Source organism: Nyctereutes procyonoides, unplaced genomic scaffold (genome assembly GCF_905146905.1).
Source record: "Nyctereutes procyonoides isolate TBG_1078 unplaced genomic scaffold, NYPRO_anot_genome, whole genome shotgun sequence".
In the NCBI taxonomy this organism is placed as follows: Eukaryota; Metazoa; Chordata; class Mammalia; order Carnivora; family Canidae; genus Nyctereutes; species Nyctereutes procyonoides.
In genome coordinates, this window is record NW_026575131.1 from 15,803,897 (window position 1) to 15,875,985 (window position 72,089).

Sequence of the window (72,089 nt, forward strand, 5' to 3'; positions counted from 1 at the left end):
TGAGGAATCAAAGCCCTGAAAGGATTGTAATTCTCTTTTTGCCTACTACTTTTGATCTGCTGTTTGTTAAAAACAAAAAACAAAAAACATAGAATTCAAATCACTATATTGTACATCTGAAACTGACATAACACTGTATGTTAACTAATTGGAATTAAAATGTAAACTTAAAAAATACATAAATAAAATTATTGAAGGTTTTCCAGGGGTCAGATGCTGTTCTAAGAAATTGACATTCATTGTCTCATTTAATCCTATCAACAACCCAATGTGTAAGGCACAAAGAGAAGTTGTATTACTATATCTGAGACAAGGGTAGAATGTATTAGACCCAGGAGATATATTCAGGTGGTCTAATTGCAGAGGTCACATTTTTCTGAACTACTATGCTGTGCTGCCTTCAACCATAAGTTGGTAACTTTTTTTGAAGAGCAAACTGTGGTTCAACTTTATTGGATAAGAATGAGATCCTTTTGTCGGGCTCCCTGCATGGAACCTGCTTCTCCCTCTGCCTGTGTCTCTGCCTCTTTCTCTCTTTCTCTCTCTCTGTGTCTCTCACGAATAAATGAATAAAATCTTAAAAAAAAAAAGAAAAAAGGAATGAGCTCCTTCACTGAAAAGTCGGAGAACAAGTAGCTCACTATGATATCCAGAATTTCAGATTATGTGCTACTTTCACTTGGTACTAACAAGACTTAACATAAGTAAGATCCCAGGTAAGTGGGCTTTGTTCCTAATTAAGGCCTCTTTTATTAGACTAATAAAAAGTGCTTTAAGCTTGATTTTGTAAGACATTGAACAGTGATTTTAATCATCAGTTAGAATCAAACTTTGTCTTCAACCATCTTCCCTGTTACTATTTTCTGTCACATTATACCGCACACCCCATCGGCAGATATATGCTATATACAATATATTCCCAAATTGTGATCTATTTTACTAGAATGAAATTAAAAAAACAACACCGACATGCCAATTTACTCATTTTGTTTACTAAATGTAATCAGGGCAGCTACTTTGCAACTCACAGGGGAAGTGAAGCATTTCTAATTCAACAAGTTAATCCTGTGATTTGAGGGATTTGAGGAGAAAAGAAGTAACGGTTTAATACACTGCATTGGTAAGACAAGCATCCATGAAAATAAAAGGCTATTAAATTGCTCAAATACAATATTTAAATGCAACAAATTTATGGATTAGGGTAGAGTGATTTCAAAGAGAGAGGTATCCTGCTTACAAAACATATAGAGCTAGATAGAGAACCAAGGCATAAACCCATAGCATATAATTCCAATCCCTACGTTTTTGGAGATGCTGAGGTTTTCTGACCCCTTATGACTAGTTTAGAAACTTCCCTAGTCTTAGAGGGGAAGCTCATTGACAAGTAAGTTGTGATAATGACATCATCAAGGGCATTTATAGAGCACTCATTATGTGTTGGCCTAATCTCATCTGGGGATGTCAAAGGGATGATGATAAAACGGACGAATGTCTTCAGTCCTGTCTAGGCATCCATTATTTCATCCAAATATGTGTTTTGAATCTAAATTGAAACAGATAGTATGGTATAATGGAAAGTAGATTGCAATTAGAGCCTGGAGATTTGAGTTCTAATCTTCTCATCTTAAATATGCCAGCTCTCATCTGTAGTGATAATTAATGTCAAAAGTATTTTTATTTTATTTTATTTTTTTAAAGATTTTATTTATTTATTTGAGAGAGAGGAGAGAGAGAGAGAGAATGTGAGAAAGAGCACAAGCAGGGAAGGGGTAGAAAGAGAGGAAGAAGCAGACTCCCTGCTGAGCAGTGAGCCCAACATAGGGCTAAGCTGAGGACCCTGAGATCATGACCCAAGCTGAAATCAAGAGTCAGATGCTTAACCAACTAAGCCACCTAGGTGCCCCCAATTTTTTTATTCTTAATGTAAGATTTAGACTGGATGATCTCCAAAAGCCCTCACAGATTTACCATCCCAGGATTGGAGTGTACGATATCAAACATGTGCTGTCACAGACTGTGTTGTTTTCTCTATAAAAACTTGAGAAATCCATATTAGAAAAATCTCCTCCCACTTTATCACATTGTTTTTCTCAATACTTATGATGTAGAAGAACAATCATGTCTTTATTGGCCATATTTAGATTATCCGTTAACAGTGTTTAAACTCAGACTTGCCTTTTCCCTAGCCTCACTGGAATTGATTGATAAATGCCAGGGCATAACATCTCATGTTTAAATATAACCTTAGGCAAAGAATTCATCCTGCTAAATAATATAACAATGACTTTTGAAAAGAGTTTTTGAGTGATCTATGGAATTATTTATGAGCATTTATAACCATAGGTTGACTTGATATGATTCTTATGTAGACATTTTGTCATGCTTAGGAAAGATACATTGTTTTTAAAATAGATTAATACAGAACAGAAGGATTCTAATGTATTGTCTTTGTTTTCCATATAACAGAACTTTTCTTGTATGTATCTAGAGTCATAATTATCATAAATAGTACAAAAATAACATTCCTTATTAACATCCACCTTGAATTATGAAATAAAGACCTTGCCTGTATCCCAAGAGATCCAATGCTAATCATATTGAGCGATTAATTTTGCTAAAGTTCAACCACCACATAATGCTCTGCTGGCTGAGGGACTGTCAAAGCCACCACGAAAAGATTCCCTTCAACCACCTTGTGTAATATCATTATAATTAAACACTGGCAAAAACAGAACATGTAGGCCAAAGTTTATACAGGGTGATCTAAGGATATGACATTTACCACAGCTTTTCTCCTAAATTGTTGTTCATTTCAGTCAAAAAATGTAACCACATCGACATTCCACTTACACAGTTTTACCAACGAAATCCTGCACTGTATTAATGAAATGTCAACTGCATCCACACTAGTGTGAGGTGAAAAACTTCAAATTTAACAACATTAGAGTCTTGTTATCCGCATGAGTTTCATTGGATTCTGTATATCTTTTCTTTTTCATTTTAGAGTAATGGGAGATGCCTGGGACAAAAACATGTGGGATGTAAAAGAAACAGAAACAAATGTGACAGATTTCAGGAGTTGCCAGCAAGTTGCTTCCCTTCCCATTTTCTTTCCTTCCTGTTAACCTTTTACTTGACAACATCAAGTAAAAACTTTTGCAAACAGCATATCAGTAAACAGTTTTAAAAAGGCAATTTCTTTCATAGTTCTTTCAGTTGATTATAGTTTCTACCTCTGGTTCAATTTTTCTTATTATATGCTACTACAAGTCAAAAAGTTTCTAGAATCTTTCCCCATAATTGAATCCCAGTATCTAAAATCCCAACATTCACAGCTTCTTACTTATTCTCTTCTCAGTGGACTTTTTGAGAAAACCATCTATAAGGTGGTATTTTTTTTTTAAAGAAAACAACCTTCTGTTCATTTTTTTTGAAAAAGATTTTATTTATTTATTCATGAGAGACACACAGAGAGAGGCCGAGACACTGGCAGAGGGAGAAGCAGGCTCCCTATGGGGAGCCTGATGCAGGACTAGATTCCAGGACACAGGATCCTGTCCTGAGCTGAAGGCAGAAGCTCAACACTGAGCCACCCAGGCATCCAAACTTCTGTTCATTAAGTTACTATTTCCAGGAACAAAATATTTTCTTTTACTACTTGAATACTTTTTTTATTAGTCTTTTATTTCTTTTTTATTTAAAGTTTTTATTTAAATTTCAGTTAGTTAACATACAGTATAATATTAGTATCAGGTGTACAATATAGTGATTCCATACTTCCGTACAAGTACATTCCTTAATCCCCATCACCTGTTTCACCCATCTCCCTTCTGGTAACCATCAGTTTGTCCTCTACCATTAAAAGTCTGTTTCTTGGTTTGCCACTCATTTGTTTTGTTTCTTAAATTCCACATATGAGTGAAATGGTATTTGTCTTTCTCTGACTGATTTACTTTGCTTAGCATTATATTCTCTAGCTCCATCCATGTTCTTGCAAGTGGCAAGATTTCATTATTTATATGGCTTAGTAGTATTAACATATATTAATATTATATATATTAGTATGCATAACATATATATTAGCACATCTTCTTCACCTATTCAGCAATCAGTGAACACTTGGCTGTTTCCATAATTTGGCTATTGTAGATAATACAATACTGCTGGAACACAAGAAAATACTATTTTTAACTTCTTGAGGGAACTCCATACTGTTTTCCACAGTGGCTGCATCAGTTTGCAATTCCACCAACAGTCCAAAAGAGCTCCCCTTTTTCTACATCCTCACTAACACCTGCTGTTTCTTGTATTGTTGATTTTAGCCATTCTGACAGATGTGAAGTGATATCTCGTGGTTTTGATTTTCATTTCCCTGATCATAAGTGATGTTAAGCATTTTTATGTGTCTATTGGCCATGTCTCTGTCTTCTTTGAAAAAATGTCTATGCATGACTTTTGCCTATTTTTAAGTTGGATTATTTGTTTTTTGGATGTTGAGTTTTAGGGGTTCCTTATACATTTTGATACTAATCTTTTATCAGATATATCACTTGCAAGTATCTCCTCCCATTCCATGGTTGCCTTTTATTTGTGTTGATTATTACCCTCACTGTGCAAAAGCCTTTTACTTTGATGTAGTCCCAATGTTTTGCTTTTGTTTCCCCTGCCTCTGGACACAAATCTAGAAAAAAGTTGCTATAGCCAATGTCAAAGATGTTACTGCCTGTGTTCTTTGCTAAGGATTTTTATGCTTTTGGATCTTACATATAGGTCTTTAATCCATTTTGAATTTATTTTTGTGTATGGTGTAATAAAGTGATCTAGTTTCCCCAACACCATTTGTTAAAGAGACTGCCTTTTCCCTAGTGGATATTCTTCCCTGCTTTGTCAAAGATGAATTGACCATATAGTTGTGGGTTCTTTTCTGAGTTTTCTATTCTGTTCCATTGTTCTATGTGCCTGTTTTTGTGCCAGTACCATACTGTTTTGATTATTATGGTTTTGTAATATAACCTGAAGCCTGGAATTGTGATGCCTCCAGCTTTGCTCTTTTTTTTCAAGATTGTTTTGGTTATTTGGGGTTCCATACAAATTTTAGGTTCCATACAGATTTTAGGATTGTTTGTTCTAGCTCTGTGAAAAATGCTGTTGGCATTTTGATAAGGAATGCATTAAATGTGTAGATTGCCTTGGGTTGTATAGACATTTTAACAATATTTGTTCTTCAAATCCATGAACATAGAATGTCTTTCCACTTCTTTGTGTCATCTTTAATTCTTAATTTTTTCAAAGAACCAGCTCCTAGTTTCATTGATCTGTTCCTTCTTTCTTTTTTTTTTTTAGTTTCTATATCATTTATTTCTGCTCCAATCTTTATTATTTCCTTATTTCTGCTGGTTTGCTTGTTCTTTTCTAGCTCATGTAGGTGAAAGGCTAGGTTGTGTATTTGAGGTTTCTCTTCCTTCTTGAGGTAGGATGGTATTGCTGTATATTTCCTTCTTGGGACCACTTTTTGCTGGTCCTAAGGGTTTTGGACCATGGTGTTTTCTTTTTCATTTGTTTCCATGTATTTTTTTTTTCATTTGTTTCCATGTAGTTTTTAAATTTATCTTAGGTTTCTTGGCTGACATGTTCTTGTAGCATGTTCTTTAACCTCCATATATTTGTGGTCTTTCCAAGTTTTTTCTTGTGGTTGACTTCTAGTTTCATAGTTTTGTGGTCAGAAAAGGTGCATAGTATGACTTCAATATTTTTGTATTTGTTGAGGCCTGCTTTTGACTTAATGTGTGATCTATTCTGGAGAATGTTCCATGTGCATTTGAAAAGAATGTGTATTCTGCTGTTTTAGGATGCAATGTCCTGAATGTTTCTGTTATGTCCATCTGGTCCCATGTAGCATTCAAAGTCACTGTTTCCTTGTTTATGTTCTGCTTAAATGATCTGTCCACTGATGTGAGTGGTGTTAAAGTCCCTATTATTATTGTATTACTATCAATTAGTTACTTTATTTATTATTGTTTTACATATTTGGGAATCCCATGTTGGTACATAAATATTTATAATTGTTAGATCTTATTAAATTGTCTCCTTTGTTATCATTTAGTGCCCTTCTTTGTCTCTTATGAGACTTGTTTTAAAGCCTAGCTTATTCACCTATAAGTATTGCTCTCTGGCTTTCTTTTGACATCCATTTGCATGATAAATGTTTCTCCAACTCCTCACTTTTAACCGGTAGGTGTTTTTAGGTTTAAAATGAATCTCTTATAGGAAGCATATAGAAGTATCTTATTTTTTTATCCATTCTGAAACCCTTTGTCTTTTTATTGGACCTTTTAGTCCACTTACATTCAAAGTAAATATTGATGTATATGTATTTATTGCCTTTTTTTTTTTACTTGTTTTGTGGTTGTTTCTGGAGATTTTTTTTTCTGATCCTTTCTTGTCTTTCTCTATTTCATGTTTTGCTGATGTTCTTTAATGATATATTTGGATTTATTTGTCACTATTCTTTGAAGTTTTATTTGTGGTTTTTGCTATGTGGTTACCATCACATTTGTATATTAAATTTTCTGCAAATAGTAGTCTATATTAAATTGATGATCATTCAAGTTTGAATATATTATTTTCTCCTCTCCTCCCCATGCTTTAGGTATATGTTATTATACTTCATATTCTTTTTTGTGAGTTCCTCAGTTAATTTTTACAGAAATATTCGTTTTTACCACTTTTGTGTTTCCTGCCTTTATACTGCCACTTTTGATGTCTCCTTTCCACTCAAACTGTCCGCTTTTGTCCCCTTTAATATTTCTCGAATGGCTGGTTTAGTAGTCATGAACTCCTTTAGTTTTTGTCTTGGAAACTCTTTAGCTCTCCTTCTATTCTGAATAACTTTGCTGGAGAGAATATTTTTGGCTGCAGATTTTTCCCATTCAGCACTGTGAATATATCATGCCACAGTCTTCTGGCTTTCCAAATTTCTGTTAAGAAATCTCTAGCTGGCCTTCTGGGTTTTCCCTTGTAAGTTAAGGACTTCTTTTGTTACTTTTAAGGTTTTTTATTTCCCCCTGCATTTTGCAAATTTAATTACAATATGTCTTTGTGTTGGCCTGCTTTTGTTGATTTTGATGGGAGTTCTCTGTCTCATTGACCTGGCTGTCTATTTCCTTCCCCAGGTTAGGAACATTTTCTGCTATTGTTTCTTGAAATAAATTTTCTTTCTCTTCTTTTTCAGGGACTCCTTTGATATGAATGTTATTATGTTTGATGGAGCCACAGAGTTACCTAAGTCTGTTCTCATGTTGCATAATTCTTCTTTCTGTCTTTCATTTAGCTTCATTGTTTTCCATTACTTTGTCTTCTAGGTCATTAATTTATTCCTCTGCCTCTAGCCTACTGTTCATTACATCAAGAGTGTTTCTAGTCTCGTTTATTGCACTCTTCATCTCTGATTCTTTTTAACTGTTTTATCTCTATGGTAAGGATTTCATTGATATCTTCCTTTCTCAAACCCAATGAGTATCCTTATAATTTTTGCTTTAAGTTCTCCATCAGGCATTTTACATAAGTAAAATAAAATAATAATAAATAATAAAAATAAATCTGTTTTGCTTAGATCTCTGGCTGTGGCCTTATCTTGTTCTTTCATTAGTGATAAATTCCCCCACCTTGGCATTTTATCTGAGTTTCTGCCTTCTTCTCTGTGTTAGAAAACCAGTTATGTTTCCTGCTCCTGAAAGCTATGGCCTTATGAAGAAGCTATGATGCAGTGCACAGAGCCTGGTGCTTCAGGCAGTATCTCCAGTGTGTGATACATGTGCTCTGCTCTTGTGTTTTGGCTATTCTGTCTTTTAGGCCACTCATCTGCAGAGGCTCACTGCTGTGTGCAGTGTATGGTCCCTGGCCTGAATATGACAAGTTTTAGCTAAGTGTGCTCTGATCTTGTGAAATGAGATCTGTCATCACCTCCACCAGAAGTAAGGTGCTGTAAAACAATCTGGTCTGGAGACATGCGCTGGGCTGGTGTGTGTACTAGTCTTCTGGGGAGGGGCCTGCCATGCTGGGACTGAGGCATGTGTAACTGAGAAGGACATTTACATCATCCACAGGTGGTGGGGCTTGGTGTAAGCAAGTTAGAAAGCCAGTGTAGGCACAGTGCTGCTTCCTACAGGTGGTTCTGTGTTTATGCTGAGGGGTAGGGGAGGGAAATGGCATAGGTCAGTGCTTTGTTCCCAGAGAGGTGTCTCTATGAATACTACCTCTCAGAAACACACTCTGAGAAGAGCAAATAATCTCCCCACAGTGTGCCTTAGGGGATCTTTGGATCACTGTTTCCATTCTGTCTGCCCTTGGGTTGCCTGACTTCTTTCCAGAAGCAATGCAGTACCCTGTGGGTTCCTATCCTAGCCAAGCCTACTAATCTTTTTTTTTTTTTTTAAGATTTTATTTATTCATGAGAGACACAAAGAGAGAGACAGAGACAGAGACACAGGCAGAGGGAAGAGCAGACTCCACGAAGGGACCCCAGTGTGGGACTCGATCCCGGGACCCTGGGATCAAGCCCTGAGTTGAAAGCAGGCACTCAACCACTGAGTCACCCAGTTCCACCTACTGATCTTTAAAACTCAAGGCTTTAAGCCCTTCTGGTTACAAGAGCTCATGAAATTCAACCCCTTTCTTTTTCCAAGCCAGTGGCTCCAGGGAAACATTCTCCTTAGGTATTCCTCTATGTGTTCCCCTCTCTCAGCCTTTTCTGCAACTGCAGCTTCATCCCCCGCCCCCCACAGCAGCTGCAATTTGTCTCTCTCAGAAGCGATGTCTCTGCACTTCTTACCTTCTTTGATGTGGCCTCTTCCTTTCCCTTTAGACCTGTCAGTCTTCAGGTTGATTTCCAGGGTATTTAGTATGATTTGATATTTATTTGTGTTCCTCAGATGAGCTGAGACTAGGGTCCTCCTACTCCATCACCATATTCCTGCTCTACTACTTGAATATTTTACTTCTAATTTATTATAAGAGGGTGAACTAAAGAATATAATGTAGGAATGCAGTGATTAAAAAATTTTTAGTTGAGAAAAGAAGAATAAATTCAATTTCCAAAGCAGATATTAAGCTAATGTCATTTAACACAATTAAATCTGCAGCTTTGAATGTATTCAGAATTAAGAGCTTGTGAAAATTACAGATCTTTATAGGTCTGCTAAATGTTGCCTTATTTGAAAGTGCCTCCTGGAAATGAGGAAATAAATTAAATAAAACAAGCAAATATCCTTCAAATCCTAGTTCTGTCAAAGAAGGCTAGCAGTATTTATTTTTATTTATTATTTTATTTTTGAGAGAGAGCAAGAATGTGCAGGATTGGGGGTGGGACTGAGGGAGAGAGAGAATTTTAAGCAGACTCACTACTCAGCATGAAGGCCAACATGGGGCTTCATCTCATGGCCCTGAGATCATTACCTGAGCCAAAATCAAGAGTCAGACATTTTATCAACTGAGTCACTCAGCCACCCTGGTCAGCAGCGTTTAGTGAATAGGTCATAGAAACTATAAAGTGGTTTTGACCAAGACAGCCTTAATATTTCCCTCAGCTTCACTAAAATTTAGACATTTTTCTTCCTGACACTGGACTCCTGATCTCCTTTTTCTTAAAGCATTAATTTTAGAGAACTTACAGTTGTAAGTTCTTTCTCTCCTCTTTTGAGATATCAGTCCTTTCTCAGCTTATTGCCAGTTTCTCAACCCCATAATTGCCTTTCTCCAGGACCTGAAGATCATCCCTTTGAACTGTAATCATCAAGAAAGATAGTGCTTCCTCTATTTACCAGTCTATGGGAGGATGGAAGCCTAACTTCTGTAAACATCATTTAGCAAACACAGATGGCCTAATCACAGTTACCAACCTCCTTTGTTTCCAGTGCTTACAAGTTTTCCCATCTTTCATTTTAATAAGAGTTGCATTCAATCTCCCTTTCCTATTGTAATGGACCTGAACAACTTTCCTTATCTGTTTTAACTTGCTTGTTGCAATTTTTCCTTTCAGAGTTTGGGTGGCTATGTTGCCTTTTCCTCTGCTTTGACTTTCATTACACCCCCCTCACCACCACCACCATATTCATTCCATTTTTCACTTTACAATTAGAGAAAAGGAGAAACAATTCAGATTTGGCAAGAGGAGCAAAGTAGAAAATATTGGTAATGTGCTGTAAAAATAAAACTGAGAACTCTTCAACAACCTTTATATAGTAGAAAGAAAGACTATCTTCCCCTAGAGCTATATGTCTGATTGGTCATTTCCTGACCACTTTCTTTATACCTTTACATTTCACTTAAAACTTCTTATAAATCCTCAAATCTCACTTTGCAGTTACTTTTTCGTGTGAAGGTGAAGAAACCTCCCCCCTTGTAAGTAGGGCCAGCCCTAATCCAGAGGCAGCCCATCCAGTCTTCTTCCTGAAATTTTAGCAACTAAAAGCATTCTGTTTACAATAAGAAAACAATTTCCCCCCCCCACACACACACACCCTGATTGGAATGTCCCTGAATAGGTTCATGTTGACCCTCCCCAAAATCAACCTGGATGCCATGCGACTCCCGCGGTTCTTTTGTCTTCAGGCAGTTTCTTTCCTTTTGCCTTTTAAAGGATACCTGTAATTGCTCATCGGGGCTCTTTTCCTCCTCGGAGGCGGAGAGCCCGTTTGCGCAAACGTTCAATAAACCCTCTTGCTAATTGCATCTGACTGTCTGGGGTCTGGGTCTCTGGGCACCGGGCCACGTTGGCACCCCTGAGCCAGGGTCCAACAAAGGCAGTGTAGTTTGTTTTTTAAATTAAAAATGTAACCAGTCATCAATGTGTTAATTTCAATTAGTTGTTTATACAATCAAAATTCTTGGGAACTGATTTACAACACAAAAGGATTTTGGTCATTCCAGTTGGCCACTTTGTGAAGTAATAGATACTAAGATGGTTGATGTAGATCTAATTTGCTAAAAGGAAAAATGAATGAGAAGGATATTAATTCCCACAAACTAGTCTAAAGAGCCTGTTGAAAGCAAAGTTGGTCGTCACAAGAAATATCTCTCTCTTCTACATGGAGTGGGAAAAAATTGTTACCTGGTTGTTTTACAGGTAAAATTTATCAATTTGTGAGGAACAGGTAATTCTTGTGCCATTTAAATTGGTGAATAGCAAGAAAAGAGAGAAAGTCCTTGTACTCATCTACTAAATTAGCATAACCACACCCCAAATCTAACAAGGCAGAGGAAAAAAGAAAGCCAGATGTATATTACATTTATAAGAGAAAAAAACATGAATAAAAATAGCAGCATGTTTTTAAAAATACCCCATGACTCAATTTGTTGAGTCAACTAATTTAATATTTAAAATTAAAGTTTAGAAAAATTAATTTATTATTTTACATTAATAGATTAGAATCAAAAGATTATCTTGACATATATTGAAAAACATTTGATTAACTTCAACACCTTTTTCTACTTTAAAACATCTTTTAGCCAATTAGGAATGGAAGGATACCTCCTTGACATAGGAGAGCAAGCACACAGAAACTAAGAATGAACATTCTTAACATCACCTCATTAGAGGAATTCTCTTCATTTTTGACCCATTGCTCACTAAAATGGAGTGGAAAAGGGCCAAACTGAGTAGAATAATGCTGATCTAGATTTCAGGTCAACCACATATTTCTCCTGTTCAGGAACAGCAATTTGTACCATTTTTAAGAATTATTAATTTAAAATCCATATTTCTGGCTATTTTTTGCTAGTTAAAAAGATCATATAAAACATCCTTTTTCTAGATATAGATCTGTTCCAAAAGCTTCATACCAGTGACTAAGTTGTGGTTTTGCATATGCATATTTTATCTGTTTTTCTATTAAAACTATTTTAGTTTTAAATTTATTGTAGGCAATACAATAACAAACCTAAATATAAAAATATCAACTGTAGTTACTATGGTGATAATGTAAATCAGTGCCTTTCCAGATCTTTTTTGTAATTTATGTTCAAAATGAATAAGGAAACTCTTCAAGTTCCTTTGACCTAATTAATTACATGCTTTACAAAAGCCAATTGGAGATGTATGGACAAGTGAACAAACAGTTCATGGGATAAAAGTTTAAATTCTTAGACATCGGGATCCCTGGGTGGCGCAGCGGTTTGGCGCCTGCCTTTGGCCCAGGGCGCAATCCTGGAGACCCAGGATCGAGTCCCACGTCGGGCTCCTTGTGCATGGAGCCTGCTTCTCCCTCTGCCTGTGTCTCTGCCTCTCTCTCTCTCTCTATCATAAATAAATAAAAAAAAAAATAAAAAAAATTCTTAGACATCTGTTGTTATTTAAAGGTCCCTGAGATTTAATTGTTGAGCTCTTGAGCTCAACCTTGAGCTCTCTTAACCTTCAAATACTTCCAGATATTGCATAAAATATACTGTGACAAAGTTTGACTCTGCATGTGCATTTAGGAACCAAATATGGTGATATTTGATATGTGAACTAGTTAAGACCGCAATAGGAAAAAAAAGAAGTTTTGAAAACAAACGTTTAATTTTTAGTAATAAAAATTTCAGGACTACAGAAGAGAGTGGCTCTTCATTTTAATTTGCCTTAGCCTCTTTCTCATCTAAGAATATAGATTAGTTTAGAAATTTTAATCAGGTAAATTATTTATCTCTGTTTCATTAGAATTATTTCCCCTTGAGGTCTTGTTTTTGTTTTGTTTTGTTTTGTTTTTTCCATTTGGAACATATTCCTCTGTTTCTCCATTTTGCTTGCCTTTCTTGGTTTCTCTGCATTAGATGAAGTAGCCACCTCCCCTACTCTTGAAGGAGTGGTCACCTGTAGGAGATGAATCTTGTTTTTCAATCCTGCCCTAGTTCTTGGTTATTTCTCAAGGCTTGAGGAATAGCCAAGAGGCTTTATATTATTTTTAGTGACTCCCAGTAGGTGGAGGGTGTGCCAAGACCAGTCGGTCCCACAGGGAAGGATCTCAGTCAGCACCTAAATTCAGGCAGATTAGAAGGCTAAATTCAGGCAGGCTTTCAGACAGCAGCTGTTAAAACATGTAATTATGTAGAGTTCAGTAGGACAACAGGTTTAAGCCCTGTGGGTTACAAGAGCCAGGCTATCTGGTGGTGCCCCCTTGACAGCAGTCACAAAGATTGGGACTCCAGAGGAGTGTATAAATTTCCTTTGGGAGATACTGGTGAGTTATAGTGAGATAGGGGGAGGGCACAAAGTTGGAGGCCCTTGGCCTGTATTATTTGAGAGCCCTTCTGTAGCTTCTAGATGTGTGCAAAACTTAAAGCCTGCCCTTTTGGCCAGAACTCTAGGACACACAAATAAGCCTCTTTCTCAGAAAAGTTGGGAGATTTGTTCAATCTATTGTCTGTATGGTGACATGAGGGTGGCAGCCTGTCAAGAACCATCTGTCCTATTGTTCTAGTCCCATGGAACCCAGGAACGCAAGGCCCCCTGACCCTAGAGCCAATCAATCAAGGGATGTCCCCTGGGGACAGGGACAAAAACCGGGTCATCAGATATAAAAACCAGGACACCAGACATATGCAGAATTTCCTTCTGACCCACAACCCAAGAGACACTGGAGCTCTGGAACACAGCAGAGCAGGGAGTGCAAATATGGCACCCTATGAAAAAGAAAAAAAAACAAGAAAGAAGAAAAGGAGAAAAGAAAAATGAACTCATCAGCTTTAGCAATGTGGAGCAATAGCAGGAAGATGGCACCCACCAGCCTTTATCCTGAAGAATATCCCAGGCCACTGATTTAAAAAAAAATAGCAAATGGGGTGTCTCTTTCAGATAAAGTCAGGCACTTTTCAAACAGTGGCTTCTGCCCTGGGTGCTAAGGTGGATGAGAGTCTGCACACTAGTCCTTATAAGCTGGTTCTCAATTTGCCACAGTCTTGTAGGTCTTGTGGAGCAGCCCCATGGTTTTTTAAACTCAGATGTTTTGTAAGCTTCCCTCAGGTGCAGATTTTAAAAGTTGATGATGCTCAATGTCTGGTTCAAAGCCTTCGGTCTTCAGGGAAATAAGCCCTGGTTTTGACTTCTTCATTTGTGGGTTGCTGTGCTGGAGTGATGTTTATGGTGAGATTGTGTTCCAGCCCCTTTCTTGCGCATTTTACTGTGGTCTCCTCATTTGATTGATGTAAAAGGGTCACTCTGACAGTTTTTAGTTTGTTGTGGTTTTTCAGAGAAAATTTTTCCATAGATAGCTGTAGATTCTATGTGTCTGGAGAACACATGAGGTCAAGATCTTCTTTGTCATCATCTTAAACTGGAGCCAACAATAGAGATTAAAGTAAAATTAGCAGAGATGCCTGGCAGGCTCAGTGGTTGAGCATCTGCCCTCAGCTCAGGGCATGATCTTGGGGTTCTGGAATCAAGTCCCACATTGGACTCCCCACAAGAAGTTCCTGCTTCTCCTTCTGCCTATGTCTCTGCCTCTCTCTCTGTCTCTCATGAATAAATAAATAAAATCTTTTAAAAAAATAAAATATAATTAGCAGAAGTATAGTTGTTATTCCTATCAGAATAACTGGTTTATTGGCTTGAGACTTTGGGGGCTTTCTGGGTAAAAACTGAAACTGGCTCCCAGACACAAAGGGCAGGGAGAGACTGAGGAAAAAAGGACACCACTCTGGATTGTAGGTGGCAGGTTTAATAAGCAAGAACACTGAACATAGGAAGTTTGTCTTTGTGTCTGCAAGAAGAGTAGATTTCTGCACCTACCTGCTGGAATTTTAAGTTTTACGGAGACTTTGAATGGGTTCACTCACATATACCTCAAATGTTCTCAGCAATGCATTATTATCTCAAAGCTGCATCCTGGGGCAGCTTCTATTGCAGAGCAAGCACGGGACAGGGGAGCGGGTGAGGAGCCTCTGACTGGGTCCAGCTCAGAGGTCACCCAGCATCACAGGTTTCCATAATCTCCTCCAATGTTACAAAAAATCACAAGTATCTTTTTGAGTGTTAATTTCTTCTCCCAGGTTACAGGAACTGGAAATGGAGAGTGTGTCTTATTCATATTTTTATAATTCAATACATTTAACTGCTGTCTTTTCAAATATTTTTTAGTTTAGTTTCCATATTAAAACCTCGTATGGGAGTTGCTACATAATAGGTACCCATTAACAATTATTGAATGAATAAAATTAGAATACAAGCCAATAATTATTGAGTACTAATTTGTACCCCTCAATGAATGAAGAGTTATGAGATTCAAATATCTCATTCTAGACATTAAAGAATACATTAGCTTTCTAGTAGCCCTCTAACATATGAACTAGACTATGAGAATTCTTATTTTTATCATGAGGAAGAAGAAAATGTGACATGAGTGTCTCAAGGCACAGAAACATTTCATGATAGGAAATTTGAAAAAATAAGTTATTTTAAGGTAAGAATCTTCTTTAATAAGGATATTCATTCAATCATTAAATGTAATTGTGCCAGGCTAGATACATGAATGTTTTCCCACTTTTTTATCCTTTGGTTCTATTATTACCACTCAATACCTTCTACTTAGTTTCCATTCTAGCATGTTAGCTAACATTCATTTTGCAGTGTGTACTGTCTTATTGAAATGTAATTCCTCACAAGTATGCAAAAAAAATTTAAAGCAAGATTTACACTCAGATGTACTGTACAAATTCTATTCAACATATAATTCTTATTACAGCAGTCTCCTCTTATCTGTGGTTTCACTTTCTGCAGATACAGTTACCCATGGTCAATGGTGGCCTGGAATTAGATGATCCTCCTCTGGACGTATCATCAGAAGATCAGGAGTAGTCTAATGCTACATCACAGTGCCTACATCCTTTGCCTCACTTCATCTCCTCACATAGGCATTTTATCCTCATACATCATCACAAGAAGAAGGATGAATATAGTACAGTAAGATATTTTGATAAACCACATTTAAATAACTATTATTACAGTATATTATTAATGCCATTCTATCATATTATTAGTTATTATTATTAATCTCTTAATGTACCTAATTTATAAATTAAATTTTATCATAGGTATGCATTTATAGGAAAAAAAACTAGTATGGAATATATATCAAAGGAGAGGCTACTATATTGACAATCTTTGTATTGTCTTACCAAAATGAAGTGAATCTGTTTTACTTATAAAATGATCATTCAACTCATTGAAAATAGTTTTATTGTCACGTGAATTTGTCCAATATTAATAACAAATATTGCAGTATGATTATGTGCTATATCTAATAGCAATTATTCCTGTGTCTTTAATCAATCTTTAAAAAAAATCAAAGACACACACACACACACACACACACACACACACACCCAGGTTGTTTTATTTTCCAGGATAAAGTCTATGTCAATTACATCTATTATTCCTACTTCTTCCCTGAATTCCTTTTACATATTCTTTCCTCTATTCCCCTCTCTCTACTTAGTGACCCCAGCTGCTCACAGCATGGTTATTTACTACTTTGGAATAGTTCATGTCATTTTAAATATTTTCTGAAGAACCAGATATGAGATCAAGTTTAATCTTGCTAAAGATTAAACACAATTGAGTGGCATGGTTTAAAATTTCCTAGTGAAATAGGTAAGAAATATGTTCACTTGTTGGATAGTTGAATATGTTTGTCTGTTTATGAGAAACATCCTGAACAGCAAACTGGCCTCAGGTACTATGACTAATTTTACCCACATTATATATTTATTTAATTTTAATTTTATTTCAAAGGAGCATACCAATTAATTCTTTCTAACATGTGATATTGACTGCATGTATCTCAGTGGGATAGGACTAGAGGGTCCTTTTTTTTTTTCCATTACATCTCATTTTTATATCAGACTAAAAATTTCCCATATTGTTTCTCTTTTCCCACCTTAACTACAATATTTTACCAGCTCTTCATTTTTAAGTTTCTTTTCCTTTTGAATTTCGTATTTCCACGATTATATGCCTTAGATTTTCATTTCTGGATTCCCTTCAACACATTCAATTTAATTTTGGTAGATATACGAGATAAGATTTTGTTTGTTTGTTTGTTTCTGCCTCTTTTTGTTTTACAATGGTGGAAATTACTACATTCTAAAACATGACCAACATATACCCAGAGCCAAGTGGAACACAGTGTTGGTTCATTCTGTGAAATTATGTTCTCTCTTCCTTCCCATTCTGCCTCCCTCTTTTATCTTATTTATGTTTTTGTGATCAGTGTTGGGGGTTTCTATAAGTACTGCTGGTTTATATAAATTTGGGATTGAGAATATTCTAACATACAGAACAATATACACTCAGAACCAAGAGGATTACCTTCTAGAACCCCTCAGGTAGACTAATTTCTCTCTCCATGACCACTTTCTTAACACTACCATCCCTCACCTTTCCTCCTCTTTTCTTTTTTCTTCTTCTTTGTCTTTGGTTTTTGTCTTTTTATTATTACTACTTTGTTTTAAACTTGTTTTTCACTTTAGTGGTCCTTTTTAAAATTTTTGTTCTGTTCTTTTTCTTTTTTTTTTTTAATTTTATAAATTAATTTTATTGGTGTTCAATTTACCAACATACAGAATAACACCCAGTGCTCATCCCGTCAAGTGTACCCCTCAGTCCCCTTCACCCATTCACCCCCACCCCCCGCCCTCCTCCCCCTCCACCACCCCTAGTTCATTTCCCAGAGTTAGAAGTCTTTATGTTCTGTCTCCCTTTCTGATTTTATTTTCTGGTCTCTGACTTCTTCGGAATCATCTAAGGTGTATTTACTTAGGTTGTGGCTGATATTTTTGACTAAGCTCATTCATACAGCCACTCTGCACTGGACAAAAAGACTAGAAGGAAGAATTCACAACAAAAAAAGAACTGGAAACAGTACTCTCTGCCACAGAATTACAGAATGGGGATTTCAATACGATGTCAGAAATTCAATTCAGAAGTACCACCATAAAACTACTGGTGGATCTGGAGAAAAGCATAAAGGACTCTAGAGACTTTGTTACTGCAGAATTGAGATCAAATCAGGCCAAGATTAAAAATAGATTAAATAATAGATTAAATGGGATGCAATCCAAACTGGATGCTCTAACTGCTGGGGTTAATGAGAGGGAAGAAAGAGTAAGTGACATAGAAGACAAGTTGATGGAAAGGAAGGAAGCTGAGGAAAAAAGAGAAAAACAATCAAAAGCCCATAAGGAAAAGCTTAGAGAAATAAATGATAGCTTGAGAAGGAAGAATATACATCTAATTGGGATTCCAGAAGAGACTGAGAGAGTGAGGACCACAAAGTACATATAATCAAATCATAGCTGAGAACTTCCTTAATCTGGGGAAGGAAAAAGGCATTCAGATGCAAGAGATAGAGAGGACCCTCCCAAAAAAATCAATAAAAACCACTCAACACCTTGACATTTAATAGTGAAACTTGCAAATTTCTAAGAGAAAATTCTTGAAGCAGCTTGAGACAAGAGACTCTTAACTTATATGGGGAGAAATAGCATATTAACAGCAGACCTTGTCACAGAGAGCTGGCAGACCAGAAAGGGCTGGTAGGATATATTCAGGGTCCTAAATGAGAAGAGCATACAGCCAAGAATATTCTATCCAGCAAGGCTGTCATTCAGAATAGAAGGAGAGATAAAGAGCTTCCACAATAGGCAGAAACTGAAAGAGTATGTGACCACCCAACCAGCTCTGCAAGAAATATTAAGGGGGACTCTGTAAAAGAAAGAGGATGCCCAAAGAAATAATCCACAAAAATAGATACTGAATGAATAATAGGATGACACTAAATTAATATCTTTCAATAGTTGCTCTGAACGTGAATGGGCTAAATGATCCCATCAATAGATGCTGGGTACCAGACTAGATAAAAAACATGACCCATCTATTTACTATCTACAAGACTCATTTTAGACCTAAGGACACCTCCAGCCTGAAAATGAAGGGGTGGAGAACCATTTAGCATTCAAATGGTCCTCAAAAGAAAGCTGGGGTAGCAATCCTCATATCAGATATATTAGAGTTTATAGCAAAGACTGTAGTAAGAGATAAAGAGGGAAACTATATCATACTTAAAGGGTTTATCCAACAAGAAGACTTAACAGTCATGAATATTTATGCCCCTAATGTGGGAGCTGCCACGTATTTCAATCAATTAATAACCAAAGTAAAGAGATACTTAGTAATACACTAATAGTAGGAGACTTCAACACGGCACTTTCTGCAAATGACAGATTTTCTAAGGAGACCATAACCAAAGAAACAAGGGCTTTAAATGATACACTGGGCCAAATAGATTTCATAGATATATAAAGTACTTTCCATCTGAACGCAGCTGAATACACATTCTTCTCAAGAAGAATGGAACTTTCTTCCATGGAAAGAAAGTGCACATGGAACTTTCTCCAGAATAGACCACATAGTGGGTCACAAATCAGGTCTCAACCAATACTGAAAGATTGGGGTTTTTCCCTGCATATTTTCAGACCACAATGCTTTGTAACTTGAACTCAATCACAAGAAGAAATTTGGAAGAAATTAAAACACATGGAGGTTAAAGAGCATCCTACTAAACGATGAGTGGATCAACCAGAAAATTAGAGAAGAATTAAAAAGATTCATGGAAACTAATGAAAATGAAGATAGAACCATTCAACATCTTTGGGATATAGCAAAAAGTGGTCCAAAGAGGGAACTACATCACAATACAAGCCTCCCTCAAATAATTGAAAAAAAAAAAAAAAAAACACAAATCCACAGACTAACTTGGCATCAAAAGGAATTGGAGAAAGAACAGCAAGTAAAACCTACACCAAGAAGAAGAAGAGAGATAATAAAGATTCGAGCAGAACTCAATGAAATAGAGACCAGAAGAACTGTAGAACAGATTAACAAAACCAGGAGTTAGTTCTTTGAAATAATTGATAAGATAAATAAACCCCTAGCCAGGCTTCTTAAAAAGAAAAAAGACTCAAATTATAAAAATCATGAATGAAAAAAGAGAGATCACAACCAATACCAACGAAATAAAAATGATTTTAAAAACGTTATTATGAGGGCAGCCCGGTGGCTCAGCGGTTTAGCACCTGCCTTTGGCCCAGGGCGTGATCCTGGAGACCTGGGATAGAGTCCCATATCGGGCTCTCTGCATGGAGCCTGCTTCTCCCTCTGCCTGTGTCTCTGCCTCTCTCTCTCTGTGAATCTCATGAATAAATAAATAAAATCTTTAAAAAAAGAAACATTATTATGAGCAGCTATATGCCAACAAGTTAGGCACTCTAGAAGAAATGTATGCATTTCTGGAAAACCACACATTACCAAAACTGGAACAGGAAGAAATAGAAAACTTGAAGAGGCCAATAACCAGGGAGGAAATTGAAGCAGTCGTCAGAAACCTCCCAAGACACAAAAAGTCCAGGGCAGATGGCTTCTCAGGGGAATTCTATCAAACATTTAAAAAAGAAATAATACCTATGCTACAAAAGCTGTTTTGAAGGATAGAAAGGGACTGAATAGAATACTTCCAAACTTGTCTTATGAGGCCACCATTACCTTGATTTCAAAGCCAGATAAAGACCCCAACAAAAGGAGAACTATAGACCCATATCCCTGATGAACATGGAGAGAAAAATTCTCAAAAAGATACTAGCCAATAGGATCCAACAGTACATTAAGATTATTCACCATGACCAAGTGTGATTTATCCCCGGGATCCAAGGGTGGTTCATCACTTGTTAAACAAAGATAGACACGATAGACATGATAGATCACAACAACAAGCGAAAATACAAGAACAATATAATCCTCTCAATGGATGCAGAGAAAGCAATTTGACAAAATACAGCATCCATTCCTGATTAAAACTCTTCAAAGTGTAGGGATAGAGGGGACATTCCTCAATATCTTAAAGCCATTATGAAAAGCCCACAGCAAATATCATTCTCAATGAGGAAAAACTTAGAACCTTTCCCCTAAGATCAGGAACACGACAGGGATGTCCACTCTCACCACTGTTATTCAGCATACAGTGGTGAATACTTCTAGTACTAGAAGTCCTAGGATCAACAATCAGACAAGAAAAAGAAGTAAAAGATGTTCAAATTGGCAAAGAAATCAACCCACCCTGTTCACGGATGACATGATACAGTATATAGAAAACCCAAAGTATTCCACCCCAAGATTGATAGAACTCATACAGCAATTTACCAATGTGACAGGATACAAAGTCAATGCACAGAAATCAGTGGCATTTCTATACACTAACAATGAGATTGAAAAAAGAGAAATTAAGGAATCAATCCCATTTGCAATTGCACCCAAAAACATAAGATAACATGGGAATAAACCTAAACAAAGAGGTAAAGGATCTATACCCTAAAAACTACAGAACAACCATGAGGTGGAAAAACATCTCATGCTCATTGATTGGAAGAATAAATATTGTGAAAATGTCAATGCTACCCAGGGCAATTTACAAGTTCAGTGTAATTCCTATCAAAATACCATGGGCTTTCTTCAGAGAGTTGGAACAAATAATCTCAAGATTTGTGTGGAATCAGAAAAGACCCTGAATAGCCAGAGGAATATTGAAAAAGAAAACCAGTGTTGGGGACATGACAATTCCGGATTTCAAGCTGTATTACAAAGCTGTGATCATTAAGACAGTGTGGTACTGGCACACTGGCAACAGACGCATAGATCAATGGAACAGAATAGAGAACCCAGAAATGGCCACTCAAGTCTATGGTCAACTAATATTCGACAAAGCAGGAAAGACTATCCACTGGAAGAAGGACAATCTCTTCAATAAATAGTGTTGGGAAAATTGGACAGCCACATACAAAAGAATGAGACTAGACTATTCTCTTATACCATACACAAAGATCACCTCAAAATGGTTGAAATATCTAAATCTGAGACAAGAATACTTCAAAGTCTCTAGAGGAGAACACAGGCAACATCCTTTTTGAACTTGGCCATAGCAACTTCTTGCAATATACATCTATGAAGTCAAAGGAAACAAAAGCAAAAATGAACTGGAAATAGTGTCCATTGGGCTGGTGTCCAATGTCTAGACTGACTTATCAAATTCAACACTCAAAGAAACAAAAAATCCAATCATAAAATGGGCAGAAGACATGAACATAAATTTCTCCAAAGAAGACATAGACATGGCCAACAAGCACATGAGAAAATGCTGCACATCACTTGCCATCAGGGAAATACAAATCAAAAGCACAATGAGATACCTCCTCACACCAGTGAGAATAGTAAAAATTAACAAGACAGGAAACAAACAAATGTTGGAGAGGATGTGGTGAAAGGGGAACCCTCTTGCACTGTTGGTGGGAATGCAAACTGGTACAGTCATTCTGGAAAACAGTGTAGAGGTTCCTCAAGAAGTTAAAAATGGAGCTACCCTACAACTCAGCAAGTGCACTACCCTACAACACAGCAATTGCAGTATTTATCCCAAAGATACAGATGTAGTGAAATGCTAGGACACCTGCACCCCAATGTTCATAGCAGCAATGTCCACAATTGCCAAACTGTGGAAGGAGGCATGATTTCCTTTGACAGATGAATGGATAAAGAACGTGTGGTATATATAGAATGGAATATTACTTAGCCATCAGAAGAGACGAATACCCACCACTTGCTTCAATGTGAATGGACCTGGAGAGTATTATGCTGAGTGAAATAAGTCAATCGGAGAAGGAGAATCATATTGTCACTCATACATGGAATATATAAAATAATGAAAAGGATTATAAGCAATTATAAAGGAGAGAAGGGAAGCTGAGTGGGGAAAAATTAGAGGGAGTCAAACCATGAGAGACTCCTAACTCTGGGAAACGAACAAAGGGTTGCAGAAGGGGAGGTGGGAAGGAGGTTGGGGTAACTGGGTGACAGGCACTGAGGAGGGTACTTGATGAGATGAGCACAGGGTGTTATACTATATGTTGGCAAATTGAACTTCAATAAAAACAAATGAAAAAATAAAGTAAGCTACCTTCTGTAGAAAATGAGAGAAGATGACTATATATATACATATATACATTTATATTGTGTGTGATATAATAAATACATATATATTTTACACATATACCATCAGATTTATTATGTGTGTTTATACATTCTTGTTTAGCTCTACACATCTATTATATATTTTATAAAGAAACACAGAAATGATAACACAAAGTCTAGTTCAAATTTCTACCTGTAGACGAGTCAGTGGGAACAATGTAGAAGGAATAGAAATGGAAATGAAGCTTTAAAGAGTTTACCTTTTCATATTTTATTGAAATTAGGATCAAGTAAATGTTTTACATATTCAAAAACAAAATAAAATCAAGACAAATGCAAAAACCGGTACTCCTAAAATTGAATACAAACATATATATATATATGTATTTGTTTATATTATATACAAACATATGTATTATACATGTGTATATATACACATATATATGTACATATTTATGTATAGTAAAAACACACAGGAAAAAAGAATATTTTAAGTTACATTTCATCAGAGTACAGCCTTACGTTCTTTACAAAGAAATTTTGAACTTTATATGGGAGGTTTGATGTCAGTAGAGAGAATGAATATATTAGTTTTGAAAATATTTTGTATGAATTAAGTGATAGAGAAAATGAATAAATGCATTTTGTTTTGGAATTTGTTTTTTTTCAAAATTAGGAAAGAGGAGAGAAAAGTATGTTGTTAGAATTGAATTTGCCGGGATATTTAAATTCGTGTTTTTTAAAATAGGAATACTTTGTAATCTTTACACTGAGAGGTCTAGTCAAAATGAAATTCAATAACAATAACAATAAGGAAACCTAATTTCCCAAACTTGATTTCTGATGTTGTTCCTTGTGGTGGGATGTTGTTCCTTGTGGTGGGAGGAGAGGGGTGGGAAGATGGTGGTGGTGGAAGATGGAGGGGTAGAATGGAAGGCATGAACCAAACCTTTTAGGGAAAGTGATGTTTTTATGTCAGGGACACAGAAATTACACACTGAGTCTGAATCTAGGACCCACTGGGACATATTCTGAGGACATAAGATCTCATGAAAAGTTATCATTACAAAATGAAGAGGAAAGCCACAGATGGGGGAAAAAAATTCTAGTACATATATTTGACAAAGGACTCCATCCAATCCATCTATCCGGCAAAGGAATATTTATATACCTAAGAACCTCCTTCTAATTAACAATAAAAAGAGGAATAAGGACTACTCAATTTAAAAAAATGAGAAAAGAACAAAAAGTTCAAAAGAGAAAATATAGTAATAGTCAATAAGCTCAAAAAAATTCAATATCACTAGTTATTAGGGACATGCAAAATAAAACCACAAAAAGTTACTGCCTCATATCTACTGGAATAGCTAAAAAATAAAAAATAAAACAGAAAACAAAAAAAAATTCCTGATAATATCATATTTGGGGAAGGTGATGAGGAACTCGGCTCTCATGCACTGGTTAATAGCTTAATAAGCTAAGCGTCTATTTGTCCTACCCTGTGACACAGAAATTCAGCTCTAAGGTACTCACCCAAGAGAAATGAAAATATTTGTCAATAAAAAGATATGTAGAGGAATGTTCTTGACAACTTTAGAGTAATTAAAAATGAGAGCAAATAAATGTCTAACAATAGGATAATAGATTAAAAATTATGCTATATTGACATAATAGAATGCTACACAACAATAAAAAGGAACAATATATTGCTTCATGTAACTGACATGGATACATCTCAGAAACCACTATGTTAAGTGAAAGAACCAGACACAAGTAAGTGCATGCTGTATGATACCATTTATATGATATCCAAGAAGAGGCAAATTAATCTATAATGGTAGAAATCTCCTTCCAGGGCAAATGGCTAGATTCAGCTCAAATATATAAATGTATGCACCTTGGTGTTGATAACTTTCCCTTGCATCACTCCAGAGGTACCTAGTGTTAGTTTGTTCTGTTGTTGGTGAAATGACCTTTGCTCATTTGAATAACTTGGTGTCTGCCAGAGGTATGCATTGTAAAAGTATCTTTCTTCCTTTGTAAATGTAGTGGAATATTTAGAAAGTATATGTTTTGAATATTACTTTCATTTTTACTATAATGTATTTATTCATAAATCATATAATTTAATATATAGTAATGATCATGTTCAACCTCTTGCGAAATTCCTGGTAATTAATAATTGGCTCTCATGAGTAGTGTGTACTGGCTCCAGCACTACTATGACTATCACAATGTTGTCCCAAACAGATAAATTAGTGAATTATATCAGAACATTGAGAAAGGCAAAATCAATAATTATAGTTCAATGGTTTAATGCATCTTGCATGGAACCTGATACAACCAAATAGACTGAAATATGCAAAAATACAAGGTATAACTAACCTGACTAATTATGTCATCTAATATGTGCATATTATTCTTGGTAAGTAGAAAGATATACATATAGAGAGAGATCATTACCTACAACAGAGAAAACGTATGCTTCTAAGACGATGGCTCATTCACAAAAAAGCAGGCATTTTAATTAGACCACATAGAAAGTCTCAGTAAATTCCAAAAACTCAAAAGAAAAGAAAACAACAACAAAAAGCTCTACACTGATTGTGTTCTTTCACTACATTGCAATAAAATTAGAAACAAATAACAAAACAATAGCTAAAATTAGATATGGAACTTTTAAAAATTATATTTTAAATAATTATTGTATAAGAGAAAATACACTTTATAGAAAAATACAATTTACAGATAAAAGTCTGAAACTTTTAATTTTCAATATGAAATGTATTAAAATTTCAATTTTTAAACCTAGGGAAAAAAAACAGGGAAGGACAGAAAGAATAGTTGTTTTCAAAGATTTTATTTATTTATTCATGAGAGATACACAGAGAGAGGCAGAGACATAGGCAGAGGGAGAAGCAGGGTCCTTGTGGGAAGCCTGATGTGGGACTTGATCCCAGGACCACAGGATCATGACCTGAGCTGAAGGCAGATGCTCAATCACTGATCCACCCAGGTGCCCCAAAGAATAGGCATATTTTAAAAAGAAAAATTTAAAGCTATACAAAGTATTAAAAACAATAAAAGCAAAAATTAAATGTTTTCACTTGCAATAACAAAAAACAATAGAAATGATTATGAGTACTATAGTATAGACAAACTTTGGACATGACTTAGCAAGGAAAAAGAGAAAAAAGATGCAAATATTGTAGAGAATGGAATGATAAAAAGAAAACAAGGTATACATTTAAAATTTTACATATGAATAGGGGCACCTGGGTGGCTCAATAAGTTGTCTATCTTTGGGTCAGGTCATGATCTCAGGGTTTTGGGGTTGAGTCCCACATCAGCTCCTCTCACCCTGCTCATGCTCTCACTTACTCTCTCTCTTTCAAATAAATAAATTAAATATTTAAGAAAAATATTATGAATTTTTGCACACCAATATACTTCAACATCTAGAAGAAATAAACAACTTTCTTGGAAATCATAAAATACCGTATTTAACTACCCCCTCCAAAATAAAATCTTGAACAAACAAAAAGCTATAAAAGACACAGAAGTGCTGGTTTAAAATTTCCATCTTGAAAAATTGTCAAGCTCAGATGACTTCAAAGTGATCTCTACCAAAATCTCAAAAAGCCTATCTTCTGTGAGTTGTTTAAGAATTTAGAAGATGGAACACTTATCAATTCATTTAATGAGGTCATATAGCTCTAATGCCAAACAGATAAAGACAGTCCAAAATAATTGAATTAAAAGTCAATTTCATTATAAACAGATTTTTTTAAGTTAAATACAATACTGGCCAACATATGTCTCTATATCATTGATATACTTTGCAGCACTAATAATTCTGCTCAATCCTGCCTCCAATGGGTTTTGAGTATGCTAGTATGTTTTTGGCTTCCTTGAAAGCATTTCTTCCTTTTTAACTCATGCAGTACTAGTCTTATATCAATCAGTTTCTCCTGTTGGCTTTCTGCTCTTATATTAGAAATCATGTATTTTGAATCTTACTAAAGTTATTAAGCTCTACTTAAGATTTTTCTTTTATTTCCTATATCAACTCTTAATAGTTCACTCACAAAAGTTCATCACTTAAAGGACTGGCCCATGAAAAAAGAGTGTAAAAAAGAGTTTGGATTTGTTCCAAGAAATCCTTACTGCTAAACATAACAAGATTTACAGAATATAGTTTGTCTTTGGAAAGCATATATTTCAATAATATTATGAATAATATGCTGATGATTATTATTCCTAAAACTTAACCCTCACAAATTACCACTTTTATAGTGCTTATTATGTTTCAGGAACAGCTTTGTTTGCTATTCATATAATACATGAGAAAACTGGAACTTAGATAAGTACCTTGTTCAAGATCAGCCAAGTAGTTAGTGACAGAGCCAAAATTCACATTTATCCAGACCTTCTTAGTGTCACTCATATTCCTTACTATTAAATATTGAGCTCTGCAGTATTATTGGACATACAAGGTACTACTCTGGATAGATTATAAAGTTACCAAAGTAAATTCTTATCTGTAACATTGATTCATCTTCACATATTTTATATTTTTTGCATTCTCTTGTTTTTCCCAGAAGCCTCAGTGATTTTGAAAATGAAATCTAAGGATTTAACATTTTCCCCCCTTAGTTTAAAGGTATATGATTTTAGACGGTGATTCCATACATAAGAATGTATAATGAAGAAATAATAATAAATAATAAAGATAATGATACACAGATTTTCATCTAAGTATTGTAAAATATAGCAAAAACATGATAAATAACAAATGTATTAGAAGATAGAATTAACTAAAGTATTGAAATACAGTCAATGGAATATTATGAAAGCATTAAAACTGAACACCAGTTTTCTCACACATTCTGTGCATGGAACATATGCTATCCATGAAATAATGAAATACACTCAATAATGACATTGACTACCTGTTTGTACTTTCATCCATGAGTGATTTTTTTTTATATTTCCACTTAAATGTACCTTCCAATTTTTCTACCTTAAGTGTTACCTTCCTTTTAAAATATAAAGTATAATCTAAAAAATTCTAGTTTTTACATAACTACCAATCCTTATCCCTAGTGTGCTAATTGACAGTAAGAGTTCTTAGCTATGGTTATTATTTATTTTAACCAGATTTCTCCTGATTTGCATAAAATAATGGGCAACACATGCTTATTTTTATTAGTGGACTCTTAATTGGCTAGTTGGTTGAGGCTCTGCTTAATGTGGTGAATGGAGGTGGGAGGTATGGTTGTGGGTGGATATGGTCAGCACCCAGTGTGGATTCTCATAAAGTATAACAATGCATTTTCAAAATTTTCAGGCGTAGGTGTACTGTTTGGCCTTCCCTTTCCAATGGACAAATCGAAACAAAGGGCAGTAGGGTGAATTATTTCTTATTCCTGCTTGAAATTAATCAAATACACCTTTTTCATCATCTACAAAATGAGAATTAACTAATATCAACACAGGACTGATGTAAAGATTTTATAAAATAATGTATACATGAGACACATCTATAATTTTTCAGCATATATAATGTAAATCTAAAATAAATATTCTCTAAATTTGAAAAGACACAAATACTTTTCTGTGAAAAACTTGGTTAGTCTTTAATGGAGTAAACATTCCTTAAACCTCAGTCAGAAGTGATTTGTGTATTTATAAACTGAAATGTTTCTCTTCTGTCCCGATAATATGGATGCCCATAAAATCTGGGTTGAATGTGGCAGTGAGTGTCAGAATCAACTTTCTAGGACTAAACTTGTTAGCTGGGTGGCCAATGCTTTCCAGGTTGACTGATCTAATTTGGATTCCCAAGCCTACTCCACCATGACTGAATTGGAATCTGTGGGGGAAGTTTTTTGTTTTGTTTTGTTTTGTTTTGTTTTGTTTTGTTTTGTTTGTATCAGGAAAATTTAGGAAACAATTTATCCAGAGACTTAAAGAGATTGACACAGGAGTCAGAAGAATAGACTGGAAGAGACTTCCTCTACCAACCTTATAATCTCTTTGGGTCTCAGATGGTTCATTTCTAAAATGAAAACTCAAAAGAATCGAGAAGTTTAGGTAATTATGAGGTTGGAATTAATATACATCAATTATTGTTATTATTACTTTTGTAGTGTGCAAAGGAAGATTATCATACCATTTTCTCTTTTCCAGTAGGTGTTTGGTATGCAGTATGCCATAGTAACAATGGCAGTCAAAGTTACCCCATCTGTAGGTGGCCTTTTATTTAAGATGCCCCACGAAATATATCCAAAAGTTTGATTCCTACAGATTAACTCTTTCATGTTTATATATTTTTCTTGCAATTAATGTTTGCTAGTAACTGGTCCCTAAATTATATTTTAAGAATGCTTTATTGTATCTCAACTTCATCTGCAGAATCATTTAAAATTCACAAAGCCTTGCTTTATCACACATCAAATGTCACAGTCTGGCAGTTAATCTTATTGAAAGGTTAGTTATGTGTAGCACCTGCAAAGGTGTCTGAACTGAAGATTCCCGGGATTTGATGCTAAATGGGGATGAAGGTAAAATTAAATCTGGGATTGGAATGGCAGCTGCGTATTAACTGACTTTTGGGTACCTCACTGTTTTAAAATTTCCAGCATATTTTTCGTTGGTTATTGATGACAAAACCAACAATAAATACACAACAAGTATCAACCTTCTCTCTAAAAACAAAGTCATTTTGGGGTTTGCTTCTTTCTGTACAAGAATAAGGTTGAAAACTCTTTTAAATGTATTTGTTAATAGAATATTTGGTTCCTATTCTTCCACTAAACCAAGAACTTGGTAAAGGATGTCTAATACCATAAATAATCAAATATGTGTAAATTACCTCCAGTGTGCAGACAGATTTAAATATTAGTCTATTTCCACTATGCAAAGCATCTGTGACCAGTTTTTGCAAGGATGTGTGCTCAAGGAATGTAATCTTTCATATCTAACTCAATCCAAATATAATTATGAATGACAAACTTCTGGGAAAGTGAAGGAAAACTGCAGCCTCTTTTGGATTACACACTTTAAAAAAAGATTTTATTTATTTATTCATGAGAGATATGCAGCAAGAGAGAGACAGAGACACAGGCAGAGGGAGAAGCGGGCTCCATGCAGGGAGTCTGACATGACACTCGATCCAACAGGCCAGCTCAGGTGTGTGTTCAATTCAATGGGACTGGTGGCCCCCTTGGCCACTTCAATTCAGGGTCACCAATGGGAGTGTTAGACCAGCATTACTAGTACTCCCTGATGTGACTCATTCCTTAAAAACATACCGGGAGGGCCAAACCAAAGTTATCTGAAGACTGAATGTAGCCCAGGGCCCATTCATTTATTACTTCTGGCAGAGATTGTGAGAGTAACCATGGGCAGATGCCTGATTTTAGTGAAAAATAGACTCAGAGTCTTTAGAAAACTATTGTTCTATGAATATGACCATAGCACAGTGTTCTTTGGGGGGCTATTAGCCATAAAAATAATTTTGTTCTTTCATAACAGTGCTGCTTATGTCTTTATGTGATAGTAAGTGGTCACTGATGGCATCATGTGTATAACAGATATTCAGAAATAGGGGGTTTGACTTACCCTTTCTAAGGGACTCACCCGTGAAAGAGAGTAATGTAAAGAGGAATCTCAAGGCATTCCTCATTCAATTCCATCAAAGTAAAGAGTTTATTTGAGGGAGGATATATTTTTCTTTCATGCCAATGCTCCTCCCACCCGCTACCAAACCCATGAATCTAAAGTCCTTTTTTGCAGGGTGCTTCAGTTGCTCAGTCAGTTAAGTGTCTGACTTATGATTTTGGCTCAGGCTATGATCTTTTGGGTTGTGAGACTGAGCTCCATGTCAGAATCTGTGCTCATTGGGGAGTCTGCTTGGGATTCTCTCTCTCCCTCTGGCCCTCGCTCAATTCAAATAAATAAGTATATCTTTAAAAAAATAAAGTCTTTAAAAAATGTAAAAAGTCCCTTTTTGTAAGTGTCCTGGATGATTAAGTAGGAAGGTTGCCTAATATTTTTGTGTTGTAGATTCTGTAAACATAAAACAGGGGCAGTGTTTTCACTAAAAAATCAAATAACAAGCTGCTATTATTGGGATTCCCTTCTCAGAAACCAAGGTCAAATGTGGCTAATAGAGTTAACAGAGTTCCTTTGCTGGAACAATGTATAGAATTCACCAAAACTGTGACAGGTGGATTTTTGCGGTAGGTTCCGGTCCCATTGCCATCTCTGACCCCAGTTTTGACATCCGTTGCTTTCTCAAGCAAAATTTGAATGGTTTCAACTTGATTTCTCCAGATCTAAGTGGTCCTACAGCACAATATTTCTATTCCCTCCTTCTCTTAATTCATCCAGCAAGAAGTGTTCTCTTCAATCTGCCTTTCAATGTGGTGGTTAAAAGTAATCTTTGTGTCCTGCTACCTCAGAGTGTTCTGATTTGGACAGGTAGGCTGTGGGGGTGGAGGGAGAGTTCATGCATCCACTCTGATCTCTTTGAAGAGAACCACTGTGGGGAGCACAGTTGGCTGTGAGTTTGAGGCTCACTTCAGAGAGGGTAGACACCTAGTTTTCTGTGGGCAGGCAGTTGCCAGACAGTGACTAAGGAGGGTGGGGGTTCAAGTGCTAGCCTACTCCTGCTCAGTAGAAGATTCTGCTACCAGGCAACTTGCTAAGGACTCCCCATTGTTTTGGAAAAGAATTTCCCAGAGCTCAGCTGTGGTCTGAAGCTCTTTCTACTCAATGCTTCCACCACTTTCTGCTTCATACAAGTGAAGTCAGACCTGCACTGTGGTGGAACGACTCTCTCTGCCTACTTCTCCCCTTCTCCAGTAAATCTCTTGAATGAGGCATCTGCTTCTTGTAGGACATATGTGACCGACATATGTGTATACTGTATATGTAGGTATGTGTTTATGTATGTGTACGTGTGTCTTTTCTGTTACAATGTATGTTTCTATAACATAAACTAGATCACATACAAGTGGCAGATAGCAGAAAAAATAACAGTAAATGTAGAAATTGCTTTCGTGTATATTTGATTTTCCCAGCATGTGAATATTTTGAAGCCATCTGGGACTTGCTTTCCCAGAATTAAAAAAGGAACCAGGAAATAGGAAATGCTACATAAGTGCTCTCTGTTAGTACCAATGGTGGCTGGTTGAATGGCTTCAAGAACCATTAAGGTTTCCACAATTCCTCTCTTGAAACTGCAAATGAATCTGCAAAGACATTTCCTGTGTGTTTAGAAAAAAAAAATCCAATTGACCCAGTCTATGCTATGCATCACATTTTTAATTTTGATCAAACTGGTCTCAACTGGGAGTGTAACCCTCTAAGGAAGTTTACTGTGGAAGAGGCATGAGCCTTGGGAAAATTTGATTATCATTTTAGGTGCCAAAGCTAGTCGAGATTTAACTATGTTAATCTTTATATTAGGATTTTTATTGTTTTAATTGATACTTTGGTTACAGAGTTTAGATATATTTTAGTATTTTGCCTTTTCTTATTTCCCAATAAGACTATCTTGTTGTATGATTCTGTAGAACACAGATTTTCCCATATTATATATCTAGTGTGTATCAAGATAGATATATGTTTGTTCATTCATTTTAGAGAGACAGACAGGGTTTGGCACATTAAAAGCTTTGTTTTGCTAAGATTGCCCCCCAAATGAGCTTGAGGGCCTATTTTGGAATTCAAAAGCTGAACGCTGAATTTTTTTCTCTCATTTGTGCTCTAGCAATCTTCTTTCCACACAGGCAATGGATAATCTAACTGAATTCAGGAAAGGCTGGCATTAAAAGTACAAGGAAGAAGCAAGTAAATATATTTAAAGATATGCCTTTATGTAAGTTTATTGCTGATGTTGACTGGTTGCTATTTCACCCTTATAAACTCTCAAGCTCATAGGAAACAAATTCACATAACAGAAGGGGAGAATATGTACAGGTTATGGAATAAGGATCACTTGGTGAGTTGACACAAGTGAATACCAATAGTCTTCTGTTTTAAGCAAAGAACAGGAGGAGGACAAAAAAACTCAGAAAAGTGAAAATGTATTTTATCAAATGTTCCTCACTACATCTTCAAAGATGCAAAGTATTTTCTCCTCCAGCCACTTAGAAGATGATCTTTCTCTAGGAAATTTTCATTTTGATTACCTAAGAGAAGTATCAAAACATAAATATATTTTCAGGATTGCAGAAAAAAATAAATGTCATATATAGATTCTTATATCCTCAGATAAATTGTATGTCATCTCTAGGAGAGAAGTCGGAGGTGCAACTTCATTAAAGGAAAATCTAGTAGTGAAAAATAGCTTTTCTCCTGCTCCAGTGATGACAAGAGAAATAAGGGGCATATATCATGACATGAGGGATTTGGAGAAAATATAAGGAAGCCTTTCTTGATGAGGCAGTACTGAAATACTATAATATTGAAAAGGATAACCAAGAAACAAAGTCAGACATTATAGTCTTTAGAGCCATGTGTCCTAAATGAAGATGAAAGGAAAAGAGAATGGTCATGGCTCACATGGCCCTGGCATCCAATAAATCTTACCTATCTTATTTGACTTTAATGATAGGTTAACGTTTTCAAGACCTCTGCTGTCTCATTCTGTTCATGAAATATTTGTTTCATGATTTTATGTTTTCTTATCCATATGATTAAGAAGAGAAAAATTAAAGATGAAATTAATCTCCAACAGTTAATCTGTAACAGTGGCTCTGAAACAATGGTAGCCAGTAGAATCACTTGAAGGAAAAAAATATGTATATATATTTTTCATCATATATATATATATATATATATATATATATATATATATATATATGATGGGGCCTTACTCAATTCTTAATAAATCAGATTTTCTGGGTTTGAGCCCATGCCTCTATCTTTACATGTTTTTAAAGTTAAAAATTCTGGGTTTTTTTTTCCCCTGAAGATTGACTTGAAATTCCTATCAAGAACAAAACAGTCATCTTAAATTCCCTTATGCAAAATTAAAGAGAAACTATACTATGAAAATTCAAGGCCATCTGGAGCTTTTAAGTTGCGTGATGGTCACCTAAAATCTTTAGTAGAAGAGTTAAGGCCTGAATCAAATAAAGTGAATTTAAAAGTCACCTTGGTCTTTGTAAAACAACAACAAAAACAAAAACTATAAAAAAACTTGACAGAAATGTCAAGAACAGATATCTTAGGAAGAAATATAAGATGTTGTTAACACTGTGATTTATATTCAATTAGGAGTAGGTTTCAGCAGAAGTACTCAAATTTCTTCATGAAATAGGTGAAATGAAATGTTACAAAATACCTCGTGATGGAGTAAATCAAAGATCTCTAATGTACTAACAAGAATTGACAAGGTCAGTTGGAAGGCGGAGCACGGCCACTAATGCAAAGTCTCAGGCTCTGACCACTGTCCACCAGAGTATAACTACTTCCCCCTGGCGCCCCTCAAAATAATTCTTAAGTCACGGTGAACAAATCAAGACTTTGGGATAACAAATATCTAAGTAAATGATTATCCGCTTTGCATTTTGAACATTAGTTAGAAGTGAAATGATTCTTAACACGCAATCCGATGTAAACAGTCTTTTTCATTTTTAGGAAAATTATTCCTGCACGCAAGAGCTGCAAAGAAAGACAATATAAATAAAATGTGAGATTACAAAAATCACTAATTATCTATTGCTCTTCACATATAAGTTTCTTACAAAAAGGAAGTATCTGCATTGCCTTTGGTTCTGGTTGTTAGAAGTAACGCCCTCCAGCCTGAGCTTGGCAGTCTTTACCACCACTATACTGGACTTCAAAAGTCATCTGTAAGATGGACAGTTGCCAGTATGTAGCCTGCTTCCATCCTACTTTAATATTAGTTTAACAACTGGAAGGATCTGGCTGTTTAAATATTAAACACATGTTCAATTATTAAAGAGTTAACATTCTTTTCCTGATTATTAAACCTGTATAGAAAGAGCATTGGCGCTAATGTGCAGTCAGCGTTGCCAGTTCCACAGACTGCAATGTCACATATGCTAAATTGTTTCTATACTGTCTTTGGCATCAAAACAACGCTCAGCAACAACAAAATCTAATGAACATGCAATTAAAACTACTGTTCAAAGTTTCCAGTGGGCACAATGGATCCTTTCCAGGAGGGATGTTCAGATTATTGCTCAAGGCAAAACGACTACAGATTATTATTTTGCCATTGATCTAACAGGAAAGAATTCCCAGCTAATGAACCTCAGGAAAGAGATTAATTAAAGGAATAAAAGATAGCACCCACCTCCATCCTTTTCAAATGTGAGCAAGTCTAACAATAGGATGTGAAATTCATTAAATTTGACAGTAAGTAAAGAAAAATAAATGTGATAAATACTGAATTTCTGTAGAAGTAACAGCGTTCCATAAATACTAAGTCAATTAGCTAATGAAGTTCATTACTTTATAACCTTCATCAAATTTAAATATTCAAATACTTTAATTAATGACTCTTAAAATTAATTTAGTAATATGTACTACCTCATTGCAGCTGTTGGTTTGAATAATTTTGGGGGTCCCCCATCTTCCTGAACAGGTGATTGTGATCAGTGTATTTTACTTTTTTTTTTTTTTTTGCTTTATTCTATTCTTATAAAAACTGGGAAAGGAAAATAGAAAGGAAATTTGGTAGCTCTAGATTTAGAAATTCCTTGATGTTGCTGCCCAGCATCCAGCATTTCCTATACACAGGAGCATTCAGCAACCTGACTAAATCACTACACACATATTTTCCTAAAATAAACACTGTATAAGGTAAGGCCAGCAAACATGACATGCATTGTCAAATATCGATTAATGATTTGCTTACCTTCAAAATATACCTCAGTCATTGCTTTAGTTATAATAACACAATGACTTCCTCCTATTTGCTGTATTTCATGATTACCATTAGGGTGGGCCATGACAGATAAAAATATATCCGCCACTCAGTAGACTGTATGTATGATGGGATAGTCATGTCCTGGAAGCCAATGATACCTACTCCAGTCCGTCTGCTACCATTATGGCATCATGTATCTCTGAACAAGTCCAGTCACCTCACTCACAAAATGAGGTACTGGACTAAATTGCTCTCTATTGCTCCTTTTCACACTAAAATTCTATAATCTATAAATTAATAAAAGGGAACGTGGCTGAGATAATGCACATGCCTGGAAAATAATAAGTCATTGACATTTAGCCTTAGGATGTAGCACTTACTGGAAATTACTTTCATGTTTATATTCTGCTTAGGTTAGTGTTAAAACTAGTTTCCATTCCCAAGTCACATCATATGATGAAGTCAGATGACTCAGCTTTATGCTGGGGAAAAAGGGTGAGCCAATCTTGGAATAATTCACACGGCAGGTAATAACATAAGTTAGAGATGGCATGTTATGGGTAAAGAATGTGAATTCCCATGTACAAAGTAGATACTAAGATGCAATCTATAAAGCAAACGTTTATTAAGTGCCTATTTTGTTTCTACCAATTGTGTTTGAAACTGTGAGACCCAAAACAGAAATTAAAACTTACAGTCCTTGCCTTAAGCACATTTACAAATTAGTCGAGAACACTCCAAATGTCAATACACCACATTATTCAAACTATACACCACAGTTAATTAAGCAAAAGTTAAATTGATAATCTGGACAGTAAGCTCATGTTTCTTAATGAATGTATAAAACAAATACACAAGAGGAAGTAGGAGTCATCCTATTACTATCCAAAAGGAAACATCTTGTAATACAATGAAAAATTAAGCAATTAACTGAAAATCTGGGGAAACTTGAAATGGTTGAGGATATTCAGATATTAGGATGACAGATCTCTTATAAGGTATAGAATCAAAGTGCCTGATAAAATTTAAAACTTACCTCTTAAAATCATTTCTTTGTGTGGACTGTGGCATGAATGTGTTAGAAATAGGAAGAGACACAGTATCACCTATACTAGAAATGAAAATATTACAATGTCTACAAATAATATAAACTTACATGACCAAAATCCTCAAATATTAATTAATGGCTTGCTTACCTTCATGATATACCTCAGTCATTGTTTTAGTTAATACGTGATAAATTCCTATTTCACCCTTGCATTGGTCAGAATCAATTCATTTTTGCTATCACAACCTAAAATGATAGAGGTCCATTACTTGCTTCATATCCATGTAGTCTGTGACCCAGGCTACTGGAGCATCCTCAGGCTGGAACATTGCTACATGTCATGACAGAAGAGAAAGGATGGCAACTACATGTTGGTTTCCTGCCCAAACTTCCCTTCACTGAGCCATTTCTCAGAGGCAAATATCTTGTGCTTTCTACTCATTTGTTCTAATCTGTGTCTACGTCTATATCTGAATCGGTATATATCTCCACATTTCTAAATAATGAAGTCTTAATAATATGTTCATTTTTAATTGATTTATTTGTAGTAAAGGCAGTGTATTTGCCTTCTATTTCACAGGCAAAGATTTATCATTTTTAAAAAAGATTTTATTTATTTATTCATGAGAGACACAGAGAGAGAGAGGCAGAAGACACAGACAGAGGCAGAAGCAGGCTCCACGCGGGGAGCCTGATGTGGGACTCGATCCGGGAACTCCAGGATCATGCCCTGGGCTGAAGGCAGGCACTAAACTGCTGACCCACCCAGTGATCCCAAGATTTATCATTTTTAAACCAGCCTGCCCACTTTCTCTCCTCAGTCTTCCCCAATTTAAGATACATCACAAATATTTACTAAACTGTCAGTATTTCTGCATCTAGAATTACCATTCACTGTTGGACAAATAAGCACTCTATTATTATGTTTTTTTTACTTGGTAACTTTAACCTTTTAAAAAATTTTTATTAGTGTACTATGTATTAATTGATGACTCTTCTGCCCCTAAATTCTCCAGCAGATATGTTAACATGATTATAAGAATTCTTTTCAAATATTCAAAACAATCACATAATGTTTTCATTCTTTTAAAAATTTTATTTATTTATGATAGTCACAGAGAGAGAGAGAGACAGAGACATAGGCAGAGGGAGAAGCAGGCTCCATGCAACGGGGGCTCGACGTGGGATTCGATCCCGGGTCTCCAGGATCGCGCCCTGGGTCAAAGGCAGGCGCTAAACCGCTGCGCCACCCAGGGATCCCTGTTTTCATTCTTTTTATTTCCTTTCTGGAGACTGTCTTTCTGCATATCCACTTATAGATGCTTCAGTTTGAATAGTTTTCCACACTGGGGCAATTCTTGAATTGTTACTTTGGGACTTGTCTTTGTTGCTCTCTTATGATGGATTGCATGTTTCCTGTATCCCATGTCCTTCTCACTCTTGATTTATTTTTTTGTTTTTCTGACCCTAAACTTTCAGTTGTTTCCTAAAAGGGGAAATGGGCACATGAGATTTTCCTGGTTTCTCTTCATGCATGTCTGCAATATTTATGTAAAATTTCTAAACAATTGGTTAATAATTTAGCTGGTTATATGATTCTAGGTTCAAAGTCATTTGAGGGGGCAGCCCCAGTGGTGCAGCGGTTTAGCACCGCCTGCAGCCTGGGGTGTGATCCTGGAGGCCCGGGATTGAGTCCCACATCAGGCTCCCTGCATGGAGCCTGCTTCTCCCTCTGCCCGTGTCTCTGCCTCTCTCTCTCTGAATAAATAAATATTTGAAAAAACAAAACAAAACAAAGTTATTTGAGGATTTTGATCTATTGTCTTCGGGCACCCACTGTTACTCTTGAAAAGTCCAATGCAATTCTGAACCTATGTATTTATGATTTTTCCCTCTATGAAAGTGTATTAGAATGTTCAAGCTGGGGATCCCTGGGTGGCGCAGCGGTTTAGCGCCTGCCTTTGACCCAGGGCACGATCCTGGAGACCCGGGATCGAATCCCACATCGGGCCCCCGTTGCATGGAGCCTGCTTCTCCCTCTGCCTATGTCTCTGCCTCTCTCTCTCTCTCTATCATAAATAAATTAAAAAAAAAAAGAATGTTCAGGCTGCTAAACAATATACTGTAGGCTGAGTGGCTTAAACAACAGAAATTTATTTCTCACTGTTTTAGAGCCTGCAAAGTCTAAGATCAAGGTCCCCACCACTGCAGTTTCTGGTGAGAGCTCTCTTCTTGGCTTGTAGACAGCTGCCTTTTGGCTGTGTCTTCACGTAGCAAAGAGAGAAAGGGTGAGCTTTCTGGCGACTCTTAGGGTAAGGATACTAATCCTGTGAGGTCAGAACTCCACACTCTTAACCTCATTTAATCTTAATTATCTCTTTAATCTAAGGACAGTCTCACTGGGGATTAGGGCTTTAACATATAAATTTTGAGGATACATGATTCAGTCCATAGCAGGAAATGCTTAGAATCTTTCCTTTATCCATGGAATTCTGAAAATTTCATGATGTGGGCTTACTTTTGGCTAATTCAATCGGTCGTTTAGCTCTAGAGCATTTCCACTTACTTACTTTATTTATTTTTATTTGCATGCATGTGTATGTGCGAAAGAGAGAGAAAGTGGGTGTATGCATACAAGTAGGGTGAGAAGCAGAGGGAGAAGCAGACTCCCTGCTAAGCAGGGAGCCCAATACAGGGTTTGATCCTGGGACCTTGAGATCATGACCTGAGCTGAAGGCAGACACTTAACCCACTGAGCCACCCAGGCATCCCTCCCTTAAATATTTATATATATACATGTATACTTTCTTTTCTTTCATTTCCTCTACTATAATTTCTAGCCTTCAAATACTGTATCTCTTAAATTCCTATTTCTCTTGTTGTCCCATTATCTTTTTTTCTTTGTCTTTTTCATTCTGTTTTCTAGAATATTCCTAAACTATTATTCAACTTTTCAATTTTTATTTGATTATTTAATTTTTATGTCACAAAGGCTACTTTTTACTCTCCCTCTCTCTGCCTCACTTTCTTTCATTCTGACTTTTACTTACTTATGTGAGGATGTTAATTTTAGCTTTGGGAAACATCTTGTCTCATGTAATTATGTTTTTTTTTTTTGTCTTCCCTTTCCCCCAGTAGTTTGTCCTTAACTCTATTCTTTTTCACACTGGAGATTTTTATTAGTTATCTGGACATTCTTGTAGATTTGTGAGTGTTTAATAATGAAATGGGAAAATAATGGGTTTATGGTTTGGTGAACTTCACAAATGACTTATTACATGACCAGCTCACCCTCAATGACAGTATAAGAAGGTTGTTTTCCTAGGAATATGTTTCTTCCAGAGAAACATTTTCTACTTTTCAATCATCTTAATGCTTGTATTAAGAGGAGGACCGTTAGTCTTTTTCCAGTGTCCTGGGAGTAGGGTCCTATTGTTTGGCATTGAGACTCCTCAGTATCCCACTATCCTCACTTCTTAGATCCCCTACTTCACTCTGGACTTCCATTGGACATGGTGGCTTCAGACTGAGAATCTCTGTTTTTTCAGAAACTATACATCCTGCTTCCTGCTGGGGAGAGGTAAGATGGATCATCATAATCATGTGGCACACAGAGTGTGGAGAGGATTGCATGGTCCAACACTGGTGTAATTCTCATTAGACTAATTCTCTTCTGTTTTTACCTCCAGGTATTACTTCCATATCCTGTAGGCTTTGGGTTGTTACTTACTTCACCTTACTAATTTCACTTAATGCCCTCCCATTTATTTTTTTCTTTCACAAATTTGTTTACATTTCTTATCCATTGTTTTCTCTTTTTTTTCCATCCTTTTTTATAAGTTTGTCACAAAGTACTCATATAGATTGTAGCATTTGGAAGAGTTTTCTTCAGTGACAATAAATGAAGATACGTTCATTGTGTGTATTACCTGAAAATGTACTGTTAGAAATAATTATTTCAATGGTCATAAAGCACATATCATAAAGCAGTCCTCTATCTGTTGAGTAATATGACTTCTCAGTACTACACTTGTCCCTTCCTTTTCAGTGAGCAATTAACAATCCTAAAAAAAATAGTTACCTACATATGTCTGGCTCTTAATATCTCTTAGTTATTACATTTTTTTACAGATAGAAAAATTTATAATTAAATATATTAAGAGAATCAATAGTAAAGATATTTTGTATTTGCTAATATTTGAGTGATATTTTACTACCTAATTTTCAGGATAAGTTAGATATCAGATACGTTGTTGATATGTTCTTAATTATTAGAATCTGGAAATATATTTTTCATGTATTTGGAAGTAAATTAAGCTTGAGTACATCAGTAGGGGGAATGATTAGGAGAGTGAATTTTGGAATTTGGCAGTCCTGGGCTTGAGTGCTTTGCAAGATGAGTGACCTTCAATGTGATACTTAAATACCCTTTCTTTGCCTCAGTTTTCTTATGTCTAAAATGGGGATAAATACAGTAAAATGTTTTCTTCATAGAATTATATTTGGACTTACCTGAGATAATTCAGATTAATCTTGAAGCATAGTGACTGACATCAAATGAATGCCCAATAAATTTTTCTAACATTAAAGTTGTTGCAATTAATATTAATGAGCCATTGATTAGTGTGCGACCCCAGGGTCTTGAAAAGAAGATCCAGAGAAAGCTTAAAACAGTCAAGTGGTTCTACAGAGTAAAATGTGAAATAGAATTTGACAACAGAATGAGTGTCTAATTTAGAGAAATGTGGGCTGAAGAAATACTAGATATATAATAGGAATGTCAGGACACCAATGAAAATTCAAGAAGAAAGAAATCCCTAAAGACAAAGTAACTTAAATTATCCATATTTTGCAATTTGTTAGAAATTTTTGAAGTTTCATCAAAAATTTTCATCAGAAATTTAATCATTTCACAGCTAAAATTAGAAGATGGGGAGACTTGATTTAAAAGATGAAGTTTTCCAACTACATGGTTATTTGAGGTAAGCCAATGTTAGGAGTAAAATTCAACTTTATATTAAAAAAGTGAATACTCACAATCCTACCAGAACACCAGGCCTATGCAGAGTTATAACTCAAATACATATTATGTGAATAGTGCACTTGCATTGACCATGTAAAAAAGCAGGCACTTTCTTTGTTTAGTTGACACTTGCATTTATATGGAAAATTCAGGGCTAAGCTTCCATCTATTCATGTTGTGTCACCTTTTGATTCATCTCTTGTAAAAGTCAATATGTCACTATTCTCTGTATGTCAGTGGAGACTGATTGGAGTGCTGACTTTAAAGACAGGTCAGAAAGTCATTGCAAAAAAAACGCAACAACCTTTACTGGAACAGAATGATGCTAAATGTCAAGAATAAAAGATTTAGATGCAATTTAAAGAGTGACATGCAAAATGTTCAACTGTATTGCTGGGATATTAGGTTCCAAATCATGTAAAACTGGCAAAGCTCATGAAACAGCTTTGTGGAGTCACTCTGAAATACCACTTCCTTCCCAGTTTCTTCGGAAGAGGGAGAGGAAGGAGAAATAACCAGGTACCATTTTATGGAAGGAGCACCAACCTATCTTAAAGCAGGTAAGAAATCTCAACACAAATAGGAAAAAACAATTCCAAGTTCAAATTCTGGGCTTTCCATTCTGTCATCAAGTTTTAAATGAAAAACTGTCCTTTCTCTGGAGGAGTGAGGTCATCATCATTGTTTTCTTCTTTTTGTGGATATTATACCCATCAAAGATTTATGTAAAGGAGACATAATATCTCTAATTGGGCAATATTATTGTGTACAATTTATGACACTTTGAAGAAATCTTCATCAATTCATGAAGTTTTCTTTATGATTCCTGGAAAAGGAGTTCAACTTGGATCATCCTTGAACATTGACCCATTTTGTAAACTTGCCCCATGTTGAGCAGGTAAGGATATTGGAGAACCAAAGTGAAAATGGACTGAGACTGAAGGATAATGTTGGACGTGAATTAATGTTATGTTGATACTATAGCAGACAAGCCAAAAGTCAGATGTATCTATTACTTACATTAATCTTAAAATTTAAAAGGGGCAGGCACCTGTGTGAATCACACAGGTGCCTCAGTGGTTTAGCATCTGCCTTTGGTTAGGTCATGATCCTAGGGTCCTGGGATCAATTCCCACTTCAGCCCCCCCCCCCCCCAGGGAGCCTGCTTCTCCCTCTGCCTATGTTTCTGCCTCTCTCTCTCTGAGAATCTCATGAATAAATAAATTTATAAAAAATATTTAAAATTTGAAATGGGTATTTTAACAAAGTCGAAAGGATTGCTTTGACTCTTTACACGATTTATTACATTTTTTCAAATATATATATTAATGTCCATTCTACATGCCATGTGCTGTGCTTGATGAGGAGAGAAAAACAAAGAACTAGACATTTGAATTCAAAGTTTACTCTCGGGGAGGGGGCAAGATGGCAGAAGAGTAGGGTCCCCAAGTCACCTGTCCCCACCAAATTACCTAGATAACTTTCAAATCATCCTTAAAACCTACAAATTCAGCCTGAGATTTAAAGAGAGAACAGCTGGAATGCTACAGTGAGAAGAGTTCAGGCTTCTATCAAGGTAGGAAGATGGAAAAAAAAAAAAAGAAATAAAAAAGCATCCAAGGGGAGGGGCCCTGCGAGATGCCGGGCTAAGGCCACGGGGCAAGTGTCCCCAGGACAGGAAAGCCCAGTCCCGGAGAAGCAGGAGCTTCACCAATCTTCCCAGACGGAAAGGCGCTCAAGGGAGCTCGGCAGGATCCCAGGAGGGGCGGGGGTGCCCTCAGGCTCCCTGGGACACTAACAGACACCTGCGCCCTGGGCAGAGTGCGCCACACCCCGCTGCAGAGCTCCCTAAGGGGCTGCAGCGACACACGGCTGGACCCGGAGCTGCTCGGAGGGGCTCCAGCGGAGGCTCTGTGTGGAGGGGGCTGTGCAGCTCGAGAACACGATTCCAGCGGCCCAGGCCCAGGAGCCCAGGGCGCCTGAGGAAGTCCCCCCCCACCATAGGCAGAGGCCGGGAGGGCCCAGGACAGTAAGGACACTCCTGCCACCAGGCAGCCCCGAGCTGAGCAGATCAGCGGCCTGCCCCCGGAGCATCCAGGCCCTGCGGACTGAGAGCTCCGTAGTTACTGCGGGAGCTGACTCCAGAGCTGGGGAGCTGGCCGCCGCCACTGTTGCTGTTCCTCCTGGGGCCTCACGGGGGAAACAACCCCCACTGAGCCTCACAGTGGCCTCACAGGATAAACAGCTCCCACTGAGCGGTGCACCAGGCAGGGGGCTGCGCAGCTTTCCCCAAATGCTCACGTCTGAGAATCAGCACAGCAAGCCCCTCCCCCAGAAGACCAGATAGACGGAACAGGGGAAAAACAAGTAATTGACCAAGCAGCACTGGAAAGTTCCAGGGGAAGTCGAGGGATTTACAGTATATAGAATCAGAGGATATTCCCCCTTGTTTTTTTGTTTTCTGTTTGCTTCCCCCTCTCCTTCTCTCTCTTTCTTTTTTCTTCTTCTTCATTTTTTTTAAAATTTTTATTTATTTATGATAGTCACAGAGAGAGAGAGAGAGAGAGAGAGAGGCAGAGACATAGGCAGAGGGAGAAGCAGGCTCCATGCACCGGGAGCCCGACGTGGGATTCGATCCAGGGTCTCCAGGATCACGCCCTGGGCCAAAGGCAGGCGCTAAACCGCTGCGCCACCCAGGGATCCCGTCTTCTTCTTCATTTTTTTTTCTCTTTTTTCTTTTCTCTCTTTTTCTCCTTTTCCCAGTACAACTTGTTTTTGGCCACTCTGCACTGAGCAAAATGACTAGAAGGAAAAATTCGCCTCAAAAGAAAGAATCAGAAACAGACCTCTCTCCCAGAGTTACAAAATTTGGATTAAAATTCAATGTCAGAAAGCCAATTCAGAAGCACAATTATAAAGCTACTGGTGGCTCTAGAAAAAGGCATGAAGGATTCAAGAGACCTCATGACTACAGAATTTAGATCTAAAAAAAATCAATTAAATGAGATGCAATCCAAACTAGAAGTCCTAACGACGAGGGTTAACAAGGTAAAAGAATGAGTAACATCTGTGTGTGACTATCATAAATAAATAAAAATTAAAAAAAAAAGAATGAGTAACAGACAAGTTGATGGCAAGGAGGGAAACTGAGGAAAAAAGAGAAAAACAATTAAAAGATCATGAGGATAGGTTAAGGGAAATAAATGACAGCCTCAGAAGGAAAAAAAATATATGTTTAATTGTGGTTCCCGAGGGCGCCGAAAGGGACAGAGGTCCAGAATATATATTTGAACAAATTATAGCTGAAAGCTTTCCTAACCTGGGAAGGGAAACAAGCATTCATATCCAGGAAATAGAGAGATCCTCCTCTAAAATCAATAAAAACCGCTCAACACCTCGACATTTAATAGTGAAACTTGCAAATTCCAAAGATAAAGAGAAGATCTTTAAAGCAGCAAAAGACAAGAAATCTCTAACTTTTATGGGGAGAAATATCAGATTAACAGCAGACCTCTCCACAGAGACCTGGCAGGCCAGAAAGGGCTGGTAGGATATATTCAGGGTCCTAAATGAGAAGAACATGCAGCCAAAAATACTTTATCCAGCAAAGCTCTCATTCAGAATAAAAGGAGGGATAAAGAGTTTCCAAGATAGGCAGAAACTGAAAGAATATGTGACCACCAAGCCAGCTCTGCAAGAAATACTAAGGGGGACTCTGTAATAGAAAGAGGAAGTCCAAAGGAACAATCCACAAAAATAGGGACTGAATAGCTATCATGATGAGACTAAATTTATATCTTTCAATAGCAACTCTAAATGTGAATGGGCTTAATGACCCTATCAAAAGGTACAGCGTTTCAAACTGGATAAAAAAGCACGACCCATCTATTTGCTGTCTACAAGAGACTCATTTTAGACCTAGGACACCTCCAGCCTGAAAATAAAAGGTTGGAGAACCATTTACTACTCAAATGGTCCTCAAAAGAAAGCAGGGGTAGCCATCCTTATATCAGATAAACTAAAGTTTATCCCAAACACTGTAGTAAGAGATGAAGAGGGACACTATATCATACTTAAAGGATCTATCCAACAAGAGGACCTAACAATCATCAATATTTATGCCCCAAATGTGGGAGCTACCAAGTATATCAATCAATTAATAACCAAAGTTAAGACATACTTAGATAATAATACACTTGGTGACTTGAATGTAGTGCTTTCTACAATCGACAGATCTTCTACGCACAACATCTCCAAAGAAACAAGAGCTTTAAATGATACACTGGACCAGATAGATTTCACAGATATTTACAGAACTTTACATCTAAACGCAACTGAATGAATACACACTCTTCTCAAGTGCACATGGAACTTTCTCCAGAATAGACCACATACTGGGTCACAAATCAGGTCTTAACTGACACCAAAAGATTGGGATCGTCCCCTGCATAGTTTTAGACCATAATGCTTTGAAATTAGAACTAAATCACAGGAAGAAATTTGGAAGGATTTCAAACACTTGGAAGTTAAGGACCATCCTGCTAAAAGATGAAAGGGTCAACCAGGAAATTATGGAAGAATTAAAAAGATTCATGGAAACTAATGAGAATGAAGATACAATCATTCAAAATCTTTGGGATACAATAAAAGCAGTCCTGAGGGGGAAATACATCGCAATGCAAGCATCCATCCAAAAACTGGAAAGAACTCAAATACAAAAGCTAACCTTGCACCTAAACTAGCTGGAGAAAAAACAGCAAATAGATCCTACACCCAGCAGAAGAAGAGAGTTAATAAAGATTTGAGCAGAACTCAATGAAATAGAGACCAGAAGAGCTGTGGAACAGATTAACAAAACCAAGAGTTGGTTCTTTGAAAGAATTAATAAGATAGATAAATCATTAGCCAGCCTTATTAAAAAGAAGAGAGAAAAGACTCAAATTAACAAAATCATGAATGAAAGAGGAGGGATCACAACCAATACCAAGGAAATACAAACGATTTTAAAAACATATTATGAGCAGCTATATGCCAAAAAATTAAGCAATCTAGAAGAAATGGACGCATTTCTGGAAAAACACAAACTACCAAAACTGGAACGGAAGAAATAGAAAACCTGAACAGGCCAATAACCAGGGAGGAAATTGAAGCAGTCATCAAAAACCTCCCAAGACACAAAAGTCAAGGGCCAGATGGCTTCCCAGGGGAATTCTATCAAACATTTAAAGAAGAAACCATACCTATTCTACTAAAGCTGTTCAGAAAGACAGAAAAAGATGGAATACTTCCAATCTTGTTCTATGAGGCCAGCATCACCTTAATTCCAAAACCAGACAAAGACCCCACCAAAAAGGAGAATTATAGACCAATATCCCTGATGAACATGGATGCAAAAATTCTAAACAAGATACTAGCCAATAGGATCCAGCAATACATTAAGAAGATTATTCACCATGACCAAGTGGCATTTATCCCCGGGATGCAAGCCTGGTTCAACACTCATAAAGCAATCAATGTGATTGATCATATCAGAAAGAGAAAAAACAAGAACCATATGATCCTCTCAATAGATGCAGAGAAAGCATTTGACAAAATACAGCATCCATTCCTGATCAAAACTCTTCAGAGTGTAGGGATAGAGGGAACATTCCTCAGCATCTTAAAAGCCATCTACAAAAAGCCCACAGCAAATATCATTCTCAATGGGGAAGCACTGGGAGCCTTTCCCCTAAGATCAGGAACAAGACAGGGATGCCCACTCTCACCACTGCTATTCAACATAGTACTAGAAGTCCTAGCCTCAGCAATCAGGCAACAAAAAGAAATAAAAGACATTCAAATTGGCAAGGAAGTAGTCCAACTCTCCTTCTTCGCAGATGACATGATACTGTACATAGAAAACCCCAAAGACTCCACCCCAAGATTGCTAGAACTCATACAGCAATTTACCAATGTGACAGGATACAAAGTCAATGCATAGAAATCAGTGGAATTTCTATACACTAATAATGAGATTGAAAAAAGAGAAATTAAGGAATCAATCCCATTTGCAATTGCACCCAAAAACATAAGATAACCTAGGAATAAACCTAAACAAAGAGGTAAATGATCTATACCCTAAAAACTACAGAACACTTCAGAAATAAATTCAGGAAGACACAAAGAGATGGAAAAATATTCCATGCTCATGGATTGGAAGAATTAATGTTGTGAAAATGTCAATGCTACCCAGGGCAATTTACACATTTAATGCAATCCCTATCAAAATACCATGGACTTTCTTCAGAGAGTTGGAACAAATCATCTTAAGATTTGTGTGGAATCAGAAAAGACCCCAAATAGCCAGGGGAATATTAAAAAAGAAAACCATATCTGGGGGCATCACAATGCCAGATTTCAGGTTGTATTACAAAGCTGTGATCATCAAGATAATGTGGTACTGGCACAAAGACAGACACATAGATCAATGGAACAGAAGTGGACCCTCAACTTTATGGTCAACTAATATTTGACAAAGGAGGAAAGACTATCCCCTGGAAAAAAGACAGTCTCTTCAATAAATGGTGCTGGGAAAATTGGACATCCACATGCAGAAGAATGAAACTGGACCATTCTCTTACACCATACACAAAGATAAACATAAAATGGATGAAAGATCTAAATGTGAGACAAGATTCCATCAAAATCCTAGAGGAGAACACAGGCAACACCCTTTGAACGTGGCCACAGTAATTTCTTACAAGATACATCCATGAAGGCAAGAGAAACAAAAGCAAAAATGAACTATTGGGACTTCATCAAGATAAGAAGCTTTTGCACAGCAAAAGAAACAGTCAACAAAACTAAGAAACAACCTACTGAATGGGAGAAGATATTTGCAAATGACATATCAGATAAAGGGCTAGTATCCAAGATCTATAAAGAACTTAAACTCAACAGCAAAGAAACAAACAATCCAATCATGAAATGGGCAAAAGACATGAACAGAAATCTCACAGAGGAAGACATAGACATGGCCAACAAGCACATGGGAAAATGCTCCACATCACTTGCCATCAGGGAAATACAAATCAAAACCACAATGAGATACCACCTCACACCAGTGAGAATGGGGAAAATTAACAAGGCAGGAAACCACAAATGTTGGAGAGGATGCGGAGAAAAGAGAACCCTCTTGCACTGTTGGTGAGAATGTGAACTGGTGCAGCCACTCTGGAAAACTGTGTGGAGGTTCCTCAAAGAATTAAAAATAGACCTGCCCTATGACCCAGCAATTGCACTGCTGGGGATTTACCCCAAAGTTACAGATGCAGTGAAACTCAGGGACACCTGCACCCCGATGTTTCTAGCAGCAATGTCTGCAATAGTCAAACTGTGAAAGGAACCTCGGTGTCCATCAAAAGATGAATGGATAAAGAAGATGTGGTCTATGTATACAATGGAATATTACTCAGACATTAGAAACAACTAATACCCACCATTTGCTTCGATGTGGATGGAACTGGAGGGTATTATGCTGAGTGAAGTAAGTCAATCGGAGAAGGACAAACATTATATGGTCCCATTCATTTGGGGAATATAAAAAATAGTGAAAGGGAATAAAGGGGAAAGGAGAGAAAATGAGTGGGAAATATCAAAGAGGGAGATAGAACATGAGAGACTCCTATCTCTGGGAAACAAACAAGGGGTCATTGAAAGGGAGGTGGGCACGGGGTGGGGGTGACTGGGTGATGGGCACTGAGGGGGACACTTTATGGGATGAGCACTGGGTATTATGCTATATGTTGGCAAATTGAACTCCAATAAAAAAAGAGAGATAATAAATAAATAAATAAATAAATAAATAAATAAATAAATAAATAGTTTACTGTCACATAAGAAGTCAGGCACAAAACAGGTAGTAGTGTCGTTGTGTGGTCAGTACAAATAGGCACAGAATGTCTTACAAACACTTAACTGAACACCAGAGTTCAGTGTTGCCTTCCTCAGGAAGGTAACATCTTAGCTGGGTCTTAAAGAATGTGTAGTGGTTATTATCTAGGCAGCCGTGAAGAGCTTTCTAGGCAGAAGAACTACAATGAGCAAAGCTATAGAGACATGAATATGCGTGATTCACTCAGATACTACAAGTGGTTCAGCATTATTATGAGGAAACAGTTGGATAGTAAACAGATATGAAACTGCAGAACAGCAATGTTTTATGTTCTATCAGAATTCTCTACAATGATGAAAATATTCTATATTTGTACCATCTGACACATAACCACTAGCCACATGTGGCTATTGAGCACTTGAAATGTGGTTAGCAAGCTGGAGAAATGAATTTTTAATTTTATTTAATTTTAATTAATTTCAATTTAAATCATCATGTGTAGCCAATAGCTACCATTTCATGTGGCAAAATTAGAGAAGGGCATGCTATCCATGTATAGCAGGCAAAGGCTCTCGGCTATTACTCTGACAACATTTAAGGAACCCTTGATGATTTTAAAACAAGGAGGTAGTGTGACAAAATTTGTGTTTTAAACTGATTACATGGACAAGAGCATAGAGAATGGATTTAAAGGGAGAAGTCATGAGTCAGAGAGAATAATTGTGACACCATTGTTTTTCTCTAAATGAGAGATCAGTAGCAGGGATAAATGGATTAATGTGAAAAATATTTAAGAAATAAAGGGATTGGTGGGAAGGAGGGATGACACTAAGATTCCAGGTTGGGTGACCATGTTTATCCTAGTGCCAAAGGCGTGAAAGAACTCCATGGTGATGGTGGTTAAGATGATAAAGGCATTTATATGATAAGTTTGCTGAGAAGAGGAGAGCTCCAGCACTGATAACCACGGATCCTCCAAAATAAAACTGTCATCATTCAAGAAATCATGGCACACTGGTATCTGTTGTTTCATCCTGCCTTCTTTTGGTCAAGATATTATTTACTAGGGGTCATGTTACTCCTTGATTCCATGTAGAAAGTTTTGAAAAAAAAAGCTAATATAGGCAATAAGTAGGGTTGAGGGAGATTTCTAATGATAATTTTTTAAAATATCTGGATCTAGTGTTGCCTAAAATCAGATGCTTAGAGAATTTTTAGTTATATGGCTTAATAAATTTCCTTTTTTTGTTTCTTGGTGTATATTTTTGGTTAGATAATCTGTGTTGTGACACTCATAAATGAAATAATCCTGTCTAAATTCTGAACCGTAGTCAATTGACAGTGACTATTTTGTTTCTCCCACTCCCATTTTTGCAGGAAATGATGCTTTGGACACTGGAAGGTGTTGCCCAGTATTTTCTCTGTTTCTCTTTGGTGTAAGGCATTTTTGGAGAAATTAGTGATATATATATATTTTTTAAGATTTTATTTATTCATTCATGATAGACAGAAGGGAGAGGGGCAGAGACACAGGCAGAGGGAGAAGCAGGCTCCACGCCAGAAGCCCGACGTGGGATTCAATCCCAGGACTCCAGGATCAATCACACCCTGGACCAAAGGCAGGTGCCAAACCACTGAGCCACCCAGGGATCCCCGTGATATTATTATTTTTGACCAGGATTCAATGCCCATAGAGAAACTTCCAAGCAAGTCTATTTCACCAACAATTGCTCAGTAATTGAAACAACCTTTGCAACTGGAAGCAGGTAATTCTTCATTGTAATGAAATTCAAGTTTTTCTGTCATACTAAGGAAGAGCATAGCTACAATGAAATCTCTTTCTTCTTTCTTCTCTTCCTCTACTTTCAAAAAGATTCATAGGGTCTTAGGGTGATGTTTTTCAAACACAAAATTTAGACTTGAACAAACAATTTATTTTAAACAGTAGCATTCATCTTGTCTTAATATAAGATGGATTCTACTCATGCTTTCAAAACCATTAACAGTTTTTAAAATATATTAAATGGGGATGCCTGGGTGGCTCAGTGGTTGAGCATCTGCCTTCGGCTCAGGTCATGATCCCCGGGATCAAGTCCTGCATCTGGCTCCCTGGAGGGAGCCTGCTTGTCCCTCTACCTATGTCTTTGCTTCTCTCTCTGTGTCTCTCATGAATAAATAAATAAAATCTCTTGAAAATTTTTTAAGAAAGTTTTTATATGGCCAAATGAACATTTGACATTTGATGATATTTCAAATGTATAACTGTCATTACTAGGTTCAGAGGGTAGGATCTGGAGTCCTATTGCCTAGATTCACATTTCAGATCCACTAGTTACTGTGTGATATTGGGCAGGTTACTTAACCACTCTGTATGCTATATGTTAAATGAATAATTTAGAACAGTACCTGACAAATAGAAAGTACTCAAGACATACTAGTTCTTACACTAGGTATGTTACAGAGGTTTGCCAATTAAATTTGCAAATTGGAAGAATATAGGTGTTACTGATTTGACTACTTTGGAAGGTAACAGGTGTAGGGCAAAACATTTCAGTTCAAATAATGTGTCTATTGAGTTAAAAATATAGGGAAAAAGTCCTGCCTTAAATTAAAAGAAGCTAAAAGGATAAAAATCTCACCATTTAGCAATTAATTTAAAAAATACATTCCATGAGTTATGGTTATAATATGACTAATAAAAGCAAAAGGAAGAGGAGCCTCTAGCATACCAGTAGGTAACGGGTGGACAAAACAAGGTCTTGCCCCTTCAGTCATCAACTCAGCAGGTCTAGTTTTCTGTTTCTTTTTTGTCAAGAAGCATTAGTATCTGATGATCTATGTGATGATTACTCACTGGTGATCTCAGTGAAATGTGTTTGCTGGCTTACTCCGGTTTTAATTGATTGATGTTCCAGTTATAGAAAACTCCACTGCACTCCATCCTAAGTGATGTACTGCTGGCAATGTTTGTACAAAGGCCAACGAGTGAATGGACCACAGAGATAGCCTTTTAGTCCAGACGTTGCTCCATTCTTCCCCGGGGAAGGAACAGGCTCGCAGGTGAAGAAACAGAACACATCTGGCTACTACAGCTGCCTTTGTTGTATATTTTGTAGTTGGCAAATTTCAAATACAATCATTGATTAAAATAATTGGTACTGTCTCCCTCAGTCATTACTTGGCAGGTTCCCCTATTACTGGGTGCCCCTAGTCACATGTTATATACAGAATATGTGGACTTACTGCATCATTTGAAAATCATTTTTTAAACAATGAAATTCCTAAGTAGTTGGGCTCAGAACAAGGGCTTGAAACCTGGCTCCTCTGGTTAGCCTGAGCATTTGCAAACAAATCAAAACTGCAATACCTACTTTCTAGAGTCACTGTAGAATTAAATTAGATAAGACATATAGATGACTGGCACATAGTATGGCTTAATAAATGGGAGGTAATAATAATTATTATCATCATAATAAATCACAAACACAGTTATATAAAATGATTATTAAGTATTTCTATTTGTCAGGAATTGTATAATCTCCTTTTCTTGATGACATGGCTCAGAGTTTGCTGTTTTCCTTTCCCTGTTTCAGATAGAGAAAGAATGATGTAAAAATTAGTAAAAAGGAGAAGAAGGAAAAAAAAAAAAGAAGATAGGACTTGGTAATTTGTTCCCAATGTTTTATTTTTAAAAAGTTTAAAATTCAGTGACATTGAATTTCTCAGTGAACATCATATAGCCACTACCCTTCTGTTTACTTAGAAATTAAGTATTTTAACAGGTATTTGAATTGGAAGGCTCATTCTAGTTCAAAGAAGAGCTAAGTCTTGCAAGGTAGAAAAGCCAATGCCAAAACTGCCTGGCCAAGAGAGAAAATTAAAAATGCAAAGAGCTCACATGCAACAAAATAATTGCAGTTATGAGTGCTGCTCCTACAATACTTATCAAGTGCCGGGATAAATCACAGTCATTCATGCTCTGAGTTTCCTAATATAATTACTCTCCCAGATCAAAACCTTAGTGTGTTTCATTGACACCTTACCTGGCTTACTTCCTTCTACATTTTTTTTCCTGTTAACCATAAGAGACTTCCCCTTTCCTTGTACTTGTGATGGTCTAAATTGGTTAAAGGACACATGTTTCTTTTGGACATGCTTGAGGATTAACTTGGTAGAAGATGTCACTCACAGATTTTTAATTTTCTATGGGGATGAAAATTGAGTAAATTAAAAAAAATTTAAGACTTCTTTATTTTATAGAAAGAGACAAGAGTACAGTGGGGAAGGGCAGAGGGAGAGGGAGAGAATCTCAACCAGACACCCTCATGAGCAGGAGCCTAACGTAGGGCTCCATTTCACGACCCTGAAATCATGACCTGAGCTAAAATCAAGAATCAGTTGCTTAAACAACTGAACCACCCAAGTGCCCTGAAAATTGAGTAAATTTATAACAGACAAAGAGCAAGTACAATAATGAGTAACACTTCAACATTTGTATAATTGTGTATCCTTTTGGCAGTTCTGTGACATTTTTCTGAGCCTGCAAATATTTCCCTTGGAAGGTGCTAGTGAGTGGTACACAAGACCCTATGCATGGACAACAACTTATTTGTTCCTTCACTGACAACTTCAAAAGACCGTTTTTCAGCTCAGTCACACATCAGACCCATTAGCTAAGTGTGGGTTTCTTGGCACCCTTAGAATTTGCACAGTAATTGAAGTGACATTTCAAGGTTTCCACCTTTATCATTCTATATATACAATAGAAGCTTCCTTTTTAACATGTCCCAAATATCTGTCTCCACCATCAACACAAGGATAGTACAGCAGAAATACATGCTTCCTGCGTGGATAAATGTGTGTGCACAATAGTTTCAACAAGACCTTTGTAAAGCTAGATGTAGTTTTTTCTATCACAGATTGACCTGAGGTCACCTATTCAAGTCAGAAAAGACACTATTTGGGGGAATCCCAGGTTTCTTTACTTTTTACTACCTTCCTCTTCTTTTTCTTTGCCTTTTTTTCTGCTGTGTGATAAATATGTTTAGAGTGTGGTGCCTCCTTGGTGGTTCTGTAGGACTCCTCATCCTCCATCCCAGATCCTGCAGCAACACTCCATCCAAGCATTCTTTCTACTCTCCAAGATTTCCCGAGTGGTACCTATGATCCTTGTGCCCTTGAGCTCCTCAAAATGCATTGATGTTAGCAGCAGTATCTCCACTTCAGTTCTGTGTGTGAAAATGAGGAAACAATACTTGCTGTCATCCCTAGACAGATGATGGACTCAGAGTAAACAATAGCCACTTTGTACCCAAAATGTGATAAACTGGCACTCGTCTGATTGGTCCTCTCCTCTGACCTTAATTATCATTGATTTTTCTTTTACTTTTACAAATAGCTGAAAGTTGTCTTGAAGATAAGGAACATGATCTGGACATGAAGGTTTCTCTTTCTCCTTTTTTTAAAATCTTTGATCTTTCAGAGCCTTACCGAATATCCTGATTTACAATTAATTAAGGATTGGAGGAGAGTGTCACTATTTTCTACATTGCAAAGTCAAAATAGATAATGGACACAGACTCCTCCTGTGTGGGGTTAATAGAGAAACAGAGGGACACGAGTGCCTTTTCTATCCTCGTGTGTATTCTGTAACCTCATGTTGGATAAATTTTAGCAGACTATAGCTTTTAGGCCAAAATAAGAAGCAAAACTTGGAAAATTAAAATTTAGGCAATTAGATCAAAGGAGGTAGTTATATGTACTACATAATCTCCCCCCTTTTCCATCTTGATAGTGTTGAATGAACAGTGTATTCTGATGATTGATTAGTTAGCTGTTATTGAGTAAATGTCTCATATTAGTTATTTTAATAGATTTCTAGGTGCAGAATAGATTTCAAAGTGCAGAAGACTTAACTCGAATCACCTTATACTATATAACTACAAGGTCCAGAGGTAGGTCTAGCTTTAGACTAATCTGGAGAAGGAGATTGAGATATGACCCTAGTATATAACATTTCTTCATCTCTTAGTGTTACTTAAGACAATTTTTCACTCACTGCTGCAGAATGGATACCAGAAGATTGCTGCATTCACACACTTATGGGTTTCAATTCTAAGAAAATCCCTAAGATTTAGCCTATGAACAGCTTATATCATGCACCCAACCTAGAACCAATCACCATGGCTTAGAGAATGGGATACACAGGATGGCTTAGAAGGAGTCACATGCTCCATCCTTAGGGCTTAGTCCCTCCCTCCCCCCAAGCCAATGTGGACTGAGTGTGAGTGGCAGATTTTCCTATGAGAGAAGGAAAAATTCAAATATCCATACCATTACTTACTATGTTTTGAGATGTGTGGGATATAAAGATGAATCCAAAATAGTCCCTACCCTTAAGTATAATGTAAGTTACAAAGAGAAAAACTCCATCAGAGAGATTGGAAAATGTGCTATGGAGATCTTGGGAGGACTATTGAGAGGAGAAAGGCATCAGTGAAAGCTTCGGGGGAGTGCTGTTTCAATGGCCTTACTAGGATTTCTACATTCAGGAATAAATAGCAAAGATAGGAAAAACAGAACATGGCTTGGACTTAATCACAAAGTAAATGGAAGAACCAAATAGAGAGGTGTAAGGCATAAGGAAAACCACAAACGGTGAAAGCAATCAACTTTCAGAAAACTATGGAGTTTTAAGTCGCTTTAAAGCACGTAAAACAAGGGTGGGTTTGTCACAGGTAAGTTTAGAAAAGTTGCTTAGAACCAAGTTATAGAGATCTTGGTAGCTCTGGATAAGGGGTACTTAACTGTAGTCTGTAGACAACAAGGATCACTGAAGCTCTTCAACACAAGAATAGCATGATCAGAGCTGTTAGTAACACTAACCCAAAAGTGGAATGTAATAGCTTAGAGGAGGAGACAAGCCAGATAAGAAATAAGAAATCAGTGAAGAATTAATGAAGGCTTGAGAGGATTGTTTCTGCTTTTTTTTCATAGATACTAGTGTATATTTTGAGGCAGAGTATGCCAAAAATATTAAAGAGTGTTGGGTACCTAATGCCACCTATGTGTCAGGACAGACCTGAGTGTAATTAATTTAGAAGCAACTTGGTAGTGTGGCTGTTTTTTTTGTTGTTGTTGTTTTGTTTTTTTTGTTTTTGTTTTTTGCAAAATGATCCTCTTTGTACCATTTGGGTCAAGGTTAGTGTTTCTTCATATTGACACCTTTGAATGAGGAAGAAATAATAGTCTGAGGTGGGGGCCCAGGCAAATGTATTCTTAAGATGCACTCCCCAGGTAAATCTATCATGCAGCTATGGTTGAGAACCACTAGTAGGAAGAAGATTAACTGCTTGCTTAGCAACTCCAGTTCGAGCCCTGGCCCTGCCTAAATTTGCTATAACAGGGCATGAGACATTTAACTTGTTTCTTCATTTACCAAAAGTAGTATGTACAGACATGCTACATAAAGCAACTTCCTGACATTGCGGGAGGACAAAACACTCATTTTAGAATCAGACCTACTTGAGTGGAATTCAAGTTTTCTGCTTACTAGTTGTGTGACCTTCGATAAATTACTCAACCATTTTAAGTCTCTCCAAAAGATTTAGGAACTTCCACAGCATCATAAAAGAAATGAAAGGCAGAGCTGGAACTTGAACTCAGGTCTGCCAAAATTGTCCCTATACTCAAACTTCTTCAGTCAAGGGGAAAGTAAAAGTGGATTCTGACAGCCAAAACACGTGAGTTACTTATTTTATGTTTGGGCCTCAGCTTACTCATTTGCAGAACGGTGAAGTTTGGTCATATGATCTCTTCCAGGTCTACAATAGCAAATGAATTTATTGACCGCTCAGTGTGTACCAGACACTATTTAACATGGAAGGCATGCATAAACTTGAATAATACACATTACAAGCTTGGTGTTATCACTGTCTCCACGTTAAACATAGGAAACAGTGGTTATGATAACTCACCAAAGATCACACAGCATGTAACTACAGGTTTTGAAGCTATGTGCTCTGTTGTTAGAACCTTCTTCTTAATCACTGCATTTTATTTCTAAAGCTTTTGCCACAGCTTGTATGCTATATTGGTTGAAGTCCATTTGAACTGGGAAATGGTATTAACAGAATGTGCTTTTGAAGTGAAATGCTACTGGAGGCAACAAATGCCTCATGAAGTATCTTAACACATTGTAGGCTCCTGACATGACAAAATTCAGATCATTTTACAAAGTAACCTTCCTCTTCCTGGAAGGCTGCCTTTCACTTTAAAGGGTCATGGAATCAGAGTCTAAACCTATATTAACAGAAATGTGTAAAGAACAATAAATCTGCCTCCTGTGCAGAGATATCACAGAAAAAGCTAGTATGCAATGGCAATTTCATAAAAACATTATTAGCAGATAAAGCAGCACTATGAAATCTAGTGGGATTAATGGATGGGCGGTAAATCTGACAGATCTTGAATGAAGAGAATTTGGATTTAATGTCATTTAGAATTTGCCTACATAGAAACAGAATCCCTCTGATAAATTATACCAATGTTAAGTGAAGTTTACTCTCCCTCTCTCTAGGAAAGGGACAGACAGAGTGCTCTGTAGGCAACTGTGTGTTTTTGTTTTTGTTAGGAGAAAGAGAAAGCAAACAAGATGAGAGAAAAACAGAACGAATTGGTTGTGCCATCTTTAGGCTAACTGACCCTAAATGGTTAATGGCAATGGAAATCCTCTGGTTTTACAAAGGAACAGATTCACTGGTGTTCTTTTAGGGGTAGAGACAGAGCATCTTAAAGACCTCACATAAATTCCCTTATAGATATCCCCAGTTAAAGAAGACTGAGTCATTACATGGAATTAGAGATATGAGGCAGGTGCTACACACACATAACAAAGTCAAGGCAGGAAACTCAACCCTGTATTCTTCTAAGAAAACATTGTTTATTAGCAAAATCCATACGATCAACATCTTAATAGTTTATCATGAATATATTTGGAAATATGTCATTCCTTACTCATATTATACTTTTGGATGTCCAAAAACATATATTAAGATACTTTATTAAATAATAAGCATTTTCTCAGGTTCTCACTATTTGTAAAGTTTTTTTTTTAAGATTTTATTTATTTATTCATGAGAGACACACAAAGAGAGAGAAGGTTCTCACTATTTGTGACACAGAAGAACACTGCAGTGGCATCAAAATTATATTCATTTTCCCCATTTCCCATCAGTTTATGGAATTGGAAGAAAAAAAGCTATATATTTGTAAGCATATTACTTATAAACACTAACATGAATTATACCATCCCACTTAGGAAATAGGTGCATATCAGGTATTTACCTCAAAGATACAAATGTAGTGATCTAAAGGGGCACCTGCACCCCAGTGTTTATAACAGCAATGTTCACAATAGCCAAATCATAGAAGGAGCCCAGATGTCCATCGATAGATGAATGGGTAAAGATGATGTGGTGTTTATATGTATACACACACTGGAATATTACTCAGCCATCAAAAAAATGAAATATTGCCATTTGCAATGATGTGGATGGAACTAGAGGGTATTATGCTAAGTGAAATAACTCAGTCAGAGAAAGATAATTATCATATGATTTCACTCATATGTGGAATTTAAGAAACAAAACATTAGGAGCATAGGGGAAGTGAGGGAAAAATAAAACAAGCTGAAATCAGAGAGGGAGACAAACCATAGGAGACTCTTAATCATAGGAAACAAACTGAAGGTTGCTAGGGGGAGAAGGGGGGAAGATGGATAACTGGATGATGGATATTAAGGAGGGCACAGGATGCCATGAACACTGGGTCTTATAGAAGACTGATGAACCACTGAACTCTACCTCTGAAACCAATAATACACTACATGTTAATTAATTGAGTTTAAATTTAAAAAAAAAAAGAAAAAAAGCTACAAACACTAAATTTAAAAATTTCCTAAGGAAAAAAAGATATATTGATAGATAATTATTTGCAATTATAATTATAAGCACTTCAAGCCAGAGGTGCATCTCCTATATGTCTTTAGGGCCAATTGTGTTTTGCATAACAAGTTCTGAGGGGATGTCTGTTTTGGAGTTTTGTTAAGAGGCAGTTCATATGGAATTAAATCCACAATTCAGTGTTTGATTACTCATAATGAGTAACTAAACAGAAGAAAACTCCCAAAGTTTGTATTTTAATAACTTGACTACGGTAAAACATTATAGATGATACTAACATACATCTAATTCATTGGGCCATACAAAATGTAAATCAATAAGAGAAAATTTTATATACTTCCTCTGACTCCTTCCTGCTCTCACTGCTAGCCAAGTGTATCTCTACTGAGCAGACTTTATAGCATTTCTACTCTAATTAGACTCTATCAATTTCCTCCCACAGTGAAATGACCTTGAAACATAGAAAGCTTTCATTGCTAGCTTAAAAAAATGCTTTCTTGTGAGATTTCAAGCCCTTCTTCATTTCTCAGACCTAACATCTTTCCAGCAAGGGCATTCTTAAGAATACTCTTTGGAATGAATAAGCCATAAATAAACATGTCTAACTTCCACCTCTTAAAAAATTAGAATTTCTGAGAAAAATGTTGTTTTTTATCTGAACACTGGATATTTTTGAGAGGAAGCCAGGAGGTAGTTATTATTTTGTCTGCTCTGATTGACCTAATCTAAATTCTCTCAAAACTGATAAGCACAAATAGAGATCAGACATATTATAAAGTGTTGGTTTGAAATGAAATCTGCATTTAAAACCATGGTGGAGATAGTATGACCTCAGCGAATCTAAAGACTAAGATTGATTACAGATTCTTTGTAAGTTTCTTAACTCCTGGAAGAATACATTTGTTTTTCAGAAATACAGTGTTGTGCTTTGTTGCTAGAGAGACTAACTTTAAAATTCTAAGAGTTGTAAAAGCCAAATGTCCTCTTGTCTTCAAAAGAAATTCAAAATAGATTATTTTCAAGGAATAATTTAAAGAAAACACCCTACATTGTCAAATCTATTTTTTCTGAAATATATAATTTTGGTATTCCTTTGTAAGGCAATAAAATAAAATGAGACTCAAAATCTGTTGTATTTATTCATACAAGTATACAATTATTATTGATTAACTTATCAAAACATAGGTGATTGAAAAGCAGACCTTGCTTTGGTTTTATATGACAGTATATGAATATAAGAAATAATTCTTTCAAAAGAGAACAACGAAATCTTGTTCCCATTTTTCAAAAAGGGACAATGCCATTTTGTTCCCCCACTGGATACACACTAACATGAAGACCATGTGCTTTTGCTGGAACAAGTAATTGAGAAAGAGTTCTCAGTACAGCTTGACACAGGTCCTTGAATTTGAGACACAACAAATGGAAACAGATTGACATCTGCTCTTGGTCAAAAGATTCCAGAAAGCAAAACAAAATACTGGAGTAATTTGTTCCAGCAGGGATATGAAAAGGCCCTGTGTGCCTAGGACTGGAAAGGGAATGAGACCCATCACGTCCCAAATCTCATAGTCATTTGGAAGGTATGGGAGGAATATCTTAGGTGGCTCCAGTGATTCCATGAAAGTTAAGTGATGGGGAAGATCCAGGCAAAATGGGAAGGGTAGAGAGAAAGTACTAATGTTGAGGCTAAAGGGAGACATGCCTGCCCATTTCAGAATACCTTGTGTGGTAGATAAAACCAGGAGAAGCTAAAGGCTGTGTGTGAACACACACACACACACACACACACACACACATACACACACACACACACTTGCAGATGCTACCACTTTAGATGGAAACAGAACTAGAGAAAAGCCTCTTTACCACTGACCAGAGTCTCCATGTAAATTAACAATATCATTAACAGGGGACACTCCATGCTCCTATATACTATTTCTTGTCTAAGAAGATAACATATCTTTAACCATCTTTTTAAGATAACAAAATATGAGAACAACCAGGAAGCTTAGAAATAATTTGACTTTGCTTTTTTCTGAATGCCTTACATGTAAAGGTTTTGGATTACAAGATGTAGTAACTGTTTCAAAAAACAAAATAGTTACATTTCTGTAATCAAATAATTCCATTAAACTGTGGATAAAGCTAAAAGGCATTCTTAAATTATTAATTAAAAATTTTTTTACTAACATGCTACTATGAATTGGGATCCTCCAAAGTACTGATTATTAAACTGTAATGTACACAGGAATCACCTGAAGATTTTGTAAAAGTGAACTCATATAGGGTGGAGCCTGGGATCATGCATTTCTAACAAATGACCAGGTTATGCTGATCCAGCTACATTCTGAGCACCAAAGCTCAGAGGGTATTGAATGCAATAGTTATCTATTAATCACCATTTCCCAAATTAAGTTCATCACAAAACTCCTTATAATTATTTTTGTGAACAGTAAGGTTCCCTAGCATGCAATCTGGAAAATATCCATAAATCTAATCTCCTGGTTAAAGCAGAACCTAGTAAATCTCTTTTACACCATGTCTGGTGAGGTTGTAAGTTTGGGTCTAATTCTGGTTAACATATTTTAATTTCCAGTTAGTAGAATCTGAATGAATGAGGTGTTCTGTATAGTTAACTAAAGACAGGTCAACAAGAAACATTACAAGGTTAGAGTGAAAATTTTATATTTTATATTTTAAGTAGGTATTTTATTTTTTATCATATAGGAAAGAGTTAAGCTCTGTTGAGGGCTCATTCTTTTCTCTGATGGAAAATAAATAACTAGTATTCCTCAGGGCAGAAACTAAACTCTAACAAGGAGAAAGAAAGGACATGCTCCTACTTTCTCATCTATGTAGGCATTCTGATTGATCCCTGGGGACTTTGCTTCATCTGGGCAACTTTAATTGGCCTCACTTGGAAATTCTTTTCTCTTCACCTGGAAAAGAAGTCAGATCTTAAAAAAAAGAGAGAAAACTTTTTTTTTTTTTTTTAAGGAAAAAGGAAATAAAAAGGGAGTGAGAGAGGGAGTGTGGAAAAAAGAAAGGGCAAAGGAGAGGAAGGAAGAGAGATTGAAAGAGAGAAAGTATAGTATGATTGTCATTTTCCTTAGGGAATGTGTACAGCTTCCTGATTCTCCAGAATTAAAGATAAAGGATTATCTTAGGTTCTCTCTGAAAGACTTAAAGAAAACAAACAAACAAACATATTAATAAAAGGTGGGAGAAGAGGATTATATATTTGGCCTTGTTAATGATGGGTATTCTCTTCTGTATTTTATGGTTTTAGCATCTACATTAGATATATTTTTTCAAAGAATCCCTCTGCTCTTTACTATTAAGTAGAGCACTACTACTACTCTACTATTAAGTAGAGTCTTTGTAAAGACCCTTAGGTTCTAAGCTGAAATCCCTTGGCCTCACTGACTCTTCATTTGTACTTTTAATGCCAAAAGGCAAAAAAAAAAAAAAAGAAAAAAAAGAAAAATGAGCATTAGAAAGAAGTGATCAAGTAGCCATTCTTAGACTCTGCTGATGAGTTTTTTGCAGAAGGCAAATAAATGTGATTACTTATGAAAAATCTACTGTCCAAAGCACGGATTCTCAACTCTGGGTGCAGAATAGAATCACCTGGAAAGTGTTTAAATTCATGATGCTCAGGCCACACATGACTTATTAAATCAGAATCTCTGAGTGCAGACCCCAGGCATCAGTGTTTTTTTAAGCCTTCCTGTCCCAATATTATTGCATAATCAAGGAGAACAACTGGGAAAGAGATAATATAATTGTATCAGCTATGTATATAAAACATATAATAATAGTGTTAACCATCATTGTAAGGACTTTACATAAATTATTTTGCTCGATCCCTCAAAAGAAGTTTATAAGATACTTATTATCTTTGTTGTGCCCAAGATCAGGAATCCAAGAAACCACCGAGGAGCCGACACCGATGCAAACACATGAGGGTTTATTTACAAGCTCGAGCTTGGGTCCAAGTGTACCCGACACAGCGGAGCAGGGACTTGGACCCCGAGGTGGGTTTCAGCTTAGTTTTAAGGGCTGGTCTAGGGGACCTCCAGAAGGGGTGGAGGAATTTCTCAAGTTCTGTTTACATTCTGATATGGGGCCTTCAAGGGCATTGAGCTCTGTTCTTATTCTAATAGGGGCTTCCTGCCCTTGGCTTGGGCTCTGTATTTATTCTAATATGGGGCCTTCTAGGACCTTAAGCTGTAAACTGTTTCCTTCCTGTAACTGAAGTAAGGTAAAGTTCAGCTCTTATTCACAGGGGCCTGGGATGGCTGTACTTGTGCTAACCCTGAACTTAAAGTGGAATGGCCTTAATTTTCTCGACCTCCACAATCTTCATTTTAGAAATTACAAACAGAGGCTGAAAAGGGTTAAATCATGTATCTAAGTTTACACACTTAGCAAACAAGGGTAAGAACCCTAGTCTTGTCTCTCGATATGACATAACCTCTCTCCATAGTTCCTTGTGACCATTAACTTCAAACAATAATCTGGAAGATGATGTAGGATAATCACCTTGATCTCCCTTGGTAGTTCTCTAAGTGTGACACCCCTGTCTTCACATTTCAACTCTCATGACTATTCAAGTCCGTCACAACTCCTCTGAAAACTCAGTTTTTCCGAAACATGGTGTGTCTTATGAAGTCTTCAGCTATTACTGTGACATTGATCCATAACCAGAGATTCTATATGGAAAATTAAATTAGCTAAAGTGTCATTTTAATACTTAAATGATACCAAGTTTGTATGATCTTAATTTTTTAAAATTTTCTATTCATGAGAGACACAGGAAGAGAGACAGAGACATAGGCAGAGAGAGAAGCAGGCTCCCTGCAGGGATTCTGATGTGGGATTCAATCCCAGAAACCCGGGATCATGCCCTGAGCTGAAGGCAGATGCTCAATCACTGAGCCATCCAGGTGTCCCCCAACTTTGTATGATCTTAATGTTAGTTCATCACTGACTATTTTCCTATATTCCTTCTCCCCAGCCTTATACGTTAAATACTTTCTTTAAACTTTACAGAAAAATAGTGGCTAAAATATAAACTTTGTACATTGTCAAAGACATTTCTTTAGCCTAGTGATGAACTGAAAGGAATTTTAAAAAATTGATTTCAAACCACAAAACTTCATCTCTAATTTTAATCGTTTGTAAATGAGCACCAGAGAAAAATATCAGTATTTATCCTGAAGGGTTAGCATATTTGAAATACCCTGAAATATCCAGTCTCTGTGCAATTTCTGTGATTAAAGAAAAATCATTCTATTTTACCAGGGTTTTAAAATGTAAATGGTCTCTTCTAAAAACCCAAGCAATATTAGCAATATTAGCTTTCGGCTATCCCCCCTAGTATCCTCTAATGTTTTGTTTTGCAGTCAATTTGTTGTTCAAGTTGTTAACTGACTTTGTTATAAAACTCAGAGCAAACCTCTGCCATCCATCTATTTAAAGACTTAAGGAAAAAGGAAGATACTCCAGAAGTGAACACATTTAGCCAGTGATAGCAGCTCCTGTTGTTTAAACTAGTGTTAACATTATCTTAGCCCTAGGGCAGCAGCGGTAGTCAGCATGGCAGCTAATTGCCTGATTTTAGTTTATGTACCTGTTTATTTACAAACTTCATGGCCATGTGGGGAGGAGGGGGGACAGGATGGTGACTAGAAGTGTGCCAGGAGTGAATTTTCCCTTTTGGCTTCCTCAACTGTTTTTTTCTTTCCTGCTGTTAGCTACTTCATCATCAACCTGGATTCCAAGTCCAATGACTTAGCAGGTATTCACTTAACATTTGGCCCTGGGCTTGATCTGCCTTGGCCAAAGGGTTCAGTTGTAAGAAATAATGGCCAAGACATGTATCAAACTTGCTTTTAAGCTACCTTAAACAAAACCCCATTTGCTAAGAGTTGAAATACACCTGTGCTGAAAATAGGGATTCTTCACCACTACATTATACACCTTCTGCCATAGGGTTCTGCTGAGCATCCCTGAACCTTTTTCTCTGTGGCTGACTAGTGAGTGAATGAAGGAGAGAAAGGTAATGGGATAACCCCATTATCAAGCACAGATGAATAACTGAAACCCTGGTACATTTCCTAAGGAAAAAAGAAAACAAAGTTTCAGAAGGTATAAAAGTCAACCAGTAGGTCCACCTGACTGCATTTTCCTACAGTCCTGGACCCTGGGTGAGCTGGAAACCTACCCAGAACATCAACGGAAAGGCTTCACAAATGTGTGACACGTGCAGTTGCGCAGGATCCTCACAAGCTTAATGTCCTGCTGCAGCCATCTTGAAATTCTTAATAACTTTTGAGCAAGGGGCCCTACATTTTCACTTTGCACGGGTCCCACAATCATATAGCTGAGTACAAAGAGCGCTAAACTATCTCTGGAATAATTCACAGATACAGTGTCAGTTCACTCAGGTTTCAACACTGTTAGTCCTTGTAAGAGTGAGTGGAACAGATGGCACAGGAGGTAGAAAAAAATAAAAACAGAAACAAATACATCCTTGCTACCACTGACCTATCTGATGCCTATGTTCACATTCGGGTTCTGAAGGTCAGATGGTGGTTGTGGAGGCCGAGAAAATTAAGGCCATTCCACTTTGAGTTCAGTGTTATCACAAGTGCAGCCGTCCCATGCCCCAGTGAAGAAGAGCTGAACTTTACCTTACTTCACTTACAGGAAGAAAACAGCTTGCAGCTTAACGTCTAGAAAGCCCCTATTAGAATAAGAACAGAGCTCTATGACCTTGAAGGCCCCATATCAAATGTACACAGAACTTGAGAAATTCCTCCTCCCCTTCTGAAGATCCCCTAGACCAGCCTATAAGAGCTAAGCTGAACCCCACCTCGGGGCCCAAGTCCCTGCTCCGCTGTGTCAGGTACACTTGGACCCAAGCTCGAGCTTGTAAATAAACCCTCGTGTGTTTGCATCCGTGTCGGCTCCTCGGTGGTTTCTCGGATTCGCAATCTTGGGCACAACAGTGGTATTATTGGGCACAACGCTGCAAATGTGTCAGTCTTGAGGTCATGTCAGTCTAAATTTAGAAACTGAATATCATCGAATTGGGTATCTTTTGCCAAAAGGAGTGATGACCCTCAGGCTTCCCTAGTTTTGTTCCTATTACCCCTAGACCCTTTCAGCTTCCCACTGGGGTCCCCCAGAGCCCTTAAACTCTCCCCAGACCCTCCTTCCATTGAGCCAATGCTCTGGAGTACTTAAAGAACCTCTAGATTCATCCTCTTCCACCACAGGCTCCCTCAGGCTCTCTAAGGCTCACTCAGGACCCTCCAGGCTCCTGCAGCTTCCTTCATAGCTGCTCAGCTCCCCACTGGCTACCCCAAGTTCCCTGAAGGCTGCAAAATTTCCTCAGTCTTCTCTGGGCCCCAGGAGCCCCAGCCCCTCAGCACCTCCTACTGTTTGGTGCCCCAGGCTCTCTTCCTATATGAAACTCTATAATAGATTCTTTCCAGGTGAGGTGTCCCAGGTAGGGCAGGGAAGTCCTTTGGCTTCTTAACAAGGGATTGACTACTGACAGCTTCCTGTTTCCCCCAAGAGTTGTTGACTGCGGAGGAGGACAGTTAAAAAGAAAGGGTCACCATTTCTTAGGGCTTATTTAGGCTTGGGATATGGAACAAAAAAGGTTAGGGGGCTGTTGAGGAATTATGGGCTTTTAGACGCAATATGGGCTCATTGTTGCCCAGATGGGGTGTGTTTTTTTGAATCCCCAGGAGATCTTTCTCATGGAACAAGGTGTTGAGGAGTTGGGGATAGAAGGGGATTTGGTCAGAAAATCTTCAAGAGACCTATATTTAGACTTTTGATATTTTTTTCCCAAACATTTTGTCAATTATGGGTATGTTAATATGTTTAACACAAACACTTAAATACAGTTTAATTGCTGTGACCCGAATTTGTCATTTCTTCATTTATAAAGATCTGCCGGAAACCTCAAAGTTGGAAATGGCAGAATTTTTTGGCCATTCTCCACATCTGAGGGACTCCATCAGCAAATTCCAGCACTTAATTACCACTAACTTACCTGTAAGAGCACCAGCTCTCTCCACTCACTCATTTAGTCTTCCTTTCAGCAGAGAAGTCCTGAGAACACATTGTCAGCAACAGTAATAAGGACAAGAAAGGGTGCTGTCATCTTTCCAAACATGGCACTGTGGTTGAGACATGCAATTAGATGCTGTATTGAGAATGATAATAAGGGGTGCACAGGGCTTGCTGGGAGCACTTAGGAAGGCCAACCCAGATTTGGGGTATCATGTCTTACCACAGAAAGAAAGAGATGCCAGCTGAGTCTGAGATCTGAAGTCTGAGAGCTTTCTGGTGGAATAGAGCAGGACAATTACAAGTGAGAGAAAAAGACTATGCGTGATTCATAGTCAAGAGAGAGCATCACACTTTCATAAGATGAATTGTTCATTATACCTTGACCTTGGATATTGGTTGGTTGGGAGATAAGAAAAAATTGGGATAGGGTGTCATATGGCTTTATTTGAGGCCAATACCAAATGTATTTCTTTTTTTTGAACTTTTATTTATTTATGATAGTCATACAGAAAGAGAGAGAGAGAGAGAGGCAGGGACATAGGCAGAGGGAGAAGCAGGCTCCATTCACCGGGAGCCCAACGTGAGATTCGATCCCGGGTCTCCAGAATCGCGCCCTGGGCCAAAGGCAGGCGCTAAACCACTGCGCCACCCAGGGATCCCCCAAATGTATTTCATTTTAAGCTGGGAAATGAAAATAATCTCGACCCTTCAGCAACCAACTCTGGACTCAGAATCCTAACTGTAAAGATTAACAACCATGAAATAATAAAGTGGGCTATTTTTACCCGATCATTCGTAGAGTCATACTGCATGCCTGCTTGGGGATAGAAATGATGCTAACTGTTGGAGGATCACAATGATGAGCAAAGAAGTCTTGCCTCCCACCCTCATGCTATTGCAATGCAGGTAGCTTCTGGGCCAAGTGACAATGGAAGAAAATTGAAGCCCTCTCGATGTCTTAGTGTTGATTGCCCCAGCTGGCTTTTAGTAGCCAATTTTGCTCCTCTCTATTGGACAAATCAATGGAAACCAGAACTTCTGCCTTAGTTACCGTAGTTCAGAATAAACTGAAGAACAAATGGCATTCCCTGCTGCCTTTTTCAGTCTAAAGAAAAATTTCCAGTGCTGGAGAACAGCTAAATGATTCCTTTTGTGTTTGTCTGATTGTGGACAGCAGTGACCAAAGCTGTGAAATCAAGCCAGAGGGAAAGAGGCAGACTCACCAGTGGACTAACAAAACATTCTCAGTGGGTGCAGATCACATGGCATATTTTCAGCACGAAATGAAATCCTTATATCCCACCCAATAGGGAATTTTATCTAATTCCTGAAGTGTTAGGTCTCTCATTTCCTTTGATCAAACTTTGACAAGTTAACTTTGGTAGAAGGATACTTGCTACCTTCTGTTTTTTTTCAAAATATACTTCTCCTCGGGTCACTAATTGAAAAGGATCACTGGATATACAACAATTTTTCTATACTTGTATGGATTTTTACTGTAGTTATAACTATTCATTAAAATACACCAACTTAGGGATCCCTGGATGGCTCAGCGGTTTAGCGCCTGCCTTTGGCCCAGGGCGTGGTCCTGGGGTCTCCAGATCGAGTCCCACATTGGGCTCCCTGCATGGAGCTTGCTTCTCTCTCTGCCTCTCTTTCTTTCTCTCTCTGTCTCTCATGAATAAATAAATAAATAATCTTAAAAAAATAAACTTATCACAAGCTCAACTTATCAAAATTTATATAAAAAAACACACCAACTTAAAGAGAGTTCTACTTATTTAATATAGGGAAAATACTTCTAGGGATACACAGTGTAATGATACATGAGATAATGTCCGAGCCTTGGATTTCAAAGAAATCTTTTCAGACTTTTGAAAAAGAGAAAAACGATTACATGAATATGTAAAGAGACTAGTAATGGAATCAGAAATACAAAAGACTTTTGGGATTCCAAGTTTCAAAATTCTATTTTCATTATGATTTCGGTGCTAACCCAAAGCAATCTAGGTATGGATGTACACGTGCATTTATGTGTATGTGTGTGTTTGTGTTCTGAGTGCAACTCTTTCTCAAATTATAAATACTAAGCCTTTTCATTCTAAGTGGGACAGTGGAGGAAATTGTCTGACAAGTTGAAGGAGAAATGTATTTCTTTCTTTTTTTTTTTTGAGAAATGTATTTCATCTTAAAAAAAACCCCAAAACGAAACTCAGAGATTTCCATCTTTACACTCAGAGTATATAAACTTGGATTTCAAAAACAAATTATCCACAATTTGCTTTGCTTGAGTTACCAGGATATTGAGAGAGGAGAAAAAATTAAACTGGATCTTACTGCTATTTATTAATATTTCAGATACTGGGGAAAAATATTTTGATCCAAATCTTACTGCTATATCTTGATTTTCTAGTGAGTGGACTTAATGTTGCATTGATAAAGTGTTTTAAGTTCTCCACTTACAAAACTACATGTATGCAGCACATTCATCATTATTTTCAAGAAATGATTCTTTTAGTAATAAATAACACAATTATGTTAATAATAACTGGTATTGACTTCTATAAATGAACTACTCATTTTAATTCTAATATATCATCTTAGTTACCCAGAGAACTGAATCTTAGGGTCTGCAAAAATGGAAACATTTTTTTGAAAATCCATTTTGAGAACATTTGCAAACATGTCATACAGTCCAGATAAGTCAGCTCCTGAAAAGCCATATATAGAAATACCAGCTCTTTATTAGGTAGGGCCTCCTAATGAAAACTTTCTACCCTTTACTATATTTCTTCAATAAAAACATTTATTAAGAAAGAGTTTTCCAATTGTTTTAACTAAAATTGACAATATACAAATATACTTTCATCTGTGTGTGTGTGTGTGTGTGTGTGTATAGTCTGTTGTGTTTATTTGACATACAGAAAAACAAGTTAAAAATATATTTCATTGAGTTTTGGTCAGTATGTATATGTGTATTCTATTGCTAATTTGTGCCTGGTTACTTTTGCTTAACATCATATTTATTTTTTTTAAAGATTTATTTATTAATTATTTATGATAGACACAGAGAGAGAGAGAGAGAGAGAGAGGCAGAGACACAGGAGGGAGAAACAGGCTCCATGCTGGGAGCCCGATGCAGGACTCAATCTAGGACTCCAGGATCAGGCCCTGGGCCAAAGGCAGGCACCAAACCGCTGCGCCACCCAGGGATCCCAGCTTTAATGTTTAGGTTTATAGTTTATAATTTATTTTTCTGCATGGTGTGAAGTAAGATTTAAGATTCTCTCCCTCCCACCTCCCATAAAAGTTGCTTTGGCATCAACTTTTGAAAAAAACTTTTCATTTAAAGTTTTTATTTAATTGCATTGGCGTGTCAAAAATCAGTTTATCATATGTATGTGTCAATTTCAGCACACATTAAATTAGGCATCTTTGATTTATTTGTGTAACCTTATGTGAACACCAATCTGTAATAATTACAGATTCAAATGAGTCCTGAAATCATAAGTCCTTCAGGTTTGTACTATTTCTTCAACATTGTGTCAGATACTCCAGGTTCTTCAGGCCTTTACATAATTGCTGGCATAAACCTGTTCATTGCCAAACAAAACAAAACAAAACAACATTTGTGTTGGGTTATATTGATTCTGTAAATCAACCTGAGGAGAATCAGTATCTTAATATTTTATTTTCTAACTCATATCCAGGGAGATTCTCAATCCTGTAATCATTTTGTCTATCAGTAATATTTTATAGTTTTCTGTAAAATATTTTCTTGTATATGTTTCATTACATTTATTCTGGTATTTTTGTTTATTTTTTGATGTTATTTTAAATGGTATTTTGAAATTTTCATTTCCTAATCTTCCTAATTATTAGCTGACTCTGTGTATATGTGTGTGTGTGTATATGTGTTTATTTCATTGACTTGCATTCTGTGCTTATGTCAAATTCACTTATTAGCTCTATTATTTTCTTTATAAATTCCTGTGGATTTTTTAAAGTGCATAATCATGTTATTGTCTTTTAACATTATTTATGTTTTTCTACGTCTTTTTCTTTCTATTACATTAACCAGGACCACCAGCACAATGTTGAATAAAAGTAGTTTGAGAAAACATCTTTG